This window comes from Protopterus annectens, chromosome 3.part0 (assembly GCF_019279795.1).
Source record: "Protopterus annectens isolate FY-2018-M chromosome 3.part0, PAN1.0, whole genome shotgun sequence".
In the NCBI taxonomy this organism is placed as follows: domain Eukaryota; kingdom Metazoa; phylum Chordata; order Ceratodontiformes; family Protopteridae; genus Protopterus; species Protopterus annectens.
In genome coordinates, this window is record NC_056731.1 from 1,226,581,103 (window position 1) to 1,226,653,191 (window position 72,089).

The following is a 72,089-nucleotide window of genomic DNA, read 5'->3' on the forward strand; positions in this document are numbered from 1 at the left end:
ACTGTGTTGCCAAAAAAATATTTTCCCTGGGGATGCTAGAATTTGCTAGTTTTACACTGCGCCACTGTTAATTCATCTTCTAAGTGGAGGTTTACATAACAATGGTTGCGAGGTAGCCAGCTGTATATGGCAGTAATCACAGTCACACTACATATGCAAGGATGGACTCAAACCACCTACCTAGGTTACACAATCTATAGATCACAGTATCAGCAGCCAGTGCCAAAGGAGAACTCTGAGTATAAATGAGGCCTACAGCATCTATGAAGGGATAACATCAGCAGTGTGCTGTCAAGGAGATGTGTGTGGTAAAATAACTTCAACAGCCATCTGGGGTTGTAAATGTTGCCACTATAAATGTGTGAAAACCAATCCTGAATCCATTTACAGTCACACACACAGTCTTAGAAGGTAATCATTGCTAAACAAGTAGTGGTACTAGAAACGATGAGAGCGGGAAGCAGAATAAAAACTGTTTATTCGTAAGCGCTTTCGGCTCAGTTAATACCGAGCCTTCATCAGACAAAACAGTAAAACTAAGACACTCAGCCTTAATATACTAAAAAGTAATTAGTATCCAATTAGTAATCAATTAATCCTTAAAACAAAATTTCATTTGATGTTCATATACTTGCCAAATCCATAAACTAGTACATGGAAACATGACAAATAAATCAAAACATAAATACATACAAGTCCCCCTCTCAGACATAATACAATTAAATATATATTATATATTGTATTCCATAAATAATGTTTTTGAAAGATAATGTTTTTGAAAAAATGTTTTTAAAGAATGTTTTTTTAAAATCTAAAATACTTTGAATAAACTTTGAACTATAGTACATAACAAAATGCAACGAAAATGTAGATCAACTATACACACAATATGGTAATCCTAAATGTTGACAACTAAAGTGAGTATTTAATTGATAACATATTATTTTAATTAATTACAGTATTAAAATTGAATGTTAAATATTAACTGTTGGATGTTAAAAGCCATAAAATGGCTACTGAAAATGTTTATCTATTGAGTGATAATAATTTTAATACACACTTAATTGACAAAACTTCGTTTAAGCCAGGAAACATATGAGCATTAGCAATTATCTACCACCTTAATTCATCTAGCTCAAGTTTTAAATGCCAAGGGCCACCTCGAATGTCTATACATCTCTGTTGTAAAACCATGAATTTAAATGAATGAGCAGGATTATATAAAATGTGCTTAGCAAGAGCATTGTTAGTATCTTTGCTATTAATGGCATAATAATGCTCGTAAATACGTTGTTTAAGTTTTCTCTCTGTCTTCCCAATGTAAAAAACACTACAGGACTGACACAAAGCTACATATGTTATGGCTTTAGACTCACAATTGAATTTAGAATTAAGATAATATTTGTGACCGTTAATGGTGCAAGAACTACTGACTAGGACATATTTACATTGTACACAACGACCACACTTAAACATGCCCTTAATTTTTGAATGTGTAGTACAAATGTCGTTCTTTTTTTTCTATTATATTTTTCAAGATAAGTCCACGTCTGTATGTTATCTTGGGTTTGTTGCCTAAAGAATTTGACAGATGTTCATTACTACTAATCAAAACCCAATTCTTATGCAGAATCTTCATTATACAATAAGAGTCAAGAGAATAAGTATTGATAAAACTAATCTGATATAATTCATTCCTAACATCATTAAAAGAATTATCAGTGTTGAAATTTGTTTTATATAAAGAATTGTTGGCCAAATCCACATGTAATGAAGAATTATGACCACTAATGGAATGATGTATTTGTTGATCGGGGTTCAACAGGGGGGCGAAGGAACCACACGCTCTTTTCTGTTGAACTTCCAATCTCATCAATGTTATTAACTCTAAGGGGTAACCCCTATTCAAAAACATAGTTTCCAGTAAATTGCACTCTTGTTCAAAATCGAAATCATCAGATGTCATGCGCGCTGCTCTTACCATTTGGCCCTTTATTACGGCACGCTTCTGATGTTGAGGATGATTACTAGTATAGTGCAAAAATATGTTGGAATATGTTGGCTTTCGATAAATTTTACTTTTGAAGCAAAGCCTTGTTAAATCCTTTTCCAACCTGATGTCTAAAAAATTAACAAAATTAGTTCCTACTTCATAAGTGAAGTTCAAAAATGTAGCTGTCTTAGCTATATTACTAATAAACTCAGGAATCTCTCCTACATTACCTACCCATAAGCAAAACATATCGTCTTGGTACCTTGTGTACCAAAACACATTCTTCTGAAAACTTTGATTCTGGTAAAGGCAAGAATACTCCCATTGGACCATAACTGCGTTTGCAAAACTGCCTCCGCAGGGGGAGCCCATGGCTACCCCCGACTTTTGCAAATAAAAGTTGTTATTAAAAGTCATGTAGTTGTTCGTTAAAATGAGGTCCAATAATGTCGTAACTAAATAGATTAAATTAGCGTCTGCTTTTTTCCTAACAAGGAATTCTGAAGTCCATTCTATACCCAAATCATGTGGTATGACCGTGTAAAGGTCTTTGACGTCTATGGTTAAAAAAGAACAGTTAGGCTTGAACTCTAATTTGTTAACTGTGTTAAGAAAAGCCCACAAATCTCTACAGATCTGTGGTTCTGTTTCTAAAAAAGGCTTAAGGACACTGTCCACAAATTTTGCACAGCCATAAGTAGTTGAACCCCTTCCGTCAACTATAATTCTAAACGGTGGGTCATCCAAAGATTTATGAATCTTTGATGTTCCAAAAATTGTGGGGGTAGTGGGAGCTAGCATTGACAAAAATTGATGCAAAGGTAATCATTGCTGTATTCAACCCCCTACCTACCTAGTTATACATTTTTGAGAAACATGTAAGAAATGCACATTTCACAGGGGAAATCTTTTTTTTTTAAAGTGTGGAAGTGCACTTTAGAAAGAATGACCTCATTAATGTGTTGCAGCAATGTTGTGAAAGGTGGATATAGGGATGGTGGAGTCATCTAGCAGTTTAATACGTTTCTCAAAACTGGAATTTGTTTGAGTACAGCTGTGCTGGAGGACATGTTCACCTGACTCTTTAAACCTCATCACACACACACACACAAGATTCTCATGTGCATTAAACCTCCTACCTAAAGAGTACAGTATTAGTCACAATCACCACAGGAGACGTATGACTCTTAAGGGGAGAGTGCTCTTTTGGCAAGATGACCTCATCACTGTGTTGCAGTGAGGATGTTTCAGTTAAAAGTGGGGTAAGGGAGCAGTTTGTACAGTTAAATATACACTCCCCAGAAGAAGAGGATACAACATCAAGCATCAGACCCACATCCACACCCACACCAGTTTCCCACATTGAGCATTGAAGCTCCTACCTATTTTGTTATACAATCTAGACAGCACAGTATTAGTTGCAAGAGCCACAGAAGAAGCCTGCCCCTTAAGGGGGGAGAAAGTGTATTTTTGACAGGCTGACCTCATCAATGCAATGCAGAGCGGAATTTTCTGTTAAAAGTGGGGTAAGGGAACTGTGTGCAAAGTTAAATATATTCTCCTCAGGGGAAGTGGATGCAGCACCAAGCATTATATATCCACACACAGACACACCCATTTCCCATGTTGAGCATCAAACTTCTTACCTATCTAGGTTATTCAATCTAGAGAGCACAGCATTAGTCGTAAGTGCCACAGGAGATGTTTGTAGCTTAAGGACAGAGAGTGCACTTTTGACAGGCTGACCTCATCACTGAGTTGAAGATAGGATGTTTCTGTTAAGGGTGTGGTGTGTAAAGTTAAATGTATTCCCCTCAAGGGAAGTGGATACAGCACCAAGTGGTACAAACGCACACACACACACACACACACACACACACACACACACACACACACACACACACACACACACACACACACACACACACACACACACACCCTGTCAACATCAAACCTCTTACCTATCCAGTTACATAATCTAGAGAATACAGTATTAGTCACAAGAACCGCAGGAGAAGTCTGAATTTAATTATGTGAAAAAGCGCAGTTGTACCTATTAAAAATCCACTGTTTGGAACAGATGGTACTGTGCACCACAGATTCTAGGACAAAAGCATGTGTGTGCACAGGGCAGCATAACAGCGCTGTGATTCTCCCATATAATTACACACTTCTCTATTAAGATTTAGATACTGCCTTTCATGTACATTGTGTTACTGTGAGGGACATGTATCTATTTCACAGTATGGGATGCCAAAGAAAATCACACTTGTAAACCAGTGGATTATCAATAAAATTTTCCTGCTGCTTCATTGCAGGATGGTTGCATACTTGCCTCATGTCATGCTTGCACAATGAGAGTTGACAAGACATACAGACACTTCCTACATAGGATAGTGCACTGCAAAATTGTAACACAGTTGCAAGTGTAGCCATTGAAGAGTAGACATATTAACTGAGTCAGCATCACTCTGAAATCAAGATAACTTGTTGCCAAAACTCAATACAGACATACAAATGTTGTGCAACCTAAACAAAGAATTATTTGCTGTGTTTTTTTACTCTCTGCCAGAAAACCAGCACTGCCAAGCTCAAAAATATTAGCACATACGTAATTGTATCTTGAGGTGTTGAACTTAGAATGGGAATTAGCAGTAGTTTATGGTGCTCTATGCTGACTTTCATACAAAGAAGCATTATACACATATAATGATATGTGAACCTGTTGGAATACAGAACAGGTATGTGTTATGGTCATGTTTCATGTGTAATGATTTACACATTTGTGATGAGAGTTACGTTTAGTCAGTCCTTGACTGAATGCTACAGGTGTATTATGAAACACACGAGGGACCTAACCTGTTATTGCTCAGGGAAATAAGGCTTCAGAAAACATTTTGTAATCAAAGACGTTAACTGGATGACATAGAATCGGTGAGAAGAGGTGGATAGTTGGTGACAGGACTACACAACACAAAGATAATATATTACGGCATGTTTCATTTCTGCACATTTTTGTGTTGTGTTACTGTTTGCTTTATCAGCATATTTATTCAGGCAGGATCTGTACAAGGCAGTCTTCACAACAGGAGCAGGTACATTAGTATAGAAGCAGGATAATAGTGTGTTAAGGAAGGTGTAGCCAACATTTATAGACACAGGAGTCATACAAAATATTCAAAAATATTTTTGCATCCATCTGGATTCAAAATTTTAGAGCATTTCAAGAAAAAAATGTAATACCTGAGTATTATCTAAACACACCACATAGGAAGTTATACTTCAGAAAGTTAACCTATGAAAGTAGATTGCAGAAAATGAGAATGTATGTATTCATCTTCATTACCTATGGTTGCCACCAGTCTGGTTATCAGTGGGACACTCATGGCTTGAGCTACCTCATCCCATTGCCTGTTCTGCAAAGCAATGTGACTTTAAAAGTCCTGCTTTTCAGTCACACTGAATCGCCATTGAAAAGCTGCAAATACTTCTGTTTCTTTCCTGGCAATTCAGTTATGTCACCAACCTGGACCTGCAAACAGAGCTATTCCCTGTTTCTTGTAAATCATGCAGCAATTGGCTGCAACTTGTGAAGGGGGTGGGGATTGAGGCAGGAAGAATCTTACAAAGGTCACAGCTGTAGAGCAGTTTTTTATTAGCACTTCTACAGCCGCTAGCACAGAACTGAGATTTGTCTTTTTTTTTACAGCCAGAGCCAACCAGCCAGCAAGCAAGCCACTCCAACAGCCAGAGCCAGCCAGTCACTCTAGCAAGGATTGCAGCTAGCCAGGCAATCACTCCAACAACCAGCCAGCCAGCTAGCCAGTCCAGCAGCCAGATCCAGCCAGCCAGCTAGCCACTCCAGCAGCCACAGCCAGCCAGCCACTCCAGCAGCCACAGCCAGCCAGCCAGCTAGCAAGCCAGCCATTCCAGCAGCCAGAGACAGCCTGCCAGCTAGCCACACCAGCAAGCCAGCCAGCTAGCCACTTCAGCAGACAGCCAGACAGCCAGTTAGCTACTCCAGCAAGCAGTCAGCCATCTAGCTAGCCCTTCCAGCACATAGCCAGCTAGCCAGCTAGCCACTCCAGCAGACATCCTGCCAGTCAGCTAGCCACTTTAGCAGGCAGCCAGCCAGCCAGCTATCCACTCCAGCAGGCAACCAGCCATCCAGATAGCCACTCCAGCAGGCAGCCAGTCAGCTACCTAGCTACTCTTGCAGGCAGGCAGCCAGCTAGCTAGCCACTCCATCAGGCAGGCAGCTAGCCACTCCAGCAGGGATGTCAGCCAGTACTCCAGCAGAGATGCCAGCCAATCAGCCACTCCAGCAGAGTTGCTAGCCAACCAGCCAGCCACCCCAGTGGGATGTCAGCCAGCCAGCCACTCCAGTAGGCAGGAAGTCAGCCAGCTAGCCATTCCAGCAGGCATGAATCCAGCCAGCTAGCCACTCCAGCAGGCATGGAGCCAGACAGCTAGCCACTCCAGCAGGCAGGAAGCCAGCCAGCTGACTAGCCACTCCGGTAGAGAAGCCAGCCAGCCATTCCAGCAGGGAAACCAGCCAGCCAGCCAACAATTTCAGGAGGAAGTCAGCTAGCCCAGCAAACACTGTGATTGTAGTGGTAAGTAAGTACAAATAGAGTTTTATAGTTCTAGCTTTTTTAAAATAGGAATGCTGTGTTTTATTTCAATTTAACTTTTTAATGTTCAGAGGTAAAAGGGTGCACTGTATGGTATTTAAATCTTTGTAGTGGTTATTTTTAGATTTGCAAGTATTAGCTTTTAAGAGTACAAAAAGTGTGTGTGTGTGTGTGTGTGTGTGTGTGTGTGTGTAATATATATAATTTAATCTATAGTAGTGGGTTTTTTTAAGATGATTTGGAATCAATAATTTATAAAGGTTAAAATATATATACAGAAGATTTTTTTTAAATTTCTGGTGGGGGAAATCTTCACGGAAAATGTGATGTACTTGATATATTTCTAATGTTATTGTGGCTGGCTGTTCTAGGGAACTTTGCATTTACAGATGGAAATGTTTTGGGGCAGTTTGCTCTTTTTGGGTGGTAGTGTGTGCAATTTACTTTTTAATGCTGTCTTCAAGAAGTTAAGATGTACTGCTTTGGGTATTTTTTATAGTAGTTGTTTTGTGATGATTTATAAGAACTGCTTTTAAAAGTGAAGACGTGTGTTTATAACTTATTATTTTTTGAGGAGAGATGTTCATAGGTAAATGTAGTGCATTTAGTATTCTAACAGGTACATTTTCTCAGGGCTGTTTCAAGAAAGATTGCTTTTATAAGTGGAAATGTGAGTATTTTATTTTTACTGCTATCTTTAGTAAGTTTAAAATGTACTGCTTTGAGAATAGTGCAAATATGGCAGTGCTGCTGTTAGGTCTGTTCTTTATTTAATCATTGTGCTGGGTAAATTACTGGCCCAAGTTTATTTCTATCACAATGGTCATGGTTAGTGTAATATGTAGAATTTAAGTTTTTTTTTTGCTTTTTTAAATAAACATAATTGTCTGTTAACATTGCCACCTATCCGTTTTTTTTTTCAGAATATCCAGAAATCAAACCGATTGTCTGATAGCCCGGAAAACACTGTTCAAAAAAGAAAGCAACTATTGGAGTTTGTTAAAATGGCAGATTTACTATACTTTGTTATGGAAAAGCATAGTAAATCCACAGAAAGAAGACATCAAGAATGCAAAAAGAGGGTGATCCTTCCCAGCTGAGTGGCAGTGATGTCACAAAATGGGCGTAAGGTGGGTGGAAGAGGGGAGGAAATGGGAAGGGTTATGGGGATGCAAGAGGTGTGTCCTTGGTTCAGTTTTAGCAGTACCGGAAGGTGGCAACCCTATCGTCTGTTTAATATGAGTAGTGCTTTTTTTCTGTAAAGTTTATCTACTGTTACAACTGAGTAATGTATGTATTTTTGCAGTAATACTTCACTTTTACTGTTAAAGCTGCATAATTTAACTGGTTTGTGAGATTTCAGCATGCTGTAATTAGGGATCCCACCTGTCCCATTTTGCGACGGACAGTCCCTCTTTGGGCAGTTGTGTCCTGCATAAAAATTGAAAAAATGGCAAATGTCCTGAGATATTAGGACAAACATATTCCCTATATTTAATGTAACAGTTGCATAAAACAGTTATTCTGTTTCTGAAACACCTAAATGTTATAGGAAACAGAATAAGCAACTAAAATGCTACAAGAATAAGCATTTATGTAGGCAAAAAAGTGAAGTTCTGTCCTTTGTACTGGCTGTGGGTATGTTTTGCCTTGCAAAATCTGACATTTGTACAAAAAATGTCCCACTTTGGGCATTTGAAAAGGTGGCAACCCTAGCTGTAATAGCTTCACACTGTTGTACCCATGACTGCATCTCCTTCATTACTCCTCTGGTGATGCCATGGTAGAGGATGTGGCCAGTGTCATATTGACCACACCCCGTGTCCTACTTTGGCCTGCTTAAAATGTGGCAACCCTATCATTACTCTCTTAGCAACTGTGAGCTGTACATTCAATTCTTATGCTTGCTGTGGCTCATAATCTATAGCCAACAGCTATACATACAATAGTGTACTAAAAACAGTCAGTAACACTTACCTAATGCCTGGATTAGAACCCTTGAATGTAGTCATACGTCTATCTATACATGTCAGCACTATTTCTTCATATCACAAAGGAATTGCTACTTCGCTCCATTCAAATAACGCAGTTGAAGGACAGTGACAACTTACTAGAGCAGAAGGGGTGAACAGACAGAGGTAGAGACAGGTAGAGAGAGAGGAATAGCAATAATATGTTTAGTGTTACATGTAGGAACATCTCTGTGGTGTGTTACTCTTATTTTTATTATTTATTATTTTATTTGCAATTTGTTTGCCAGGATAGTTCATTGGGCCACAAGGAGCACATTTTCAATGGAGTCCTGGGAAGAAAAGCTCCAGAAAAATACAAATGCATAGTACACATTGTGCATATACATTACAGATTATCTCATAGGAATACAAAGTAAATATAAGTAAAGGTTAACAATGATACAATACATCAGTATAGTTCATAAAACAGCAATAAAAAACACTTTTTTTTTTTTTTTTACAAAAGTAGCAGCGTAGGGTAACTGTTAAGTAGTTGGTCAAATAGTTTAATAGAGCTGTGGAACTATAGAAAGCAGTGATGGCGTATTTAGTTCTAGGAAAGTAGGAAGTGGTATTAGAAGGATTAGGTAGGATGGGGACAGGAGCCCTTCCATTGTGAAGTTAGATGTGAGTGCAGCAAGGTTTTAAATGAGGAGAGACTGTTGGTGATGCAGATAGGAGATGGTAGAGAATTCCAGAGGCTTGCAAGACAGAAGACATTAGGTGATTCCCAGATGGACATGTGGGTATTCCCAGCTGGATGTGTGGGACCAGCTCTTACTTATTAACTTGTTACTCAGCTCTCATGTTCTCTACAATAAAGTGTTTGCTATATAGAGAAATAAGGGAGAGGAGACAACAAGTATGAAGACATAAGCAGGATAAGGTTGAGCTTACTAAGTGTCCCTGTTGGGAGCTGCAATATTTTTGCAAATGATGGCTTACTATACTGTTGAAATGGTATATTAATGAAATGTTATAAATGGAAAGAAATACATATGTTTGGAGTTAAGTATATGATAGGAATATGAAATGTCATGAAATAATAATTTTATCTGTACCTGTAGTCAAACCCATGACACTACGCAAAAACATCAATCTTCAAACAGAGGCATTATCTCAGCATGCCACATAGGAATTATTAGCTTATAGACATTCAGCAGTCTAAGAACTGTTACAATAACTGTTTCATTGTACTGCCTTTAGTCTGTCTCTACTCTGCATTCACATAGAACAGCATATTTAAGCACATTTGTGTGAAAGTAACTGGCCTGCTGTGGCTGAAATTACAATTTGCACCTTTTGCCATAGGAAGTTAAACAGCGTTCACCATAACTCAGCATGGGTGTGCTATGCCAACCTCAATGCACATGCTGAGGACATACAGTGAAGGCTTTTCCATGGGCCATTACTGTCCATGTGTGTTGTGTGTGAATTTGCTTTTTGACCAGATTTGCCACTCCAACTCCCCCGGTGCAAATGATGATGACTGTGCCCTGTGCTCTGCATGCCTTTGTGACTTATGGTTTCATATATGCGTGATGCACACAGTGGATAGCTTCTGCTTGCTTAGTCACAAGCTTGCATTTATCAATATCTTTTGCAGAATAAAGTATTTCATTTCCTGTTCCTACTCATTTGTGAATTCTTATATAGTTGTTGGACTACACTGTATTTCAACTAATTTTATGTAAAGCAGTCAAAGCAGTAGGTGCTTCAGTCTTGCTTCTTGTTACACTGTGCAAATCATGGTATAATTGGCCTGTTCCATGGTTTATGGACAGTGGTCAAATGAAATGCATGATACACAGTACTGGGTAGAATGCACAGCTGCATATTGCAAAAATCAGTCACATATGCTATTACTGGCATAATTATACAACTTAGACAAATGCTCTGCTTAGGGGCATATACATATTTCCATATGAGAGTACTTGGTTATGTAATCTTTTTTTTCCTTTCAGGTTTAGCACTTATGTTGTCATTACTGCAGGTACAAATTGTGTCCTTTGGGGTTGTCCCTGTTTGATGTGATCAGAACACAGAAATTACATAGTTAAGTAAAGGATATGGAGTTTGACAGGCAACAATGTTGATATTTATATGTGTGTAAGATCTTAGGCTTTGACCTAGGTAGTGAGTGTGTGTGCTATCCTTTACCTCTTAGGCAGAGCCAAGGTATAATTTGCATGCCTCTGTCTGCCAGTACCATCTGCATCTTGTGGTTCAACCTCACACTCCTCAACTTTATCTGCTACTGCTGGCCCTTGAGACTGTGGTCCTGCTCCTTGCTGTCCTTGTTGAAGCTGTTTTCTATGAATTATATTGTGTAACATGGACAGATAGTGAGTATTTGGGCTGAGGTGGATATTGTAGAGCACTCCTTGATGTGTCTAGACACAGTAACCCTGATCTGAGTAAATCAAACACCTATTTTATGATATTCCTAGTTCAAGCATGGGCCTCATTGTATCATTGCTCAGTGGGGGTCTGTGGGTTTCTCATGGGTGTCATGAGCTAGGAATCCTGTGCATAACCTGCATCCCTCACTAGATGCCCTTATGGAATGTCACCCCTAGCAAACCTTACACACAGCTTGCAATGTGCCATATGTGTGAGTCATGAAAACTGCCTGGGTTACCTGTGCAGACATTGTAGATGATCCCTTGGACATTACACACAACCTGATAGTTTATATAATGGTATTCTTTTCTGTTGATGTACCTCCTTCCCTTTTCACCTGGTGGGAGGTCTATTTCTATGTGTATGCAATCTATGGCTCCCAACACTTCAGGGAAGTGTGTTATTGCACAAAATTCCTGCATGGTTCTTGTACTCTCCTGTGGGGTGCATGGGAAGCAGATATGATCCCTTGCAAGCTGTAGTATTGCATTTAAAATCTGATGTAATATTCTAGAGGCAGATGCCTGTGACATTCCTTATATATCCCCTGTGAGTCTCTGGAAAGTAGCAGCAGCTAGTATACATAATGCTATACATCCCATTGTTTCCAGTGGGATGGTTTCTCCATGATTTCCCCTGGGGCCAGAGGTGGGGTCAGCAGAGGTTTCATATTTCCTCCATTGTTTCCCTGTCCACACTGTAAATACTCTTCTTTTTCTTCTTGCCCGAGGTCTGGTAGCAGCAGCAGCACCCTGATTTAAAGCCTGTTGCACATATGGCATAAGCAACCCCAAACATGTTTTTTTCTAAGTATAACTTTCCTGATTTCCAAAGAATTTTGGAGTTCAGGCAAAAGTAAGCACTGAGTGTACATGATTGCTTTATAGTTTCCTGAATTGTTCCACCATATTGGATTGGTTAATTAGTATGTAATTCATCTCGTTACATTATCATTAACATATTCTGCAGTTTCCCTTTGTTTTGAGGATCTACATGACATGTAGAACTGTTTCATGAATAGCAAATAATGGAATATTGTATTGGTTACGTACTGCCAACATAATAGCAACACTTAATGTAGCTGTTAATGAATCTGGACCAAAAATGTTTGGCAGTTAATGAGTTGTTAACAAACTGCTTCCTCTAGTACGGGGTTTGATTCCCTCAGTTTTTGCTTGTCTGCTGTGTGACTCTGGGCAAGCTACTTAACTAGGCACTACTCGGAGGGAATTGGGAAACTGGGCTAGGGTCCTCAATGGTCTCCTGAACCCTGGACTACATACTTAGTAACTGCCTGTCAACCTATGAACTGTAAATATAAATTAGTTGATGTATGGCCAGCTGTTGTAGAATATAGAAATGCTGTACCACAGGGACTCAGCATTTCACTCTCAAACCTTTAAGCATCTTTATTAAATCACAGTTTCCATGCTGACATAGTTACACATACATTTCTAGAAAAGAAAAGAAACCTTTTTGACAATATGCTATCTACCTGAAGAAAAACTCTCTGAAGCCTGCTTGGGTTTTAAAAATACCTATGAAAACACTTAGAAGCAAAATTCCTAGACCTTCTGGACTTTGTTGTATACATTTGAGACATACAGACGTCCTCCCATTGTTCTTTTGTAAATTGCTTTTCCAGTCTCTCTTCCAAATCTTTTCTAACCTCCTCTATTTAATTCTTATAGTATCATGCAACATTTTTAAGAGCAGCTTCTGTTCTGGATTCCGGATATTGGCAAAGGCTCTTGCCACCCCCATAGTGCCTTTTTTAGGCAAGGCTCAAATTCTAAACCTACCACCCTAGAACACAAAAAAGGAAAAAAACTAAGGGTAATGCTGCTCAATGCCAGAAGTCTAAATCTCAAAATGCACGCACTCGAGGCCCTTCTCAGTATGGAGAACATCGATGTCTGTGCTGTGACAGAAACCTGGTTCAAGGCTCCCGAGAGCACCCCAGCGCTATCAGGTTTTACCTCATATCATGCGTTCCGGCCCCAAAATCCGGACAATACCAAGAAAGGAGGAGGGTATCCATATTAATCAAGGACACCCACACCTCAAGACTGGTGGCAACGCATGATGCATCGGAGACCATCCAGGTGCAATTAACCATAGGCAAGACTGCTCTGCAAATTGTAGCATGTTACAGGCCACCCTCACAAACTCAGGAACCTCACATGGCCTTCCTGAAAACACTAGAGGGATAAATGTATCACCAAACACCATCATACTAGGTGACTTCAATTACCCTAATATAGACTGGGAACACTACTCAAGCCCAAACACCCTAGCCCAAAAGTTCCTGGAATTCATAAACTCAAATGCCATGGAACAACTAGTCACCATCCCCACAAGAGGAGATAACATACTTGATCTCATCATCACGAACATGGGAGCACAATGTTCAACACCGGAAGTATACCCCTCACTGGTGAGATCAGATCACAAACTAATCTCGCTGGAGGTCCTCATCCCACCCCACCTGAAATAAAAAGACCACAGTAAAGAACTTCTCAAAAGCCGACTTCACACTTCTAAAGACTAGTGTGGTCTCCTTTAAGGCCCCGAACCGTGGAAAACAGTACTCAAGCCGCTGAATCACTTACAAATGCCTTCTACCAGCACCTGCAGGACTGCATGGATAAGGCAATCCCAAGCAAAACAAAGACTCTTTGTACCAAAGGCAAGCGTCCAGTCTGGTGGACCCCAGCCATAAACAAACTCTACAACAAAAGGAGGAAGCTACTACAAGATAGAGCAAAATCCTTAAAAGGTAAGACACCCTTGATCACTATAAGTAAAAACTAAGAGCTCTCATAAAATCATCCAAAGCAAATTTCGAGAGAAAAATAGCTAAAGACTCAAAAGACAATCATAAGGCCTTCTTTAGCTATGTTAGAAACCTAGGAGGAAACTCCCAGATATGCTCAGAACTAGTTCAAAATGATGTGAAGATTACTGATCCTACAGACATTGCCAACATACTGGCTGACAGGTTCAGTGCAAACTTCTCCCCTCCCCAAAAGGAGAGATATCTATACCAAACGATTGCAGCCCCCAAACATCTCCAGCGCCCAAGTGAGAACTGCTCTCTCCAAAGCAAAAACACAGCATCCATGGGACCTGATGGTGTCCCGGCTGTGTGCTCCACGAACTCAATGAGGAATTAAACCCACAGCTAGGACAGCTGTTTAATCAAAGTCTTACCTCTGGATACGTACCCAGGAGTGGCGCACTGCAACTGTGGTCCCACTTCACAAAGGCGGTGCCTCCACCGACCCTGGAAATTACCGCCCATTAGCTTGACAAGCCTTATCTGCAAAGCCATGGAGAGGATCATAATGGACCTCATAAATAAAGACATAGGGAATTTGCAGACTTTGGATCCAACCCAGTTTGGCTTTGTCAAAGGCAGATCATGCCTTTTAAACTTGGTTGACTTTTTGAAACAGTCACCAAAGCCATTGATGAGGAAAGGCAGTCCATACAGCCTACCTCGATCTGGCTAAGGCCTTGATACAATACCCCACTCGGGTATCATTGAAAAACTCATCAGCTTAAATGTTAACCCATACATCACAAGATGGGTTGCAAACTGGCTGAGTGACAGAACCCACAGGGTCAGAGTTGCTGGTGCCATGTCAGACTCAAAGCCTGTCACAAGTGGTGTCCCACAGGGTCAGTCCTGGGCCCACTCTTGTTTGGCATCTACTTTTCCAAGTACAAGCAAACACAGGAGGGTTATGGCTGACAAAGTTTGCAGATGACTGCAAACTGGGCCATAGTAGAAAACACATCTGACACAGATATCCTTCAGAAGGGTCTCACAGAAGCGGATAACTGGTGCCAGAGCCACGGCCTAAAGTTAAATGCCAAAAATGCATAGTCATACACTTCGGGAAAAACAAGGTTACCCCTAGCTACCAAATAGGTGGCAATCCACTGAGCACAGAAGAAGTTATCAGGGACCTGGGGACCCAGGTTGATAGTAGTCTGTCATTCGACACCCATGTAGCTAAAGTAGTCAGGAAGACCTTCTACATTGCCCACCTTATCATGAAGGGATTCTCATCTAGATCAAGGGAGGTCATAGTCTCCTTTACTCATCACTCATCAGACCAATGATTGAGTACAATGCCCCATTCGAATGTATCTGACCCGACACTTGCAGCAGCTGGAGAGGCCACAAAGTTCCTCACCAAAAGGATAAAGGGTCTCAAAAATCTGTCCTATGCTGCCCGACTGAAAGAACTCCAGCTCTATTCAGTCGCCACCGCTTGCTCAGAGGTGACCTTTGCCTAACATACAAGGCCATGTCAAACCCAGATTTGATGAATATGCTTCACCTCAAAAATCTAGATCCATCAGAGCCACAAGGGCGGAGACTTAAACCTCGACACGGCTATTAATAGGACATGCTGGAGGGATAGATTCATCACCCAAAGACTCCCTATGCTGTGGAACAAAATCCCGGTACATGTGAGGCAGAGCACCTCGCTGGCCTTGTTCAAGAGAAATCTTGACCAATGGATGGGAGATCGCAGATATACCCCAGGGATTACCTCAGTGTCACTGCTCGACAGAGGCACAGCAAAATAATGGGTATAGTTCCCCATACTAAAGGGGTGGCGTAAGCCACAAAACGATGGGCTAGGCTTATAAATGCCCTCGGGCAGATAGCCTAGTATGAACCTATGAACCTATGAACCTATGAACTTAAAACGCTACCAGAGCTGTTCTTTCATTTAGCACTCACTTAGCTGTTTCTGTTTACCTATCTTCTAATATTATTCTCTGGAGGAAAGGCAGTATCTAACCTGTAGTTCAGACTTCTGCTTGGCCTCATCCTACTTTATTAACCTTTCTCCTTCTAGTTATTTGCTTCCATAACATTGGTTTCTTTGCCAGTTTTCTCCAGTAAATTCCAAAACCCTCCTGCGTATTTTCTATAGCCCTACTTGCAGTCATCCCATTGGAAACAGCTAATTTCTCCATTCCCATGTTGTCTTAGTTCTTAAAATATTTTGTACTGCTTTATAAAAATACTGTTATGGATCTTTGTTTCCTCAACTGTCAATGTGCAGAATGGAGAAAAAGCAGATGCCCTTTGTCAGCTACAAATCTGATGACTGACAGTCAACATAAATTAAAGAAATTGACAGAAAAACATCAAAAGAGACCAAAACACTATGCCAGAAATGGTAGAAGATCTTAAAAGTTGGCGATAATGTAAGAATCTAAAAACCATGAGAAAGTTTACAGCTTGAAGCTGATGCTATTGGAGTAACAGCTGAACCAAGATCTCATATAGTGCATGGCAAAGCTGGTAAACTGTAGAAGCAAAGGAACTAAAAGGAGGTATTCATGCAAAACAAATATGATACACCAAGCACAATGTTTCAGAAAGAACTGCATATTGAAAGTATAACATAAGTTAAGCTGCATTCATAAGGAAACAGCAGGGACTGGCAGCATACTGTTGTTATGATACAACAAAACATCTTAATTTTTTTTCTGTACATAAATTAAGGGAGGAGAGAAGTATATAAATAACTATCTGATACCTATCGTTGGAGTACGTAGAACTTAACTGGCTAACCCATATCTAAATCTGACAGTATATGTATCATATCATCAAAAAATGTTGATGATATACTTGCCATTAGAGAGGTACATTTATAGAATCAGTTCAGCTATGACTTAATATATACAGCATCTTTGAAGATGCATACATTTCAACCATATAACTGATTTAAACTTTGACTAAGTCTGCTTTCCCTTGGAATTATTATGAACGGATGAAAAATTCTGTAGATTCATAACTCAGTGAAAAAGTTTTCCCTTTTAATTATTCTTCATATAGATTCTAGGAGATGGAAACGCTTACCTCTGGTACATATTCTTTTTCTGTTATATCAAGGAGACCATTGCTGTTAATTAAGCATCTCTGAATGTTTTAAATCCTATAAGGAAATCTGTCCTTGGTCTTCTGTGTTTTAATGAACATTCACATAAAGGGCTAATTAAAGCAATACATTTTCAACACATATTGATTACATTAGGTTTATGGGTTTAAATGTTAAAATCTACTTGTCTTTAATAAGCTAAACTCTTGGAATACATATGTGGAACTGCAGAAGTCTTGGAAGGTATTGGGCAAATTATTTGCTACTTTTCTCTGTTACTTGCGTTTTAGTGATTGTTTCCATGATTTACTGTTGGCTTTCCAGGGGTTCATTCTACCCGAAAGCTTTCAAGCAGAGCTGGATTAGACATCTCCTTCTATCCAAAGAAGAGGTCACCTTTAATTAACCTCTAATAAGAGAACATCAAGATAATTTTTGAAGTCTTTATGAACAGTTCACTTTTGTAACCTTAAATCTCTCTGGAAAGTAATTAATATACCTTTTCAAGCTGCTTTACGTAGTAAATTCAAAGTTAGCAAACTGCAGTATTTTGTTCATAAGAGGTCAGATATAAAGTTTAACAATGATCTCCCTGTTGTGATCAGACTTATAGATTTATAGACTTGTCGGCAAGTGCTAGGCTAGTCACCCTAAGCCTAGCCAGTTTGTCTTTTTGTACACAAAGTAACCTATCCCATTTGTTTATAGAATGGCCTTACCCATCCCATGGTTGACATTATTTAGTACCTCTAATGAAATAGATAATTTGAGGGGACCCATGCATGGGAAAAAGCATTTAAGAACTGCCTCTGTCCATTCGAAGTACAGGGGTAGTCCTGGGGTAAATGTTTTGTTTCCTATCCTTAGATCTAAGTTGTGTTTTATTATGGCCAGGGATGAACTTTATTTTATGTGGATGAGGAGTTCATAAAAATTGCCTAAAAAAATATGTTTGCTTTTTTATTTTGATAGGCACATGCTAGTAAAAGTTTAAACCATTACCTACCATTGTCCCTAGCGCTTTAATGATGACATCTTTTTTTGCCATTTATTTATAATCATAAGTTATGCCCTTCTTTTAACCGTTACTATTGAGTTTACATTTATTAACATTAACGTTGCATTTCTATTATAAGACGTATGTGTATTTTTTTATAAATTGTGTCAGAGAACTTTAGCATGTTTTATTATTATTATTTTTTATTTTACTCACTTTACAATCATTAATATGGTTATCCTGAGCCCAGTTCTCACATCTATAGCTGAGAAAAACAGTCTCAAAATACATAGACTCAGTCACACCTCTCAAGCTCTTAGTTCACAAAAAACCTGGTCAAAACTAAAAATAATGGAGGACAAAGGTTCAAAAATATGAACTGATTTTAGATATTGCTCTTATAAATTTAGAAAGAGTTGCTAGGAATAGCAGGTTTTATGTTAGCATGTATTTTTTTAAAGGATATGAAGTCTGAAACTCAAATGACTGTCATTTAATGATTTCAGTCTTCGATAACTTGCCAGAAAACTAAAATTTTTTTGAGGAAAAGGCCAAGTATATGAGGCAAAATTTGGACATTCTGTGAAAATTGGGACAGTTGAGAGCTATGAAATAAGTACATAGTCCAGTGGGATGTCACTGGCAACCCTCATCAGGATACAGAGGCAACCCACCCATATTCTGAGTTATTGCATCCTTTTTAACCAATGCTTTTTTCCCATTGGATTATGTGTGGATTGACATATAATGCTTCTAATTTGCTAGTTATTCCCTTATGTGGAGTAGTGCCACATGCCTTAGTAAGGTCAAAATAAGCAACAAGTGTTGACAGCGTTTCAACTGTACTATTGTTACTTCTTCACAGAATGACACACAATTATAAGTTATGGTCACCTCTCAACAAAGCCATACTGTCCTCTAACAGAAATAGGCTCTGTATGAGTTCGCATTCTTCATACAATTTTCTTATTTATTTATTGCTAGAATGTTTAACTGAAAACTGACACACTGACTTTTTTTACAGTTGATATTTTCCTCCATACAAAGGACTCTTGGTCTTCATATGATCACATTAGAGGCTCAAAACATTTTATGTGCACCTTTCTCTCTTTTTACTTACAGCATGATGCCATGATATAAGTAAGTCAGTGGTTTTGCAAGTAAGTGCCAGTCAGAAGGGTGCAGAAGCTGTAATCTTATATGAAAGCAGAATGGTTTATTGTGACTCCGCATTCATGAATACATAGAAAATATATTCAGGGTATGCATGTGAGAAATTCCATGAATATGCATGTAGTAAAGAAGTTATAGTGGAAATTTACCAGAAACCCTTGGAATTCATATTTAGAAAGCCTTTGTATAAAGCACCTCCAAGACCACAGGGGATATTACTTAATCCACACATCTATGTTCTGAAAGAGAAATACTGACCGTGTAAGGGATCATGCATAGATTTGATGAGTACAGCATATATACCAGAAAAGCATAAACAGTTGTTAGAACTATTCTTTTGGTAGTACCACACTTACTGATGACAGAAGAAAATTAAAACAATTCCAGAGAGGTGCTGACACTAACTTTTAAATGCAATTATTGAAAAATATTACAAAAAATAATAATTACTAAGGAAAACAAAGTCAGAATAAACAGCAGGGTCAGAAGAGGTCATGGCAGATATAATGAAGATGTTGGGTGAGTTAGGGGAGAAATAGCTCCAGAGGGTACTCAGAGAAATATGGAGTGAAAGGCATATCCACTGCAATTGGACAATAAGCCTTCTAGTGCCAGTGTACAAGAACAAAGGGAACATTCACAGCTGTGGGCCGTATAGCGGTATCAAACTCCTGCCACACTACAAGTTCTGGAGATGATGATTGATAATAAATATACAGGGTAGCAGAAAATATGACGGGGAGATAAGCAGTTTAGATTCAGATCAGGAACAGCACAACAACCCAATGGCTCATAAAAAGCAAAGGCATGTATCCCTATATGCTAATGGCAAATTTCATGACTAAGGCTACAAAACATGGAAGCAATTTATAAAAATAGTCAAACCACAAGAACTTACTTAGCATACACCTGGGATTGACCCATAGCCTAAATTTTTAAAATCTGCTTAGACTTGACATACATAAAAAAGATCTCTAGCCTGGAGAAAGTAGATGACTGACTGATTGAGTGACTGACTGACTGACTAACTGACTGAGAACAAGAAAAAAACTGTAAGAAAGGAGTCAGTAACTAGATTTGACGTTTCAGACAGTGAGTTGATTCTGTATTGCTCCAGATGGATTCACAAAAGCATCAGGAATGGACTTCTTGCAACACTTCCAAGATAGCTGCTTACTGATTAACAATTTAATTTCAACTCTCCCAGTGTGAAAAACAAACTGATAGATAAGGGCCAGTAACTCTGCCAATTTTAATAAATTAAGTTACTGGCTAGTAAGTACACTGCCTGGATGCCAGCAAAGAAGGAGCTTAGTTAGACTTAAAGAAATCAACTAGAAAACGTGAAGAGAAAACACTGAATGGGAAGAATCCTGCAGCTGAACAGCAAAAAGCAGTTCAAGCTCCAGCTTTGGTGCAAGACATGACTTCCACTAATCTAGAGGAAAAATAAGTCAAATGTGCTCAGAGATTATTAAAATAAATAAAACAGTGAAGGAGTATATCAACTCAAAGAAAAGGCTGGAAATATGGAAGAAGCTTTAAGCATTTATTCCAATAAACTGAAAAATGCAAAAAAAAAAAAAAAAAAAAAAACTGGCTGTGAGTAAACAGCCAAGACCCTGTATTATTAAAGAAGTAATCATGCCACCAGAAAGAGACAAGCCTGACAAAACTGAGATAGAAGGGCAAAGTATTAAAAAATGGAGATAGTAGAGTGTTTATGGAAAATGATTATTCACTGTATACCAGACAGAAGAGAAGCAAATGTATCCCAACAATCAGAGAATGTTGAGAGGCAGGTGTGAGATTCAAACTGCCATATCTAGCTGTCTGAGGATCAAAGTCAATTTTTGATGTAGAAAAGACCGAGGAGGAAATAAAAAAGTTTGTCCAACAAAAACTGAGCCATGAAACAGAAGGATATGCTGCTTCTCATTTTTCTGACAATAAAGCACATAGAGAGACTTTGCCAGTGAAACCCTTTCCAATGTTCCAAAGGAAAATGCTACAGAGTCACAAAAAAGCATATGAGTTGACTAGAAGAATTGGGAGTACCTTGGACAAGAACCAGAGTCTGGGGTTGGGAGATGGAGATAAACAGGAAAGACCAACAACACTGAAATTAGTGAATACATGTGAGATTACAAAGACTTTATTAAACATGTGGGATACTGAAAAGTATATGCATCACTTCATGTCATTAATGTCTGGAAAGACACTAAAGGGAAGGGAAGAAAAGGGAAAACCTTACTGCAAATAAAATATTTTTTTGTTCTAAACAGCATTTGTATAACATATTTCATGATACAAATTCCACGCTGTACAGTAAAGCATTTTCAGCTACTGTTATATGTGATAAATATACAAAAATAAACAAGTATCTTTTTCTTTGTTTTTTTATATTAAAGAAATGTAAGCATTACAATGTCAAAAGAGAATAAAGGCGGGGCAAAAGCATGTTTAAGTTAATATTGGGTTGTTGAGGACAGGAATGGGGTGTAAAAAATACACAGGTCATAATGTACGCAGAGTTGATATGGTTTCTCTTACTTTTGCATAGGTGAATGTTTGGATTAAGGTCCATGGCTTAATCTAATAGGTTTTTAGTATGAGCAAGTAAATAAGAGAACACTGAATAAAATGAAAAGTTTTCCTTTAGCAAATAAATTCCCAGTGTTAGTAGAGAAGTCTACACTTGAGGGCAGCTGTAAACTTTGTTCTTATGTTACTATGGAGAGAAACAGACTACAGGTCCATATAATAAAAGCCAGAGCACTTTCCTAAGGCTAAAAAGTTAATGTTTTCTGAAAAAATACATCCAGGAGAGAAGTAAAGATAAGACCAAGAACAGGCAGCAATCAGTATAAGCAGAAGCATGGGCTTTAATATGCGTGTTAACATGAATAACTTTAATTTTAGGTTAGGTAATGCATGTGTGTGTGTGTGTGTGTGTGTGTGTGTGTGTGTGTGTGTGTGCATGTGTGCGTGTGTGTGTGTATGTGTGTGTGTGTGTGTGTGTGTGTGTGTGTGTGTGTGTGTGTGTGTGTATGCAGCTGGGTGGGATAAGTGTTCCTATCAGGAGGGTTGAACTACATTATTTGAAGATGTACATAGTTTTGTGCATTTGTTTTAAGTTAACAGGTTCTAGGGGGTGTTCTGGTGGGTGTTTTTTTTTTTAGGGTTTTTTTAAACAAAGGTCTTACAAAATATGACATAGTTCAAATGGATATGATAAGAAGCAACCATATAAATGATCAACCTGGTAAATATTAGTGGGTGCATGTAAACAGACATTTAAAAAAGCTGTCATATATAAAGGTGGAAATAATAACTTCTTATCATAATGGTGACTCTATTTGTATCATTTTGGAATGTGAATAGTCTCACACCTGTAGTCAAAAAGAAGGACTACTGAATTTATATATATATATATATATATATATATATATATATTTATATATATATATATATATATATATATATATATATATATAGAGTTTCACTTCATAATCTCAAAGAACTGAAATCTCGAATTTCAGCATTTCGAAATTATAAAGCCGAACCATTCACAATCCCGAAACCCACAATCACGAATCACACAATCACGAACATACATGCACCATACACCACATAACACACACACCATTCCACTCACAGCACACAAACCACACAACCCTATACTACATATAAGCAGGGGGGCAAGCCTCCCTGCACCCCCATGTTGGGGGCTGTGCCCCCCACACACCCCTATATATATGTGTATATATATATATATATATATATATATATATATATATATATATATATATATACCAACTCCAAGATGGCACATAACGAAAAAAAAACTCTCACCACAGCATTATACACTCACTTGCACACAAATACACATCAAACATACACAAACACCAACAAATCCAACACTCACACTCATACTTGTACCTCCCTACCTTTACCCACACATAAAATGTACAAAAATACACACAAACACTCACTCACCTTCAATTTCAGACACCATACTAGCCAAACACTTCACACAATGTACCGGAAATGCATAAGTGTGAATTTGAGATATTCAAATTTGCTCTTATGCACTTTTGGCATTCTGCATTTTCAGCTTTATGGTCTCGGAATGCTGAAATTTGAGATTTCGAGATTATGAAGTGAAATTATATATATATATATATATATATTTTTTTTTTTGTCTTTTCAGCTTTTCCCAGTTAGGTAGGGGTCGCCACAACGGAACTCCGGTCCACTAATGATTGGCAGTCGATTTTTATGGTGCAGAGTTGCCAGCCCAATGCCCAACCTTCAGCGAAGGCATGCCCATTCACACATGTCTTTCGGAGGCCACTCAACCACGGGTAGGACATGCAGACTCCACACAGAAGGCACTCCAGCCAAGAATCGAACAGGCGAACCTGTTGCTGTGAGGCAACAATGCTACCGCTGTACCACCGCAGCTTATATAAATATATATATATATATATTTAAGAAATGCAGAGTGCAAATAGCAGTATTACAGGAGACATATTTGGAAATAACTTTTTGAAAAGGTCATTAAGGCAATGGATAATGGAAAACTGCCCATACTGCCTACCTAAATCTGGCTAAAACATTTGATACAATACCCCAATCAAGGATTTCCAACAAATGTATGGAACTAGGTATAAAGCCCTTTATAACATGCTGGATAGCTAGATGGTTCACTGATAAGTACCCAGGAGTGTAGCATGTGAATTTGATAAAGAAAGAATTTCAGGATGGATATTCAGCAAAGTATCAGAGACAAAGGAAAAGGGGATACTTATACTATTTAGTGATAGAAGATGACAAAAAGGATAATAACGGTAGATTCGTAGTACTAAAGGGCCACTGCCAAGAGAGGAGTATTATGCTGGCATGTATTTATATTCCACTTAAAAATGCTATTATGGAACTTAAGAAAATTTTAGGAGAAATACTCAGCTTTCATCAGGGAATATTATTTTATTATTTTATTTATTTATTTATATTTGTTTACCAAGAAAGTGCACTGATCTCGATGAACCATTTGTAGGGACAACCCGGATGAATAGACTCACATTAGAAATGAATACAACATGCTTACAGATACAAGGATATGCTAAAAATACACATATTTCCATCCCTGTTTTGACACTGTAAACTGCTTCATGAACTAAATGTTGCAGCATATTCTATGTGCTTAAAAATTGGGTAGAAATAAAAAAAAGAGATATGGTTAAGAAGTGAATGGAGGACTGTGATGGTTACCCCCTTCATAAGGGAAGACCTTCAGCAGATCCTGGAAACTACCGGCCCATTAGTCTGATTAGTCGTATTTGCAAAACCATGGAAAGAACTATCATAAAAATTATCAGCAAAGACAGAGGAGACCTCCAGACCTTGGATCTATCCCAGTTTGACTGTGTCAAAGGAAAGTCATGCTTACTGAATTTGGTGGACTTTTTTGAAAAGGTTAATAAGGCAATAAATGAGGGGAAAACTGTTCATACTACCTACCTAGATCTGGTTAAACATTTGATACAACACCCCAATCAGGGATTGTCAACAAATGTGTGGAACTAGGTATAAATCCCTTTATAACATGTTGGATAGCTAGCTGGTTTACTGATATAGACCCAGGAGGGTAGTATTGATGAGACTATCTCCACAAAGATCCCAATCACCAATGGAGTCCCCCAGGGTCCTATGCTTGGCCCACTCCTCTTTGGCATCTACTTCTCAGATGTCAAAGCCAATGTCAAAGGCCTTTGGCTAACCAAGTTCGCAAATGATTTCAAACTGGGAGCAGTCATTGAATTCCCTGAAGATGAGAACACCCTTCTTGAACATCTAACACAGACAAACCCTTGATGCCAAAGCCATGGCTTAAAACCCAACACCAAGAAATGCATTATAGTACCTTTTGGGGATTTAGCCTCCCTGGGTAACATGAATAAAACACCCTTAAAAGTTGATTCATTAGTCAGGGATGTGTGAACTCATGTAGATAGTAACCTCGTCTTTGACCAATGTGTATCCAAGTTAGTAAGAAAATCATTCCTTGTTGCTCAGATTACAAGCAAGGGTATGGCATTTAGCTCCAGAGAAGACATCATACCACTGCACTAAGCCCTCCTCAGACCCATCATTGAGTATAATGCCCCCTTTGGTAAGTACTTGACCAGATACATGCAGCAACTGGAATGCTCACAAGGGTTCCTTACAAACAGAATACAGGCAGTAAACACAATGTCCTACGCTGATCACCCCAAAGCTTTGTCTCTTTACTCAGTATTATACAGACTTCTGAGAGGTGATCTTTGCCTGGCATACAAGGCATCCCTGGACCCTGTTTTGATGAACATTTTACAATCTGCAAAACAAACAGCATTAAGACTACTAGAGTAAAAGACCTAATTTTTGCTTGTGACATAAATAGGACATGTTGGAGAAACAGATACATTTCTCAAGGAATTCCCATTCTCTGGAACGGGTTCTTCATCAATGTGAAGCAGAGGTCCTCCCTATCCCTATTTAAACACAGCTTGGACTAATCGATAGCTAGTCCAAAATTCACCACTAGTTTGGTGCCTATGCCTCTAATGGACAGATGCAATTGATACTGTGTATGCATTCCACCAGGGAATAATACCAGTTCCCTAGAAGACATTCTCCAGTGGTTAGCTAGTAACTACCCACAAGAAACCATTGTACTTGGAGACCTTAACATTGATTGGAACACTTGTTCCTCGCAATCTCCTACCACCCATGTAAACCTGTATGGAGTCACGCAGGTTATATCCACCCCAACCAGGATAGGAAAACTTAACCAAAAAGATAGTATACTGGATTGGATACTAATCAATAGCCACCCCCAAATGTATTCTTCGGGGGCCACTTTCTTACCTTTATCTGCAAGCACAAATCCAATTACTGTCAGCAGCCTGTCTACAGAACAATAAGAAATAGTAAAAGCTTCAATCCTAGTAAGTTTCAGGATGAACTTAAGGCATGGAACTGGGTTGCCCTAAAGCACCTGCCCCTTGATGAAGCTGCCTCCCACTTTAACAATAAATTCCTCACCATCCTCGATGCTCATGCTCCCGCTCGTTCCATGAGGGTAAAAACAAAAGCTGCCCCGTGGCCTCTAAAGACACTATAACAAAAATCATACTCAGAAATAAGGTATGGGCAATGTGGCATGCTACAAAAGACCCTATAAACCAAACAAAATTTAGACAACTAAGAAATGAGACAAAATGAGCTATTCTACTAGATAAAAAAAACTGCTACCTCCATCTCCAACAAGGAAAGCAAAATAACCCCCCAAAATTCTGGGTAGGGATAAATAAATTACTACACCCAGGTCAAACCCCCCCCCAACCTCTGCTGATAAACTACCAGCGGATGTTGCTAACACCTTTAATAATTTCTTCACTGAAACCATCCAAGCCCTTGCTAGCCAAATACCCCTTAACTCCTCTAACCTACTGGATAGCACTCCCAGCTCCCAGAACTCCTTTTGTTTTCAACCAGTCTCTACATCTTTCATTCGTTCACTACTCAAAAAATTAAAACCTACTACCCTAGCTGCAGACCTTCTCCTAGCAGAATATTTGCAAAAAGCTGCAGATATCATAGTGTACCCCATTTCCATTCTAATTAATCGATCCATATCAGAAGCCTAAGTCCCCTCTATCTGGAAAATATCTCATGTCATACCCCTTCATAAAGGTGGTAACTCTACTGACTTATCCAATTACAGACCCATAGCCATCTTATCACCTCTGGCAAAAATAATGGAAAAATGCATCCATAAATAGCTCCTGTACTTTCTAACACAAAACAGCCTTCTGGCTAACTCCCAGCATGGCTTCAGACCAAATCATAGTACTATCACTGCTCTCCTCACCTTCTCTAATGTTATAAACTATAACAGGAACAACAACAAGTTATCTTCAGCCCTCTTCTTAGACCTGTCCAAGGCTTTTGACATGGTCAGTCATTATCTTCTCATTAGCACCCTGGCAATAATGTCCCTAGGCCTTCACTTTCTCCGATGGTTTGATTCCAACCTGAACAATAGACTACAATCTGTCTTATGGCAGAACAAACTCTCAAACCTCCTACCCAACACTCTAGGTGTCCCACAGGAGGTCCATCTTGGGACCACTTTTGTTTTTCTTTTTTATCCATGACCTCCACAGAGTCATCCCTGATGCCATCTGCATTCAATACGCAGATGACTCAATGTTGATATGCACTGGCACCTCGCAAACAGAGCTGCTATCAATAACTCAGAGTACTTTCAACCTAGTAGAGAACTGGCTTGCTGCTCGCTGCCTTATATTAAATCCTAATAAAACAAAACTTCTACTTTTCACCTCCATGCATAGATCTCTGGCATTATCTCTCTCCATTAAGGCCAATAATGGTACCATAATCACTCCAGATGCCCATGCAAAACTGCTAGGAGTCATTATAGACAGCACGTCAACAAAACAATCAAAACCAATAACAGAAAACTGGCCTCACTGTATACGATAAAACCATTCCTTACCCCATATGCTAGATCTTCCATTGCTCACTCCCACCTACTATCTACACTCTACTATGCTTCCCCCTTACTGGCCAACCTAAATAAAACTGACCTTAACAAACTCTCAAGCTGCTATAACAACATAGCAAGATTTACAACTGGTCTACCCTATAGAACACATCATTTTAAAAATCTAAATTATCTCAGATGGCTAGAGCTTCCCAGGGAGATTTAGTATAATCAACTCATTTTGGCTCACAAAGCACTTAACCAACCAGATAATACACCTGCCCTGAAAGAAATCATTTATCCCCACTCCAACTCCAGATCACTCCAGTCATCCAGTAAAATATCAGTGCAAACCATTAAATCCAATAACTCAGCTGGTGACTCCCTGTTTGCCAACTCTGCTGGCAAAATTTGGAATTCCCTTTCTGCTAACATTACCCTACATGCCACCTTATCTCAATTTAAGAAAGCTCTCAAGGAACGCTTCAAGTCTCAGTGGATATGTCCCTGCTCCAAGCCTGACTAAATCTTCATGCATACTGGCTTACTAGTTCTATGTCTGTAAGTGGTATTCAATTATCTTTGTTAAGCTAGTTTAGAAGACAGTTAGACAGTAGTAATCTAACTGGACTATAAAATGTGTTATATTTTTAAAGATTCACATTGACTGTAAAATGCCTTCTATATGTATAATGTTATGAAGACTCATGATCTATATGGACATTGTAATGATTGTATATGAAACTATCTGTGGAGCTTTTCCCCCCGGGCCTCCGCTGAAAATGGACATGTATCTAGTTGGACTATCCCAGTCAACAAATGTCAAATAAAATAAATAAATAAATAAAATAAATGATCCCTGTATCAATCAAATGTGTGGGACACATCTGTGTTGTACTGCTAGGCTTATAAGGACCCTAGTGGTTATTTACCCTAGTATACATCTATGAATCTATAAGTAACAAGAATTATTTAGAGGGACTGACAAAGGTTAAAGTTTTACAAATTAAGGGGGAACTCACAGAACAAGAAAAGGCACAATTACAGAGTACTAAACAGTAAATAAGGGATACCTGGATAATATGCAAGAGTTTAGAAAGACAGCTGTTAAGCAATTGTTTTTTGATAACTCCAGAGTGCAAAAACATTTTGCACAACAACTTAAGCAACAGAAAGTAGAAAGAGTTGTTGCCAAACTTAGGAAGTCTGTAACAAGAACAATAAACAGAGAGCCTATAGAGGTATTAGAGATATTTTGGAAATTTTATGAAATATTGCGTAAAGCAGAGAAATGTGAAAATCAAGAGAGAGCACAAACAGAAATATTTATGGAAGACTTAAGTATGCCAAGGTTAGAGGTAGATGAGGCTCAGCAATTAACAGTTAAAATAGGAGGAGATGAGATAAAATGGTGACATACAATCAGTCTGCAGGAAAGTCTCCAGGAAGAGATGGCATTCCTGTTGGGAGTTTGGAAGCTAGAAGGGAAGAAAGTGGTAATGATCTGGAAGGTTTTGTTTAACAGTATTTTAAAAGGAGAAAAAGCACCAAAAGCCTGGAAGAAAGCAGTGGTGACTGTAATACCTAAAGATGGTAAGGACCCATCAGATCCAGCTTCATATGACCACATTACAATTATAAATCATTATTTAAAAGTGTCTATGTCTGTAATAGCTAAAAGAATGGCGAGGGTGTTGCCAAAATTGATAGATATGGATAAATGTAGTTTGGTGGAGGGGAGGCAAACATTTGACAACATTAATAGAACAATGATTATCCAGAGGGAGGCAGAGTGTAAGAAAATACAACTGTTGTTAGTGGGACTCGATGCAGAGAAAGCATTCCACAGAATAAACTGGGATTTTATGAGTAGGGCAAATAGAAACATTTGCATTCCATAATACAATAATAAGGTGAATTAGGAGGATATGCAATGGATCAGAGGCAAACATTAAAATGGGAGAGTTTTTCTTTGACGAGTTGTGTCTGAACACAGGAACCAGGCAGGGGTGTCCTCTTTCCTGTTTGTGATTTGCTTTATATTAAGAGACATTCATAGGATAATAGGATCATAGGAAGTTACTAGGCTATAGGCATTGAGGCCCTTATAAGCTTAGCTAAGAATTTAGCCCATGTTCCAACAAGTCAGCACCCTATGCCTCTGTCAAGCAAGGACACAGGTGGAACCCCAGGGGGTATTTTCTGTTCCCCATCCAGTTATCCAAGTTGAGCTTAAAAAGGTTTAATGAGGTACTCTGCTTTACGTGTAGAGTGAATCTATTCCACAAAAGGGGGTGTCTCTGGCACACAAATCTGTCCCGCCAACAAGTACTATTGATGTCACAAATCAGGTTGAGGTCTTGCGTGTGGGTTACTTGAGTGGAACTTGACTTGCGACATTGACAAAGAATTTATTTATTTATTTATTTGCAGTTAGTTTACCAGGATGGTCCATTGGGCCAAGACAAGCCCATTTTCAATGGAGTCCTGGGGAGAAAAGCTTCAAAATACAAAGTAGATGATACAAAGTGTATAATAAACAAATTATGAAAATACAGTAGCATAGGTAAAAATGGTATTTAAGGTGTAAATTAGTAAAAATGCAAAAACAGAAATAATAGAAACAATCATAGTTGATATTTACAAATATGTTAGTTTTTTTAAAAATGCAAAGACTCAAGATACACCAATAAGTAGATATTTACAAATATATTTGACAAGAAAAGAAAGAAAATAAGGGTCTCAGAAATTGAAGGATATAATTTGTATAGGAATTAAGAAAAGTTGGCTCTATTTGCAGAGGATATTATTTTGCACCTGATAAAACTAGAAAAGGACATCTAATTTTTGTGGAACATCTCAAGAAAGTTTCAAGTCTTTTCAGGATATAAAATTAATGAAAATTTAAAAAAAGGCTATATCTGTAAACTATGCACCCACACATGAATTGGTCCAGCAATACTCATATTTATGGGGACACAATAAAATGAAGTATTTCGGAGTATGGATTAAAAAGGATTATGCTGTGGCAGCTAAGGATATTTGGGGAGAGACTAAACAAAAGATAATACCAAAACTGAGAATCTGGAAGGTCTTGTTTAAGGATATGGATTGCAAGATGCAAGCAGTGAAAATGTTTTTAGTCCCTTTAGTTTTGTATACAGGTGAGGAATAATTTTATCAACCAGTGGAGATGTTGTGGACAATAATTAATAAAGAGTTGACTTATTTATCTGGGAGGAGAAGAGGGCAAGGGTCAAGTGGGATACGTTGATCCTTCCAACAGAACAATGCTGTTTAGTATTACCTGATCTGAAGAGATATTTCTGAGCTACAAAGTTAAGGCTCATATATACATAACACAAGCAGAAAGCTATAAGCCAAAGCAGAAAGAGATGATGATGATGATAAAATGGGGGAAATTCAAGAAATAAGAACAGAGTGGGATTTTGGATGCATATCCTTAAGGAGAATAACAACAGCCATACAGAATATTATCAATATAGAATATGAGGAGAATAAATCTAAGATGACTTTTCTGCTTAATTTAGCTGAAGCATCATGCAGGAATGGAAACCAAACCAGAAGTAGATAAAAATCAGGCAGCAACTGAATGTGCCCAAAAACAAAAGAAAGAATATAAAGTAATGAGAAGGCAAGAAATGTGGAAAAAGCAGAAATATAGTTGCAAGTATAGAAAACTTCTGGAAAAACCTCATGTTGATCAGGAATGAACGCAGGAATGGTTAAGGAGAGGCAAATTCAAACCAAGAGATGAAAGGTTAATACTGGCAGCCCAAGATAGTAGGCTACATGCAAACTGGTTTAGAAAGTACATTGAACATATGGGAGAAACAGACACATGTAGGTTTTGTAAAACCACATTGGAAACAGTCTCACACCTTTTTGCTGGTTGTGATATACTAATGGCAGAAGGACTGTATACTGAAAGGCATAATAATGTGGCAAGACTGTTGTACTGCAGATTGTGCAAACATTACGGTATTGATGTGGCTGAAAAACACTGTAAACATGAGTCACAAAACATCATAGAAAATGATGAAGTTTATATCACATGGGATCACCCATTACCAACAGTTCAAAAGACAGATGCTAGAAAACCGGATATAGTGGTCCAAGAAAAGAAGGCAAAAGTAGCATTGATCATTGAAATTGCTACACACAGTGACTATAGTGTCTTGCGTACAGAGACACAAAGTCATAAAATATCAGGATCTGCAGGCAGAAATGAGAGCAATGTAGTAGAAAGATACCAGGACAGTTCCAACAGTAGTTGGAAAAATGGGTCTTATGAAAAAGAATCTACAATCATATTTATATATGTTACCAGTCCATGTAACACCATGCAAATTGCAGAAGGAATCATTACTGGGCACATTGTGAGTGCTGCAAAGAGCACTTTTGGCTGACATCAAAGTCTGAAACAATACTAATTTCTTGAACTTTAATCATACTTTGACTTAGGAATGGGGTCCATTCCCATCACAGTGTTAGAAACCCAAAAGGTTTGGAGAAGTTAAAAGAGGGAGAAACAATATTATATTCATAAAGGAGCAGAAAGTACTCTAAAATTAAGTCAACATGAGAATGAAGAAAGGAGATTTTGCCTATAGGGATGACTGCAATTAGGGGTACAGAGAACAGGTAAGAGGAGCTGGAATGTATCAGAGAAAACTGGCAAGAAAATTAGGTATTGGGAGCAAATAAATAGAGAGGGAAAGGTAATATAATGTGAAAAGACCAAGAAGACCTTTGGACTACAGACAAGAGATTGCCTTCCTATCAGACTTGATATCAGAGTATAGGGAATGAGAAAAGTATAAGGGAATCCTAAGTGAAAGAATTGCTCTGATAGATGTTTTAGTTGAATTTAGAACAAAAGCTGCTAATGAAAAAGGGATAATTAGTAGGACATATAAAATATTGCATGATAACTATAGGAACCAATCAGAGAAAGTTAGAAAAGATTGTGAAGAGGGATTGGTTAAGTACTTCATAAGGAAGCAATAGGAAGACATATACATGACTCCCAAGTATGCAGCAAAGTCTACAAGATTTAGGACTTTTGCCTGGAAGTGTTTGCATAGGGATTTTACATCCCGAGCAGTCTCCATAAAATTTTTCCTCAGGTAGATGGCAAATGTTGTAGGTTTGATGGGTAATAACCAGGTAACAGGGAACATATGTTTTGTGAGTGTAATGAGTTGGCAAACTTCAATTCAGCAATAAGATAAAAAGAAATGAACCACCAAAGCTAAAGTAAAATAATTTACTGCAACCAGTTAAGTGCTTTCACACATAAAATGGTTAGCAAGACAATATATCATTTAATTATATCTAATGGAAATATTAAAATTGCTCAATAAATGGAAAATATTTTTAATTGCAGAAAGGGGTTATTACCTTATGGTCATAGTATAAATTGCATTGATTTTCCACAAGGCTAGATTTGTAATAGTCCTCTATTACTCGTTATGCAGCCATTAACTATGTTTTGTTTTTAATTGATAATTTACTAGCATTTTACCAGTTTTCAGAATATTATGTACCGTTTTAGGCCAGTTTTATAAATAGCCGAACCCTGGTTGAAAGCGGTAAATGGCGTTTTCAGTTTAATACCAATCAGTGACACTAAACATGTCAAGCAACTTCTCTTGAATTTAATTTTAAGGCTTTTTTGGTTACATTTTCTTGATACTATAATACTGCATTTTATGCCTCTGGTCTGAAATGATTTGACTTGTATTGTAGCTTATGTTAATCTGTTAGCTGTAGCTGATTGTGCATTTTATAATATTGCAGTTGTACCTGTTTTCTTCCTGGTATAAGTGACTGCTGATGCTTTTAATTCTTCTGTTTGCAAGCTGTAGCTTTTGTTTCATAGCAAAGATACTCAAAAAAGCTACCTGTTTTCTTGCCTTGTTTGTAGTTTTTAAGAAGCTGCTCCAATACTTTAGTTTTTACTGCTTTAGTTTTTTAGTCCAGTTTCTTGGTATGCCAGTTCCCTTACTTTGGTTGTGTTTCCTGAGGTTTAGCCCCTTGCCTCCAGTTTCTGGCTGGTTTTGCCTTACCAGTGAGAGGTTTTCCTGTATATTGGTTGTCCAGTTTAAACGGTTTAGTGGATTAATTAGTAGTTTATTTCTTTTTCAGCCCAAGTGTTAAACAGCAGAGTGGCGTGTTTTCAAAAAAGCTTGTGATGGCCAGCTTTCTGAATCAGCTTCCAGCCTTTTGTTGCAGGATCCAGAGTAGACTTTTATTAGTATTGTGGCTTCTGTAAGTATAATTTTGTTGTTTTTCTTGATACTGAGTATAATTTTTTCTGCATTGCACTTAAATACCTACTTGGAAGATTTGTCCTGTAACTCTGTGACACATTGACTGGCTTTATTGTGTGTTGTAACCCAACCACTGGATTATTATCTTGTGATGTTACTTGCTTTTGCTATCTGTAGCAAATCAAAGCATGGTAAGTGCTGCTTTCAATTCCTGCCTTCTGAAGTGTTTGCTGTACTAGTTTGAAGCCTGTTTTGTGTTGCTGAGTTCTTCCTAAAAAATCTCGTTTTATTAAGTTTACTTGTTTAGTCATTTTGGTTGTAGTTGTTTACTGGGCTTTGGTTTAGATTCCTGTGTGCTTGCTTACGGCTATTACAGGATTTTGGAAAATTCTTTTGTACCAGTGAGACTGGATTTATTGGGGGCCATTTTCTAAGTTTTTAGTGTTTTCTAAAGTAACTTTAAGTCTAGCTTTTTGCTTTTGGGCTAGTTTCTAAGCTCCACCAGCCCTGGAAAAAAAGAAAAGTAACGCGCGTTTTCAACCAGCTGAGTTTCTTGAGACTCCACGCTGCTCAGCAGAGTTTTTTTGGCTGCAGAGGCTGAATATGCGACTTGTTTTATTTCTGCCTTCTTGTTTCTGTTGCTTTTCACATCCAACTCACCTAGGCGACTGCATTTTATACTGCTTTTAACCCACGAGTGAAGCTGTTTATGTCCGTTTGCTACTAATTCTGCACTTGGAGAGCCTATTTTGTTACTATGTGACTGTTTTCTGAGCTGTACTGCATGTATAAGCTTTAGGGAAACCTCATAGCGTTATAAGTGTTTGCTGTGTTTTCCTGCCTCTTTATAGAAAAAAGAACTTTTCTGCTTTTTAATCCTATGTTTCTTGCTACTTGTATCTAGTCCAGTTTCCAGAGTATTTGATTCTTGGGCTATTACCAGTTGATTCCCTTGGAAACTGGCTTATTGCCCTTATTTACTGGATTTTTTCAGCCTTCTTCAGCTAGTTAATTAGTCGTTTATTGGTCGCTTTAAATTGTTTTTTTTTTTTTTCCAGTTCCTGTATATAAAACGCAAGGATTTTTTCAGCTTGTACCTACTCAGCACAGACTCCAGTATAAAGCCTTGGTGGCAGGAGTTGCAGCTTAATACTATAGCTTGACTTTCTTGATGGGTGCATACTAATTTCAATTTGGGGGATTCTGAATAAGCGACTTTTCTTGATACTAAATTTATAATTTTTTGTTTTTTTTCCATGCGAGATACCTAGCGACTGTTATTTGCCTGCCTTTGTTTTGCACATTGAGTTTCTCCATTTATTTGTATTAAAGCCTGTAAGCTGTAGTAAGTTTACGCAGCTATTTGACATGCATTGTAGCAGTGTACCTGTTTTCTGCCTGTTTTAGCTGATGAAAAGCAAAAATAAGTGACTTTTCTGCTACCTGTTTAGTTTTTTGTTTGTGAAAAAAAAGAACCTAATTGGTTGTTTTTCTGCTTTCTGTTTTTAGTCAGTTTATTTGGGGAGAGGATTGGGCTTTGTTTGTGCTGCCTGTGTACTTTTTTAAGTGCCTTATTTGCCTTTGAGTTTCCTTGTTTGTGAGGAGGGCTTATAGCTGTTGCATTTGTCCGTTTTTGTGGTTCAATTCTGTTCTTGTAGTTTCATTGATAAAAACACCAAAGTTCTAGCTTTCCTGTTCCTTGACTTACCAGCCTTGATCCACGCCAATCCAGGCTGCGAGAGCTACTCAGCACCTTTTCCCTTTACTAAGTATATAATTTACCTTTAATTTCAGTTGGAAGTGCCGACTTTTACTGATACTAAGTATCTTTTCTGTTGCTTTCACATCAGAGCTTAAGCTTTTTATATTTATAACTGCCTATCTATCTCGTTTGTTACTTTTTTCTGCATTTTTGTAGCAATTGCTGTTGCAAAGCTTGTTGTGTAAGCTTTGTTTATATGATTCATATAATTTATAAGTGTTTGCTGTACTAGCTTTCTAATAATATTTGTAAAAAAAAATAAAAAAATGTGTTTCTGCCTTTTTTGTCTGCTTTAAATAAAAAATAAAAAATATCTGTTTGTTTCCTGCTTTGGGCCTTTGTTCCAGTTCTTGCTTGCTGCTTTCCCTTGCTTTGGTTGGGAGAGAAGTGTTGTTGCTTAGTGCCTTATTTGGTTTTTTACTGGTTTCTGCTTAATACTGAGGTCTTATTATTTGAGCTGCCTTTTGTTTAGTTTTGTGAGTGCTTCAGTTTTTCCTAGTTTTTTATTGCCCCCTTTGGTAAGCGTCTATTTTTTCCAGCCCCCTGGTATAAAGAGTTGCTGGCGTTGGTTAAACGGGATTTAAGGTTTAACAGTTTTGGTATTGCACTTGAAGGCCATTGGTTAATTTTTCCTAAACTTCCCTTTATAACCAAGTTTACTGATTCAATGCTTCTTCAGTTAAATTAAGATCATCTCTATACTACTGATCTAATCATTCTACCTCTATAATTAAAAACTGCCATCTCTACTTGACTTACCCTTAGTTAGCACTCTATCATACCTAAACGTAGCCTTCCTTCAACCGGTTAAAATTACCTTTAAAGGCTCCCCCGGAATCTAATCACCCAAAAGCTTGTCTTTTCCTTTTGGCTTCCTTACGTCCCAGAATCTTGTGTCCTCTTCAGCCTCCTATTGGTTCCCTCCTGCTAGAGGATCAGTTTTCAATGTCCTATGTACAAGCCTGTGAACCTGGCTCATACACAAAACTTTACCACTCCTCCATCAATACTGAATAAGCATCTCCTTGAAAGGCAAAACTGCAAATGTCTAGAGGAGCTGCTTGAATCTGGACAAACAAGAGGCTGAAGGATCTCAACAAGGGTACCACACACACAGTCTCCTGGAGAAACACAACCACACCAACACAACCTCACAATACGTGCCATTTACAGCCTCCGTCATACACATAAAACACACACAATCAACTCCAGGGCTCAAATCACACAATTTTACAAAAACAGCAAGGAAACAATAAGCACCTCTCCAAAAACAAGACACCAAACAGTCAGGCACCTCAGGCACCAGAACTCACAGTCCACACTTCAACAAGTCACAGCCCTTAACCAGAACACAGGCGTCCACACCACCAAGATTGAAGACACCACCAGGTCACACACTGCCACCCAGCTCACCAGACTAGATCAAGCCCCTTCACAGCAGCGGCACACCAGTCCACTCAAATCCGCCAACAGACATAAGACAGTCAGTCATTCAACAGTCAGTACAAATATGACCCAGTCACAGTCCTCCTTGGGTGTCATGAAAGAGGAAATACCAGGAGCTCTCTGATTAAAAGGCCAGGCCAGAGCTCTCTGATTACACAGCCCATCCCACGCTGACCAAGACCTGTCCAGACATAATACTAAGATAAGAATGATGCCACATAAGCCTGACACTGGTGTCAGCACAGCCCAATTGGCTTAAACACTGCCTGACATCAAAGGGATCCAGTGTCTACGCCGTTGAGATGACATGCGACCTATGGAGCCCAGCTGCCATGAGGGCCGGCTTGCACCCTGTCACCCTGCCTTTCGGATATTAGCAAGAGCTCTCAAAACCCAATAGTGCCTTTTTAGGCCCAAGGAAAAAAGCTAACCGGTAACCCTAGTCAATAAAAGGAAAAGTCTAAATCCTCAAATGCCTGCACCAGAAGTCTCTCGAGTAAAATGCACCATCTCCTCTGTGCTCGGAACAGAAAGAACATCGATGTGCCCATGCAGTTGACAAAACATCAGGTTTCACTCCGAGACGCACCCTTCCCATCATAAAAGGGACCTGTGCATGCGTTCCGGCCCCAAAATCCAGATTCCTCAATCCCAGGCACAGGTATCATATTCATCAACAGCATGCATCACCATGGACCTGGTGGCAGTGCAACGATGCATCGGCTCTCACAAGGTGCAATTAACCATAGGCCCACAGGCCACCTCAACAAGCTCACAAATCAGGCCACCCTCACCAAGGTCATCATACCTCACATGGTGCATACTGAAAACAGACATCATACTGTTACACGCCCAAATCTGCATCAACTAGGAACACTCAGTGCCTAAAAGAAAAATGCAATGGAACAAGCCTTAAACACCCCCAGGAAGGTGAAGACAAAATTCATAACAAGGAAGGACACAATACTCCAACGCACCATCCCCACAACATGACACGAATTCCTCACAAATTATGGGAACTAGTCTTGCACAACACCCCTCTTGCGGTGGACCCATCTCATTGAGATCCTTCATGGTTAAAATCTTCAACATAAAGAACATATAAAAAGCCGCCTTCTCAAAAAGACAAAAACTAATGTGGTCTCCTTCTCCCGACTTCACTTCTAAAGAAAAAAAAACCTGCCGTTAGAAAACCGACAAATGCGGACTGCATCACTCAAAAAGCTAAGTGTATTCTAAATGCCTTCTACCAGCACCTAGGCAAGTACAACTCAAAGGCAATCCCACCACAAAACAGCCACAGTTTGTCTGGTTTGGGAGCGTCCCATAAACAAACTCACCAGATAAAACAAACTCTACAACAAAAGAGCAAAGCTGCTACAGATAGTAAGACCCTCTTAAAATCCTATAAAAATTGATAGAAGAGCTTAAAAAAAGGCAAAAAATAAATCTTTAGAGCAAAATAAGTAAGAAAAAAAAGCTAAAGACTCAAATTTAATCATAAAATTTTAAATAGAAAAAGAACTATAGACAAAGAAGCCAATCAAAAGGTTCATCCTGATAACATGATGTAAGTGCGATCCTACAGACATCAGTGTAGCTGGCTGTGACAGCAAGTGCAAAAACTCTACCCCTCCCCCCAACAGAGGGATATCATACAAATCATCCCAGCCACAAAACATCTCAGCGTCCTCCAAGAAAAACTGCTCTCCAAAGCAAAAAGCTGCATCCATGGGACCTACTGGTGTCCCCGGCTGTGTGCTCCAGAACTCATGTGATCTTTTAAACCCAGCTGTGCTTCTAAAACAGCTGGAGTGTCTACTCTCTGGATCACGTGCCCAGGGAAAGAGTGCACCTTTTCTCAACCCTGTACCCTGGCGCAAATTCCACCCGACCCTGCTTTTACCGGCCCACCGACCCACCACAAAACATCTCTCTAGTGATGGAGATGGAGTAAAGCCCATAAGACATGAATAAAGACATAGGATTGGCTGAGGACTTTGGATCAACAGCCTTTGGCTTTTGTCAACTTTTTTTTTGGTTAGTCAAATTTATCATGCCTTTTGAAACAGTTGTCCAAACTTTCTAATGAGGGAAAGGCAGTCATACAGCCTAAGGTACCCCATACAAAGGCCTTGATACAAGCCTTCACTCAAATATCCCACTCCTTTCATCACAACAAATCAACCCATACATTTGGCGATGGAACCCACAGGGGCTAGTGACAGAACCCAAGGGGGCTGAGTGACAGAACGCTGTCACAGCAGTTGCTGGCGCCATGTCAGACTAAAGTGTCACAAGTGAGAATCAGTGGGCTCAGTCATCTTGACTATCTACTTCTCCGAGAATCTACTTCACACACACAAGGAGGGGTTATATGACCCCAGTTTGGCCATGACTGCAAACTGCTCCTTCCCAGAAATAAATCTGACACAGATATCCTTCAGAAGGGTCTCACAAGAGGATAACTAACTGGTGAGCCGCTGGCCCTAAAGTTAAATGAAAAATAAATAGTCAACTTACCCGGGATAAACAAAACAACCCAGCCTACAAATAGGATCAAATCCTGGCCCTGAAGAATCAGGAAGGGACCTGGGGACCCAGGTTGATAGTAGTCTGTCATTGACACAAATACCCATGCTTAGTGTAGTTGTTAGACCAGCTACATTGCCACCACCTTATCATGAAGGGAGATCATCAGATCAAGGAGGTCATAGTCTCCCTTTTACTCATCATCATCAGACCCAATGATTAAATACAATGCCCCATTGAATGTATCCGACACTTGCAGCAGCTGGAGAGAGGCAAGTTCCTCACCAAAAGGATAAAAGTGCCTCAATCTGCTGCTCTCCTATGCTGCCGACTGAAGAACTCCAGCTTAGCTCACGCTTGCTCAGAGTGCTTGCTGACCTTACAAGGCCATATCAAAGCCCTCCAGATTTGATGAATTGATGACCTCAAAAATCCAGAAAATCAGATCCATCAGGAGAGACTGGGCGGGAGACGACTATTAATGGCAGGACTATTAATAGGAAGCTGGAGGGATAGATTCATCACCCAAAGACTCTGTGGCTGTGGAAAAAAATCGAGGCATGTGAGCAGAGCACCTCCACTGTACAAGAGGAAAATCTTGACAGATGGATGATGGATAGATATACCCCAGGAGGGATTACCTCATCTACTCATTACTAGGCACAGCAAACAGCAAATAATAGGTTTAGCCGTACAACAGACTAAAGGGTATTAACCACAAAGCGATAGAGCTAGGCTTGTAAATGCCCTTGGGCAGATAGCTTAGTATGAACCTATGAACCTCAATGAACCTCAACAATATATATAGGCACAAATAAAACAATCCAAACAAATCAAACAATCTATGAAGGATGCTAGTAATTAGTAAAGGGATTTAGTTTTCTTAGCAACATGTACAAATTGTGCACATTTCTATGTTGGGTAAACTAATCACTCTGTTAGGGAGAGAGCAGTAGAACACTGGAGTGATATACACAGACAACAAATATGCAACACTCTTGCTAAGCATATTACTGAATATGAATCTCATAGCTTCTGTTTTATGGTATTACAGTTGGTTAGCAAGATCTGAGAGGGAGTAGTATATCTAATAGAACTGAAACTTTGAACTAAATAATGGATCATAACGTTAGGGAGATAGGGTTATGGCCCAATGGTCATATACCTTTAATAAAGCTTTTTTTAAGAAAAGGCTACACATTATTAATCATCAGATTAATTGCTTGATTGTTTGATTGGTTATGAATTGTTTTTAATTGATGTACTATATATATATATATATATATATATATATATATATATATATATATTTATATATAGTGTTGATGGTATATATATATATATATATATATATATATATATATATATGTATAGTGTTGATGGTGACTGTCTTGTATGGTTTGAAGAAGAGCATTATGTGTGACAGTTCTTACCTGGTTGCAATAAATTATTTTGCTTTTAACTTTGGGGAGTCATCTCTTTTTGTCTTATTGTTGGATTTCTGTTATGTGTGAGACTACCTTTTAACCATGTAAATTACTTTCTGCTGTGTTAAACTTCAACAATTCCCCACAGAGTACTCTGTCGGAAATTGGGTGAGCAAATGGGTGCAATTAAGGACATTATTTTTTTTTTTGACCTGGGATACAAGATCTGAATTTCCTAGACATGGTAAGTCTCTACTAAGTTTAATTCTGGTGACTGCCAAAAAAACAATTAGTTGAAAATGGAAATCAAAGTCTAAACAAACTGTATTTGAAATACTGACTATTGTAACAGAGATAAAACAACTGGAAGCAGGATCTTTTGAAAAGGCAGGTGGAAATTACATAGCAAAATATAATGTGTGAGCAATGCATGCAGAAAATATTTTGGATGAAGAATGAGGTTTAAGGGAAGGAGAGAACTGAACAATTTATGTAATGGATTGATGATTTATACAAAAAAAACTTGATGCATAATGTTTGTAACTAGGAACATGTCCATATTTGTTTTCTTGTATATAAACGTATATTTGCCTATGTCTTAAGTGATAACTCAATAGACATGTTAAATTACAAAAAAGTGAACTTCCTCCTTTTGGAGGTACAGGAAGATAAAGCTTGCATGTGGTACATAAATGTTGCTTGGGGAACAAGAATGCTGAAAATTACACCAGCAGATTTGAGGAGCAAGGTTTTTTTTTTTTTTTTGAGAAATGGCAGATTTCCTTTAGGGGTTTTATGTTACTCAGAAGAATTAGAGCAGGTGTGGTATCACCTGGTACGTCATGAACCTATGAACCTTTGCGGCCATGCAGTGCCCTACCTGTGAGAATATTTTTTTTTGTACATGATTTGTCCCTAGATTCATCTCAGTCTCATGTCTAAAGCTTTAAGTTTGATTTTCCATGCTTTGTATTTAAAATACTATTAATTCCTCAGGGTACTAGTCATTAAGGGCTACTAGGTAAGACAATTCAGAATGTATTAATTTACCTCTCTGTGTCTATCTGTCAAGCTGTCTTTCTATCTATCTACCTATGCTTACTCTGTGTGCTACAATTTGCATGCACTTCCACATTTTATGTTTATTGTTTTTATTCTTGAAGAATTATACATTTGTATCTTATTGTATTAGTTGTTATGATTGGATTTTATTATACCTTTGGTGCCTTGTAGTATAAGCTGTGAATGAAAATGGTCTGAATGCAATTAGTCTTCCTACACTGTTAACAAACCAACACACAAACAAAAAAAAAGCAAGCAACCTGATGCATACATGTGATGTTTAGGGTGGGGCAGAGATGACATTTTTTTCCAGACTTAGGTGATTATGAGTTGTGATTGGGTAATTGGCATCATGAGGAGATGTTGATTGGTCCATGCAAGCCACAGTTTGATCATCAACTGGGTGCAAGTGTAGTATTGCTAGTCTGTATGTGAGATTGTAGCTGCTTTAACTAATTGCATTTAGTGTGTACATGCTGCTGTAGCAAGGAGCGAATGTAGATCTTTTCCTAAACTTTCTGAAAGGTAAGGAGGATTTTTTTTTTAATTTGAACTTTAACTTTGGCATCACTTAGGAGATTACTCAGAGTGCAACTGTCCTACTTGTAGCTCTGTTTAAATGAAATATGTCCACCTGGTCAATCTACTTTTTTTTTCAGCAGAAGACAAATCACAGTTTGAATATTCCAACCTAAGCAGACTGCAGGCAAGCTCATAGCAGGACTGCTGGGATGACAGAGTGGTAACCTAAAGATATGGAATCAGTGCAGATGCACATGGAGTGACCTGACACACAGGATACTTGAATGCATAAATTTAGCACAGGTGCAATGTACCAAGATACGTGTGTCCTAGTCTCACATATATACACCATACTTCTTACCTTGTTGTGACAAATATGAGCTGCGTCATATAATATGTTATATGGCACTCTTGGTGTCTGCCTGACAGTAGTGACATTCTGTTCTGTAGGGTAGACAGCATGTATATGTGTGGATTACAACTCTGCAGCATAACACACGTGCATACAGTGCAACTATAGCTACTATCATAATACATGGGGTCATGTGGCATAAATGGCATTTCCAAATGTGACAATCATCATGAGTGTATATATGTATAATTTGGCAGTACGTGGCCTGTCATCTACTATTGTACACCTAGTATCTTTGTTAATATGCTTAGACATCAATGTACAATTGTTCTATTGTATAGCTGTGCTGGTGATAACATGTATCTAATGCAGAGCATGTAGAGGTACCAGTAATGCAGTCAGATATCTACCAGAACCAGTAGTAATGAAAGGGAGTGACGTGTGGGTAAACAGTTTGATTAGTCGTAGATGCCAGCTCAAAAACTGCTTGAATTAATTCATGCTAGATGATAGTTTTTATGCCTTATTTATTTTATTTATATATTTATTTCCAATATTCACTTGTTAGGTAGGCTTGCTGGGGAAAAACAGTTATTATGGATGACCTTGAAGCACATTCTAGTTACATGACTTGCTTAGAGCTATAGAATAAACAATTAGAGACCTGATGAATGAAGCCCAGGACTACAGGACAAAGCTTGTTAGAAGCTCACAGCCTTAATCTTCTGTTCTAATGTGATATAATGCAGCTCATAGCCTTAATCCCCTCTGCTAAATTATTAGACTGTCATGTGAAAATATGATGTGTATACGTGGAAGTAAAACACATATGTCTTAGTGTATTGCACCTGTGGTTATTAAAGTCTACAGGCACCTTGTATTGCAGGTCACTTCATATGTGCTGCACTTCATTCCTTTTAGTTTGCAAAGTAAAATGTGTAACACTGTGGCTGTTCTTGGTATGCTTGCACAAGTTCTGGACCATTAATTTGTGATCATATACATGGTGTCATGATGCAATGCATGCTATTATCACAACATGTGATGTGCATGCCATATAGAGTCACTATGACATTGATCTGAGATTACAGTACTGTAGTTACTGTGTAAAGTACCCTGCAAACCTAAGCTGCAGAAGAGCTTTGGCATATGACATCATTACCTAGATATGTGCTATAACTGTGCTTCGTGTTCATGTTTTATGTGTATGTTATGAGCATGGTACAAATGTTTCCATATTCTAAAAAGCTAACAGTTTTAAGTTATATGAAGAGATCAAGATAGAAAACAATGCATGTAATATGTCCTTTTATGACCAGTGAGTGTTCTGCACCTGTATGCAACTATATGCTTTACTGCTCCCCTTTCTTTGGCTGTCTGATATCAAATTCTTTGCAGTATAATCATCCATTGATGGGCTCACTGTACAGCATATGGTTGCCACCTGTAGTACAGGGATATGTAACTATATTTAGTTATGCAAATACAAACACAAGTGCAGACACACACACATGCACACACCTGTAATATATGCCACTCAATACATTGTGTGATATACATAAAAGGAATAGCAAGCGGTGTAATACAAAACACATCTACAGATTTAAATATAGTGGCAGTGTTGCCCTGATACTGAGCTACTGAGCTGAGCTGTGCTGGAAGAAGTTATAAACTTATTCTGGATGCACAATTGTATATTAAATTTTGATGTCTCATCAGCATGGTTTATATGTATCTACAGACAGATAAAATGTACACAATAAGTTCTGTTATGTCACTAAGTTTAGTAATCCATGTTGCATAGTGGCTCCTCCACCTGATTCTCCTATGCCTGTTAGTTCTGTTATAGAAACTGTTTTAGTGTAATCCCTAGTATATAGTGCTATTCCAAACCCTGATCCTACTTTGTCTGTAAGTGCTTTTATTGGTCCCCCCATCCCTGATCCCCCTTATGTCTATAAGTGGTGTTATGGGATTTGGTTTACTGTAATCCCTCAGGTGTAGGTGCACCCTCCAAGCCCTGATCCACTTCTGTCTTTAAGTGCTGTTAGAAATTTGGTTTAGTGTAATCCCTGATGTGTAGTGGCAACCCTACCCCTGATCCCTCTTTTTTTACAACTTCTGTTGTGGCACTTGGTTTAGTGAAATCCCTGGTGTGGAGTGGTTCCCCCATCCCTGATCCCCCCATGTCTTTAAGTGCTGTTATGGCACTTGGTTTATTGTAATCCCTAGTGTGAAGTGGCTCTCCCACCCCTAATCCCCTTACATCTGTAAGTCGTGTTATGGCATTTAGTTTAGTCTAATCCTTGGTATGCGGAGACTCCCTCAACCCCTGATCCCCCTATGACTGCAAGCATTTTTTGGAACTTGGTTTACTGTAATCTCTGGTGTGTAGTGGCTCCCCCAACCCTGATTAATGTATGTATGCAAGAGTGGTTATGGAACTTGATTTAGTGTAATCCCTGGTGAGTAGTTTCAATCCAGCCCTGATCTCACTATGTCTGTAAGTGCTATTATAGCTAGGGTTACCACCTTTCATTGTGGGTAAAACTGAATTTAGGTCACACCCTTCACCTTCACACCTCCCATACCCCTGCCTACTTTCTACCCATTTTGTGGCATCGTAGTTGCATCACATGAGGGGGAATTCCCTCTTTTTCCAATTGTGATGCCCCTTTTCTGCAGATTTACTATGCTTTTTGTAAGAGAAGCATAGTTAATCTTCCAATTTAACAAACTCTCATAGTTTGTTTCTTTTTTTTGAAACAGAATACCAGAGTTTGTAAAGTGTTTTCTGGACAACTAGCCAATCAGTTTGATTTCCAGCCAGTCCTGACAATAAACAGGTAGGTGGCAATGCTAGTTACAGCACTTGGTTTAGAGTAGTCCTAGGAGTGTAGTAGCTCCACCCACCCCTGATCCCCCAAATTTATAAGTGCTTTTATGACACTTGGTGTAGTGTAATCTCTGGTGTGTAGTTAGTACCCTAACCCCTGATCCTCCTATGTCTGTAACGGCTGTTATGTCACTTGATTTAATGTAATCCCTGGTGCATAATTGCTACCCCAACCCCTGATCCCCCCGTATCTATAAGTGATGTTATGACACCTGGTTTAGTGTAATCCCAAGGGTTTAGTATCTCCACCCTCTCCTGATCCCCCTGTATCTATAAGTGATGTTATGACACTTGGTTTAGTGTAATGCCTGTTGCATAGTGGCTCCTCCACCCGATTTCCCTATGCATGTTAGTGTTGTTATGGAAATTGGTTTAGTGTAATCCAATGTGTATTGGTCTTCTCCCAACCCCGATTCCCCTATCTCGGTAAGGGCTGTTATGGCAAATAGATTAGTGTAATCCTGGTGTGGAGATGCTCCCCTCACCCATGATCCCACTATGTCTGTAAGTGCAGTTATGGCAGCTGGTTTAGTGTAATGCCTAGGGGTGTAGTGATTCTCTCCAACCCTGATTCCCCTATCTCTGTAAGTGCTATTTTGTCACTTGGTTTAATGTAATCCCTGGGGTGTAGTGGCTCCCCCGCATCTGATCCCCCTAGGTTTGAAAGTGCTGTTAAAGCATTAGATTTTGCAAACTCCCTGATGTATAGTGGCTACCCGCACTCTTGATTCCCCTATGCCTGTAAGTGCTGTTATGGCACTTGGTTTACTGTAGTCCCAAGGGTTTAGTGTCTCCACCTTCTCTTGATGCCCCTGTATCTATAAGTGCTGTTATGACACTTGGTTTAGTATAATCCCTGGTGTGTAGAAGCCCCACAAACCCCTGAGCCCCTATGTCTGTAAGTACTGTTGAGGCACTTGGTTTAGTGTAATCCTTGTTGCGTAGTGCTTCCTCCCATCCCTGGTTCCTCTACGATGATTAGTACTGTTATGGTAATTTGTTTGGTGTAATCTCTGGTATATAGGGCTCCTCTCAGCCCTGACCCCCCTACATCTGAAAGTGCTGTTATGGCACTTGGATTAGTATAATCCCTAATATGTAGTGGATCCCCCAGTCTCCGGTCCCCCTATGTCTGTAGGTGCTGGTATGGCACTTGGTGCCGTTTAATCCCTACTGTGTAGTGTCTTTTCCCACCCCTGATCCCCCTATGTCTGTAAGTGATGTTATGGCACTTAGTGTCATGTAATCCCTAGTGTGTAGTAGTTTCCCCCCACACCTGATTCCCCTGTGTCTGTAAGTGTTTTTATGGCAGTTTGTTTACTGTCATCCCTGGGGTGTAGTAGCTCCCCCCACATCTGATTCCCCTATGACAGCAAGTGCTGTTATAACCCTTTGTGTAGTGTAATCTCTAGTATGAAGTGGCTCCCCCACATCCCTGATCCCCCTATGTCAGTAAGTGCTGTTATAGCACTTGGTTTAGTGTAATCCATGGTCTGTAGAGACTCCCCCACCCTTATCTCCCTACATTTGTGAGTGTTTTTATGGCACTTAGTTTACTGTATCCCTGGTGTGTAGTGGTTCACCGCACTCCTGATCCCTCTATGTCTGTAAGTGATGTTATGGCACTTGGTTTAGTGTAGTCTCAGGAGTGTAGTGGCTCCACCCACCCAGATCCCCATATGTCTGTAGGTTCTGCTATGGCACTTGGTTTGGTGTAATCTCTGGTGTCCAATAGCTCCCCTCAGCCCTGATTCTCATATGTCTGTAAGAGCTGTTATTGTCCTCACTTTAGTGTAATTCATGGTGTGTAGTGATTCCCCTCACCCCTAGTCCTCCTATGTCTGTAAGTGCTTTTTTTGCACTTGGTTTAGTGTAATCCCTACTGTGTAGTCTCATCCCACCCCTGATTCCCCCTATGTCTGTAAGTAGTTTTATAGGACTTTAAAAAATAATAAAACCAAAACCAATATGTCAGCACATGAAAAATCAAACTTTAGTAATTAAAGGTTAAGTGGTGGGAGGTTGGAATAATGTTTAAGGTGTTTACCTTATTAGGTTGCCATAATGGTTAAGGTGCTTACCTTATGTACACAAGGTACAAGGTTTGATTCAAACATGGGGTAATTGGCTAGGCATAAAATGCCCCACAAGGCAGTTAGCCTAGTATGAACCTATGAAAAAAAAAGTACTTTCATCTTATTAAACATTAAGACATCATCAGAACCATTAAAAAATAACAAAAACACATTTAAATAGCCCCGCCAAAGTAGACACACCCTCTAACTGACCAGTCATGTACAAACATGCTATACCAACAATAAAAATCAATAATACTTTTATGTTTTTTTTTAAAAAACAACACTAAAATCCAGCCATGCTAATAAAATTAATTTAATACTGCTGGTAACTATTTCAAAACATTAGCTCTCCTCTTCAATTCACTAAAAATGGAGATAGTGTCATTAATTCCTAGAAACATGGTGGCATCCAAATAAAGCTGCCATAACAATTTCATGTTGTAATAAAGTATTTTTCCAGTCACCAGTGAAATTAGCAGCCGAAACCTGCTCCAAAACAAAAAACTTAAATTTAACAAAGCCCCAACAAACTAAAGAGCGTCTTACAAGGGTGCTTTTATTGTCAGCCTTTTGCATACTGTACAAATGCTGGTAAATTCTATGGCTGAGACCATTGTTAGTTTTACCAACATAGAATGCCTGGCACTGGACTCAAAATACAAGGTAGACCACTCTTTCTGAATAACAAAAAAACTTGCACCCCTTGGCCTTTTGTTTGATTTTGTCATACAACACCCCAGAATAATTGCTCTCAGTAAAGTCACATTGGTGACATCTCCCACATTGCATAATCACTGGGAATGTGTTGTGTGATTTGGGAAGTGGTCTTTCCAAAAGGTCTTTAATGTTGTGTTTTCTTTTGTACGTAAAAACAGGGCTGTCATTGAATAGAGGTTTGGTAGAATCATCACATTCAAAGAGGGCCCAGTTCCTCCGCAATGGCATTTTCAATTTTTTTGACATCAGTAGAATAGTGTAACACCATGTTGTTATGTAAGCTGAAACCATCTCTCTCCCCACTGGTCACATCTTGTTTAGCCTTAAGGCCATGTTTAATGATGAGACTGTATTTATCATTTCTCCCAACCCAAATGTCAGCCTCAATGGAATGGAGAATATCAGTCAGATAGCCCCGATCAACAAACATCATTTTGAGTGTGGCAAACTCCTCCTGGCAAGCCTCATCGATGGCAGTAAGTCTGGACTATCTAATATATTGGCTACTCATTATACCCTTCTTTTGATGAAGGGGATGACAACTAGAAAAAAAAAAAAAACTGTAACAGAAAGTTGGTTTCCTTTACACTTTGGTGTCAATATCACCGTCAATAGTCCTATACAAAGAGATATCCAGATAGTTGCTGTCATCAATCTCGATCAAATGAGTAAACCTAAGGAAGTTGGTACTGCCCTCCATATACTTAAGTAGGCCCAACAACTCATTCAAGTCACCTTACCAAGTAAGCAAACAATAAATCATCTAGATATTGATAATATCCAATGCAGCTTTCAAAAAGTGGATGTTTGAAAAGCATGTCAAGCTCCCATTTTGACAGAACACAATTAGCATAAATAGAGGCACAAGAACCCCCATATCAACACCAGAGACTTATTTGTAAAATTCATCACCAAACATAATAAAATTATTTGAAAGAACCATACCCATAAACTCATAAATCAAACCTTCATCTTGTTGAGATAAGTTACCATATTTATGAACCACCTTGTCAAGCCATAACAGCCCATCCTCATGGGGAATAGCTGAAAAAAGGTTGCGGATATCACAGGTAATGAAAAAATAATCTTGACTAATGTTCAACTTCCGCGACTTGTCTAGTAAGTCCCAAGAGTCACGAATCAAATGTTGAAATCACGAATCAAATGTTGAAACTGATCACATATTTTCTTCAGTTTACAATCAATAAACTTGGCAGGAGATTCAGTGATAGAACCTACAGACAACAAAACTGGGTGAAGAGGAGAGTCCATAGTGTTAGAGTGAACTTTGCGAATCTCGAATATTTTAGGAATAATGGGATCAGAAACCTTTAAAAACTCATGAAGATTCAAAGGAATGTGATTAAACAATAACAAATCATCCAAGGCCACTCTAATGCTCCTGTGAACTATGTTTATTTTATTGAGAGATATGGGACAGTAGGTATCGATGTCACCCAGCAAATTATACGTATGGCCAGTATAATCCCATTTGTACATAACAACAAGGCCTCCACCTTTGTTGGGTTTCATACATCAAACATCTTGATCATGCATAAAAGTGAAAAGAACCTATCATCCACTGTGAGGTTGTAATACCTCCTCTTATTTTTAATATTCAACAAGGCCCAGATTTCTCTCGCACAAACCTTCTCAAATAGGTGTATCACAGGGTGCAAAGGAGGACTAGCCAAATGACTTTTTCTCAACTTGTGAGAACCCTCCTCAATAGTGGCAGCATCCTCAAAAATTATTTGAAAATTAAGTTTATGAGTAAAGAGTTTTTAAGTCCACTAAGGTGTGCACAGCACACGATCTCTCAGATGGAACAAAATGAAATCCTTTTAAAAACAAGGTATGATGTGCTGGCTCAACTATTAAATCTGTAAAGTTGTATATATTAAAACCAAACTAGGAAGTAACTTTAACAGTACCTTGCTGCAATCTCTCTGACTCGTCATAGGTTAATGCCTCCACCAAGTGTTGCAGGCATTCCGTTTGTTGTCCCTGAAGTTGGATTATGTTGTTTGCTCCTGTGAATTGTAGGAGCGATAGCTGGAAAACTTCCTGTTCGCTAGCCTTGCTGGCCTCCTGGGTGGAGCAATGTCTAAAGGGGGTTCATGGTCGACCAATTCCTGTCCTTGTGGTGTACCCTCCAGACTAACATTTCTTCATGTATTAGATTTGTGGCCTGTGTTGCCTGGGGGTGTGGGATATGGCCTTTTATTGTCATAATCCAAATTATTCCGAACAAGCTTGTTTTATTTTCTATTCTTAATTAGAGTGAATTTCATGTCTTCTCTAAAAAAGACTTCACTGTAATTTTCCTTGTACTGAGGGAAAATCAAATCACTGGTGATAGTACTCACCCAACCATTAATTTCCTCCTTAAGCCTCTTCAGATGCCTCTCATTCTCTTTAATAAGTAATCGGACCAAGTCCAGCCTGGTCTGATCAAACAATTCCAAGAGTTCGGAATAAAAAAGACTGCTGATCTCTATCTTTTGCAGTTATTTCCAAAAGCACAGTCCCTTTGGGACATGTCCTGTGCGCAAATTTCTCTTCCAAAAAAAAACATTGTCCAGGTGTAAAAGTTTGTATTTTAATAGAGATTTTTCCAAGAAACCATTTTGTATTTTCAAATAACCAAGACTCCATTCCTCTACTAGGGGATGATTCCTGAAGCCCTCACTAACTGGTTTATCAAGCCAATAATTCAAATTTGAGGCAGATGTAAAAATCATATAACTCACCACTGTCATTCCGCTGTAAACCTGCAGGTATTACAGCTTCCTGTCTAGAGATGACTTCTCTGTCTTTACCACCCACTCGTTTACTACAACTCATAGAAACCAAAGTTTGAGTGAGCTGCTCAGTTAATTGCTGGGTAATCTGTTGAATTAAGAGCATTAAATTCATGTTCTCTAATGAAAGAGGCATATAGGCAGATTGGAACAGTTCCTGGGAGCCATGGGCCGACATAATACCGGGAGAACGTAAAAAACACTAATAAAATAATAAAACGGACCATCTGGTCTTGGATAATGAACTACCAAACTAAAAACAAAACCAAGATGTCAGCACACTGAAAATCAAACTTTAATAATTAAAGGTTAAGCGCTTTTGTCTTATTAAACATTAAGACATCATCAGAACCATTAAACAATAACATAACCACTTTAAATAACCCCACCAAATGTAGCTACACCCCCTAACTGACCAATCATGTACAATGTTATTGTTGGTTTAGCATGTTTGTACATGACTGGTCAGTTAGGGGGTGTATCTACTTTGTCAGGGCTATTTAAAGTGGTTTTGTTATTCAAGACCAGGTGGTCTATTTTATTATTTTACTAGTGTTATGGGACTTGATTTACTGTAATACCTCAGGTGTAGGTGCACCCCTCAACCCTGATCCACTTCTGTCTATAATTGCTGTTAGACAATTGGTTTAGTGTAATATTATGTAGTCCAAAGATGTCCGATAGGCTGAAGCAGTTGTATAAAAATAAACTTTAATAAAATAACAAATAAACACAGGTGAGTGCTTTTGCGATACTATCGCTTCTTCAGACCATAAAACATACACTACAACAGAGCATTTAAAAACAACCCTTAACCAATCAAATGAAGATAATGATCATGTGACATTCATCAGTAATTTAAGCCTCTTCTTTTTAAGGCAGGCTTTAAGGAAACAGCATTATTTAACCCTGGAAATACATCTGCTCTAAAATCTAAATTCCATTTCAGTTCCAAGAATTCAGTTTCATTAATAACATCACTTTCCCTAGTATTGACATTAAATTGCTGCAGAACTAAAAACTTAAATTTATGAGTTTCATCAAGCTCTGACACATGCTTAGCTAGTGCATTATTGAGTTTAACATTCCATATGTCATTAACATGTTCCAGTATACGTTCCTTCAGCGTACGATTCGTCTGTCCTACATAGAACATTTCACATGCTATACATTGTGCCATATAAACAAGATTTCTACTATTACAATCAGCATAAAAATGAAAATTAATCTCCTTATGTATTCTAGGATGAACAATAGAAGTAGTGGACCAGATAAACTAACATGCCTTGCAAGATCTACAGGCATATGTACCTTGACATTCAGATTGTATGCTGGCATACCTAGATTGTTTGTAACATAAGCATTGTTTTAGGGTTTTATTGTTCCTAAAAACAAACTGTGGGGTGTCACCAACAATTCTACTTATGTTTTCGTCCATCATTAAAATTGGCCAATTCTTCTTCATGATGTCACATACAAAATTAATATTGTTAGAGTAAGTTGGTACCATTCTATTTTTATCAAACTTATTAGCAGGTTGTGGGTCAGTTTGTTGCATCTCAGGCCTTCTAGAAAAGTAGGGTGTAACTTTTTTCATAATGAACTCTTCAATAGTTCACTCTATTACTCCTGTGCTGTAGCCCTGTTCCAGTAATTCAATATGTAAGGTATCTAAGGCCTTACTTAGGGATAAAACAATGCTTATGTTACAAACAATCTAGGTATACCTTGTTTATATGGCACAGTGTATAGCATGTGAAATGTTCTATGTAGGACAGACGAATCGTACCCTGAAGGAAGGTATACTGGAACATGTTAATGCCATACGGAATGTTAAACTAAATAATGCACTAGCTAAGCATGTGTCAGAGCTTGATGAAACTCATAAATTTAAGTTTTTAGTTATGCAGCAATTAATCGTCCATCCTAGGGAAGGTGATGTTATTAATGAAACTGAATTCTTGGAATTGAAATGGATTTTAGATTTGAGAGCAGATGTATGTCCAGGGTTAAATAATACTGTTTCCTTAAAGCCTGCCTTAAAAAGAAGAGGCTTGAATCACTGAGGAATATCATATGACCATTATCTTCATTTGATTGGTTAAGGGTTGTTTTTAAATGTTCTGCTGCAGTATAAGTTTTATGGTCTGAAGAAGCAATAGTATCACAAAAGCACTCACCTGTTTCTATTTGTTATTTTATTAAAGTTTATTTTTATAGAACTGCTTCAGCCTATTGGACATCTTTGCACTACATAGTATTATTATTTTTTGGATTTGTCCTGATCCCGGTATGCTTCTTTATTGTTATGGTTTAGTGTAATCTCTGATATGTAGTGGTGCTCCCCACCCCTGATCCCTCTATGTTTGCAACTTCTGTTGTGGCATGTGGTTTAATGTAATCCCTGGTGAGTAGTTGTTCCCCCCACCCCTGATCCCCCCTATGTCTGTAAATGGTGTTGTGGGACATGGTTTACTGTAATCCCTCAGGTGTACATGTACCCCCCAAGCCCTGATCCACCTCTGTCTGTAGGTGCTGTTAGACATTTGGTTTTGTGTAATTGCTGATATGTAGTGGCACCCCATACCCTTGATACCCCTATGTTTACAACTTCTGTCATGGCACTTGGTTAGTGTAAGCACTGGTGAGTACTGGCTCCCCAGTCCTCTTTTTGCTGTGTCTGTAAGTCCCATTGTAATACTTGGTTTCGAGTAATCCCTGGTGTGTATTGACTTTTTTCAGATTTATTTTGAGTCCATTGTCTTTGCATAGATTGTTAACATGGTCTAATCCATAATAAATCCAGAAGGCGTACACAGATTTGGAGTACCAAATAGCTTTAATCACTTTTAAAGTGACCAGTGCACATTATACAATTTTTTTGATAATGTTGCTGCTGTAGAATTCATTGTAATTTTGTTGCAGTTTTGCTGCTGCTAAAGTTCTATGTGAAATCTAGTAGTTTTTTCATGACTAAGGGATGAGTTTATGCATACTGTGCACTGGTCACTTTAAAAGTGGGATGTATAGACAAAGTCTGATACATAATTGTTTAATTATTCAATTGTTTAATATATTTAAGCATTAGAATTTGATATGTTGATATCCCTTGAATGCAAAACACCAAGTTACCAAGATTAAAGCTGTTTGGTAATCCAAATCTGCGTACACCTTTTGGATTTATTGGTTTTTGTGTTTTTTTCTTTGGTTTTTATAAATGGTCTAAGCCATGTTGCAGCAATGATGAGTCAGTGGAAGACTGAATGACAACAATATTTTGCAGTTGCCTACAAACTTGGATAACTATAGATCAGAAGTGTTGGCCTGAGGGTCTTAGATATAGATGTAAAATAGGAAAGGACTCAATGCCGAGCCTTGTTGCATTCACTGCTAGCATTTTATTTTACCTTTGGAAGTGGCACCTATTACTCTAAGCACATGAGTTCTGTCAGAAATAATTAACAATCCACATTGCAGCATAAAGATTTAGATTTAGATTTACAACTTTGTCAGTAATGCCTGCATTGATACTTGTCTCAGAGGTCTATGTAGATGATTTGTTTTTCATTTGGGGTGGTATAGGGGAATAAGAGGATAATTTATGACAAACTTAAATTATATTACTGATTTTTATTTTTGATTATTATAGAATACAAATGCTCAGACTAACATAAACTCCCTTGATTTTAATATTACTTTTAATATTAATACCAATGCCTTTAATTGTCCATGTGTATAAGCTATACTTTTATTGACACTAATTTGCATTACTGGAGTTGCCACCCTGCCATATAAAATCTATTTATTTAAGCTGATATCAAAGTAGGCTTTGCTTTTAGATTATGTGGATTATTTTACGGGTTTGTTTCTGAACAAATAGCATTCTGCAGCATTGATTAAGAAAGTTGTGGGAGACATTGACATTGGTTGAATCAATGTTTTTATGAATTTTTAAAGACGCAAATGCAATTGGCAGCTACACCTAGTGGCAGATTTAATATTGATTACCTCAGGTATTTGGTGTGGCTGCTTTACTGGATAGTCTGGTTATAAAGAAAATTATCAGATAAAGTGAAAAATAATTTTGTGGACTGCAGCTTGGAGAAGCACATCTACTTATAAATAAAAGGGTGCCACTTGAGTTTATTATTAGATGTGAATGTCTTAGATGAGGGTACCACTAATAAATACCTTTCAATGTGGGAGATGTACATATTATAGGTTTATTTTTTCTGGCACAGTGTTTGAATTTGCCTCATCTAAATAAGACTTTTGGAACTAATGACCATTTTAAATTTAATAATGTGGGCTTGTGTACATTGCTAAATATGTGCTCTATAAAGCCTTTCAAGTTGAAAAAATACTAGAAAGCTTGGTCAAAAATATACAAGCTTACCCATGTAATTAAGTGTAAAAATGAAAAATAATGTTTTATACTATTACAAGTGGTAGTGTAATTTTAAATAAGCTATTATAACTTAAAGAATTAGAGTGGTATCTTTGACTTTTGATGATTGAGCACTAGGATTAAATGAAAATGCGAATATTAAATGTTTATTGAAATTAAACTTCTTGAAATGGACATGTGTTTTAATTATGTCTCTTAAAATAATGTTTATATAAATTGGAAATGTTTTAAAAATAATCATTGTATGTAAACATATATCTAAATATGGATTTTTATTGCACAGTTTGGTCAGCTGCTTGATTGACACAATTGATTCAGAATAGTTTGCAGCTATTCTGATGAAGTCTGTAGAACAAGTGGATGAAAGAATTAATAATGGAATAAATTGATCTGGTTCTTACATTTTCAGCATTTCAGTTCCTGGCATCATGTACAGCTTCATCATTGTTAATGGGGACCACTCTGGTTTACTACCATGAAGATCTACTTTTGATTAATGGCACTAAGGAAACTACCAGAGATATTATGTAGGCCAAAGAAACCGTTAATTTTGATTTTACCCAGACTGCTTTGGTTAATTCATGATATATAATTGGGGTGATGGGTGGTTCACCCTGTGGATACAAAAAAGAAGTGGTCATACTTAAATCTGCTCTACATTTTATAACTTGATTCAAGGGTATTACACACAAGGGTTTTGCCTCCAATTCCCTTTATTTAATTACTAAAAAAACTTACTGTTTCTTTTAGTCTTATTACTGACTAGGTTCATAGGAGGACATTGCATTTTTAGATATGGTTTCTTAATTCTTTCTGGGCCAGGCTGAGTTTGGCTTTAAATTTCTGATACTAAGACTGTTTAACAGGTCAAAGAACATTTTTTATTGCTAGCTTAATTTGCAAACCATGACTGCTTGTTTCTGAATCTTCTATTATATTTCTCTCTGAAAGAAAACAATTTCTAACCCAGGACTTTATCAGATGCATTACATTTGTTTGTGGTTGACATATTGAGGTCATTTTTCAGAAGAGCCCCTTCTGCATTGTTAATTGAACTGTTTATCTTGCTGAAATTGCAGTTTGAGAAGTATCTAAATATGGAAGTATCTCATAGATTCATAGATTCATATATTCTTGCTAGGCTAATGACCTAGGGGGGCCTTTCTAAGCCTAGACAAGTTTTCCTGAAAAAATAATGACTGACATCCTGTATCCAAATAGGACACTGAAAGCCAGGCATTTATAAGCTACCTCTGTCCATAAGGGACATGGGTGCCAGGTCTGGTTTAAATATCTTATTCCTCATCCACAGGTCTAGGTTATGTTTAAATTGGATAATAGACAAACCCAGTTTCCATGGATAAGAAGCCATAGGAGGGCCAGTCAATATGACGCATATCTGTCTCTCCAGCATCATGTTCTGTTTAAGCCAAAGACAAACTTCAGGTCCTTAGACATTGTATTTCTGGTGCTGTCTGACTTACGAGTATGCAGGTGATTCATAATTGTGGGGTTTGTGAATGCCTTGTAAGCCAGGCATAGATCACCCTTCAGCAATCTATAGGAGACTGAGTAGAGGGAAAATGTTTTAAGGTGCTCTGCATCAGGGAGGTTTGTTACACCTTGTATTCTCATTGTAAGGAATCTCTGAGAATGCTGTATATGTCTGGTCAGGTACATACTGAAGGGAACACTGTACTTTGTGATTAGTCTGATAAGGACATAGTACTGGGGGATAATGACCTCTTTGGAACTAAATGCCATGCCCTTACTTATAAGCTGCACAGTGTAAAAGGCTTTCCTCACCACTCTGACTATGTGATGGTCGAAGGTAAGGCTTCTGTCTACGTGCATACCCAGATCCCTGACTACTGAGTTGACTCTTAAGAGTGTATTATCAACAAGGTAATTAGCTGGAATAACTGACTTTGCAAAAGGTACAATTATAAATTTTTAGCACAGAGTTTAAAACCATGACTTTGACACCATATGTTAGTCAGAGATATCGCTTCTTGAAGAATGCTAGTGTCTCCAGGGGAGTTGAAGATAACCCCCAGCTTGCAATCATCTGCAAACTTAGTCAGATGATTAAACTTAAACCTTAATTGTTTGCTTCCAGTTCAGAGAAATTGATGTCAAAAAGGACTAGTTCCAGTACTAAGCCTTGGGGGACTCTGCTAGTGTCTAGACTCTTGGTGGAGGTGGCCTCACCTATTTTGATTTCCTGGGTTCTATCAGTGAGCCAGTTGGCTATCCAGTGGGTGATAGTGAGCTTGTCTGTTGTGCCTGAGGGAGGTATTGTATCAAAAGCCTTAGCCAGGTTGAGGTAAGCTGCGTGCACAGCCTTGTCCTCATCCATTGCTTTGGTGACCCTCTCAAAGAAGTCCACCAGATTTAATAGACATGAGGTTCCATAACAAAGCCGAACTGTGATGGGTCCAGTGTTTGCAGATTACCAATGTCCTCATTTATCATGTCAATGATGATTCTTTCCACGGCCTTACATATGAGGGTGGTAAAATATATGGGCCTGTAGTTACCCGGATCAGTGGTTGGACTTCCTTTGTGCAGGGGAATGACTGCAGCCATCTTCCATTTCTTGAACAAAAAACTTGACTGTAGGCTCCATTTGAAAAGTGATTCAAGTGGATCAGACAGGTCATGTTTCATGCTATTTAGTAAGCATCCTGAATGTTACTGGGGCCCATTGATGCAGAGTTTTTGGCCTTAAAAAGTGCTTTGAAGACCTGTTCCCTAGTAATGTTTGGGAGGATTGTGCTATGCGGTATTTCATTTGGACTACCTGGGGGGAGTGGGGGAGAAATCTGAGCTGACCTTGTCATCCAGAAAGTTGGCAATGGCCTCCAGTTCAGTGTGGGTAATGTCATTTACAATAAGTTTTGAACATTGTTGTGCATTTCCCCTGAAGTAGCAGAAATAGTTGTAGAAATCTTTGTAGTTGTTCTTTTGTCAAGATGCTATTTTTTCTTCCAATTTAGCCTTTGAAGTATTAATTAAGCTGCTTACCTCCTGTTTAGATTGGCCAGGGAGCTTTTAGTATGTTGGGCTTTGTTCCTGGGTTCCTCTTATTTCATTGAATGATTGAACGGCATTTCAAACGGCATTTTAATGAACGTGTCATTTGTTGGACCATTCTGACTGAGATCACATTATGGTAGGGATTAGAAAATGTGCTCTTTCCCCAGTGCAGTGCGATCCCGGCGCTGGTATATATAATTAGCGGGGGTGTGTGGGGGGAGTTCGATGAATGGCATTTCGATTGAAATGACATTCAATGATCAGATCATTCGATGATTTAATATAGACCCTTGCTCTTTTTAAGCTTGGCCAATTTCTTTTTTTTCTTTTTTGTATAACTGATTGAAATTGTGCTTCCACTAGGGTGGCTTGTGTTTTGAGTTTGTCTTATTCATTACAGAAATGGGCAGAGTTTGCTCTATACAGCTAGCAATATGGCTGTGCAGGGATTTTGCAAACAGCTTAACATATGCTATGGTGTTTATTAGGTTTGGGGTTGCTTGTAATTTAGTCTAGGTATAAGATAGTAGAGAGAAGTTAGCCTTGAAATAGTTCATAAAGGTTTTTGGTTTCACTGATCCCTGGATTTAATTTTTATTTCAACCAGTACTGCCTTATGGTCAGATCTGATGAGTGAGGATATTACATTGTGTGAATAACATTGTTCACCCATGTTTATGAGTACAAGGTCAAGGATGTTTGTACCCCTGGTAGGAGAATGGACCAACTGCTCCAGGATGTTGGTATTAATGAAGTTAAGAATCACTGGGCTAATGCATTAGAAGTGGTGTAATATTCCTAATCTATAGAGGGGTAGTTGAGATCCTCCATGGAGATCGTATTGGGTTGAATGGTGAGGGACTCTAGTACATTGAGATAGGCAGTGGGTTTCCAGGGACATGGAGGGGAAACTATAGATTGCAAGAATATCGTAAGAAACCTTGTTTATGCTGAGTTGCAGACGTATAAGTTCCAGTGGATCATGCACTTTATTTGGTCTGGATTTCAGCTTGATTTTAATATAGACTGAGACACTTCACCTTTGGTTCCCTCCTGTGCAGTAGCTGGTCTAAAGGTGTCCATGACTTTAAACCATGCCTCCTTTACTACATGGATGTCTACACTCTCCAGGGAGAGGTAAGCTTGTAGGGAGTGAAGTTTCTTGTTAAGACATCTAGCATTGAGCAGTACCACCTTCAGGTATTCCTTCCCAGGTTCAGTTAAGTTTGGAGGTTTATCAGTTAGTCATTGTCTAAAAAAGATGCTGTGGAGAGTGGAAAATGGCTTTGCCAATATCCAAAAGCATAGGGAGATAAGTGCAGAAAAGCAGCATGGTCTGTCAACCATGTCCACCCAGGCAGGCAAATATTGTACTCCTTTGGATTGACACCAGGAGCTAAACCAATGGTGAAAATCAATAATTTTCTATTGGTAACATGGCATCATCCATGCAGAAGGTACTATGCTGTTTATGGCTAGGATCATACCTGCCTGAGACACATAATCAGCGATCAAGTCTTACTTCATATAGTCAAGGGTGTTGCATCTCAAGTCATTAATACCCATATGGACTATGAAAGAGTCATACTGGTACCTGTAGTTCAATGACCAGAGTGCCTGCATGAATTAACGGAGCCTAGCCCCAGAAAGGCAGCTAACCAGGACTCTCACCTTATAGTAGTGGCCCATAAAAATAAGGCCACCTCAATTTTTTGACCAATATTGCCTGTTTCTTGTCTTTTTGCATTACAACAGCAATTACTGTAGCAAGCAAATGTTTATTGAAAAACAGATAAAAAACAAAATTCTACACATCTAAAAGTCAATATTTGGTAGGATTTCCCTTATTCTTCAACACAGCATTGATACAAAATGGCATGCTTTGAACCAATGATTTGTAGTATTCCAACATGATCTCAGATACCCAAAAGTGTTTGATGATATCTCTTAAATCCTTTTCTGATGTTGGCTGATGTGCTGCCAATTTCTTCTTCATGATATTCCAGCAATTTTTCTATGACATTGAGATCTGGCAAATTTGATGGCCAGTTTGGAAGGACCTGAATGTGATTGTTGACAAACCATTTTTTGACTGTCTTGGAGCTGAATTCTGATGAAATATTATTGCTCTAGAAATGTTCATATGGTGTTTTACTTCTGAGTTCAGCACAGAAATGTACTTCTCAGCATTCACATTTTCACCTTTGTCGAATATGTGAATTCCACAATGCCCTTTCACCGAGATGGTTCCCCATACCATAAAGGATGGAGGATGTTTGACTGTCTTAATCATATACTTTGGATTCATCAGTTTACCAACATTAGGTCTCACATATTGTAGCCTGACCCCCGTGCTTGTTGAAATGTACTTTCATCAGTAAACAGCACCACTCTGCAGACATCTTTCAAAGCATGACAAAACTTTATCCGATTTCGAAGCTGCTTCTTTGTCATCAGCAGTTTCTTAGCTGGTTTTCTTACCACGAGATTAAAATCTTCTGCTAGACATTGTCTAACTGTTCTGGAACTGATATTAATTTCCCATTCTTTAGCCAGATGAGCTATTTGAACAGACGAATTGTGAGGACTTGATGTAACAATGCTCTTCTACATCTGTCATCACTCAGTGATGTTTTGTGATCATGGCCACAGTTAGAACCACGTGCTGCACTGTCCAAACTAATGGTATTTTGTAATCCACATTGTGAAATAGCCAAACATTTAGCAATATCATGTTGGGAGTAACCTTCGGAGTGCAGTGCCATAACTTGTCTCTTTATAAAGTTGCTTAAATCACGCTTTCTATCCATTCTAACCAATACAAATCATATACATAAATTTATCAATTCTCATACCATTTTTGGTAAAAATTGCTGCAGACAAGCAAAACTGTATAAATATGAAACAAGGATCCTGCAAACAATCAAAACAGTGAAGAATATATATATATATATATATACATATAACGTAAAATTAACATATTGCAAACATTACAGCCCATTTTGTTGAAAAATAATTGGTGGTCTTATTTTTTTGGCCACTACTGTACACAGTCTGGTGAGAGGACATAAATGTATCTCACTATAGAATCACCACCTGGTTTGTCTTAAGGGTTTAGCACTGGAGGCTGTGTAACTGTGGGTGATGTTTTAACAGACTGTTTAAGTGATGGCTGAGGACCATTTTTTATTGTGCTGTACAGGAAGTCTTAGTGTTTTAGGAAGTTTACCTGTAAGTGCCTCAGCATAAGTAGTTTTATGTGTAGGGTCTTTACCCTATTCAGTAGGCTTGGTGCAATTGTCACTGACAACCACTGTAGGATTAGATATGGTTGTATGAGAGAGTTTTGCCTCCAGTGTATTTACACCTTTTGCATACTTTGTTTATTAAGAATAAGTGGGTTGTCAGTATAAATGATGTAATTACTACAATGCTTTAAATACCCATCCCAATCTGATTGGCTACAGACAGCATTAGGAAATGCATATCCATGGCTACTAATCTACTAGGGAGGAGTGAAGGAAATTTAAATATTGAATATCATTAACACAAGAAAGTTGATGAGCAATGCTCAGCTGTACCCAACTAGATGCCATAGTAGTTACAATATCTGTCTAAACACTAAATGTATTTAAGGGAAAACAAATAAAAAAAAAAAACAAATCAGCCAGAAGTCACAAGAGTCAAAATTTATTAACACTACATGCTTTCTTTCTCAAATCTAGAACTTCATCAGAGTAACAAATCTTAACAAGCCCACTGTTTAAAAAAACAACATTTTCCAAACAGGCTTCAGGTAATGAATAATTAATAAAAAATACATGACATCAGCTTCTAAACATAGAGATACAACAAAGCCCTAAGAAATCAAAAATAAGTAAAAACTAATGTAGTAAACTAAAATAATAACAACAAATCCAAAACAGTACTAATATGTATATACATAACAGTAATAAATCTGTTTATTGGAAAATCAAGGCTCTCATTTTTAAAACACTCATGATTAAAATAACTTCATTCATTTAAGTAATTTTCAGAAATTTCTAGTACGTTACTGCGGTGGTGGTGCTGTGGTAGCATTGTCGCCTCACAGTTAGACGTTGCCCATTCGATTCTCAGCTAGAGCGTCTTTTGTGTGGCGACATGCGTGAATGGACGTTCCTTCATTGAAGGTTGTGCGTTAGGCCCGGCAAGCCAGTATGTAAAAATCTACTTCCAATCATTAGCGGACCGGAGTTCCGCTGTGGCGACCCCTAATTGGGAAAAGGTGAAAGACACAACATTTTTGATCAAGTACAAAGTAGACATGAACTGGGTGTTATTAATGGTTTATTAGAATATTGGTGGATGGTTTGGCAGCTCCAGTTAAATGTGTGTACAAGCCCAGGTTTGAATTAAGTTATTTCTATCATGAGCATTTTAAAAATGAATATGTACAGCCCCACAACATCTAGACTCCAAGAAATCACTCAAATTTCTTTTTCTTCAGTTGAAACCTGGCAGAAAAATTCAAAGCTACTCCTTAATCCCAATAAACAAAACTGATGCTCTTTACCCCAAAACAGTATCCCAACAAGAAACAGTCTTTCCTGGTTGTATCTTCAAATAATACCAAAAGTGAGGTAGAACCACATACTAAATTACTAAGCATTGGAATAGATGACAGTCTTACATTTGATCAACATATCCTTCAAAAATTAAAAAGACCCACCAGAACCTTGGCTCACTTTATAGGGCAAAACAGTACCTTACAGCCCCAGCATGAAAAATCCTAGCCTCATCCTATTTGCTTCCAACCATCTTACACACCTCACCTATGCTCTACACTAAAATCCAAACTAGCCTCCTGTTACAACAAAGTAGTTAAATTTGCTACCAACAATGCAAACTGAGCTCACCACTGCCAAGCCTTAAAACAGGTAAACTGACTACAGCTTAAGAACTGCATAACATACTCTCACCTAGATATGGCACTCAGACTGAGATATTATCCTGAACAAAAATACTCTGCTTTAAAGCAACATATTATTGCCCTACATCCCCACAAGGGACCTCTGTTCTGGTGATACATTTATGCAAAGCTCTACTAAAGCAAATAATTCATCTGAGGGCTCACTATACTCCCGTTAAAACTTTAGACTCTGGAACACCATCCTTACACAAGTAAAAATGACTAGCAAGCTCCCAAGTTGTAAAATACAGCTCAAAATATACCTTACCTAATCCTGGTTACACTCATGTTCATCATTAGGTTGACACCTCTTGTGAAAGCCAAATTTCTTATTGCTTATCACTATCTTTTTGGCCTCATGTATTTGAATCATTGCACCTCTTAACAACTTTTGCTCCAGAACTTGAATCAATACATCTCTCTTCACCCCCTTGTTAAACAGCACTTCTCATCTTTCCCTTTTTCTAACTGCCCCCACCCATCACTCTACCCCTCTCATGCATCCCCGGTATACCTGTTATAAACCCTCTAGATATATCAGTTTGGAACAGACAGCCTAAACAGAATGAATCCTATACCATGCTCTCTCAGTTATATACTATTACCGCTATCGTCTTATACAATACTAATATCTTCCTTCCCTTCCTACATAATTTTATAATTTACTTCATGATATCTCTGGAACTCTTCACAAACCTATACGATACTAACATCTCCCTTCCTGCATAATTTTATAACTTGCTTTATTGCATAGCTTGAACTCCTTGCAAACCTTTATTTACTGAAATGTAAGAACACTAAACTTCTTTATATTTTCCCCTCTACAATATCATTCCATTTACTTCCTGCAAGATTTTAGAGCTGCAAGAACTGTATAGACTTATAACTGTTGATGTAAATACTTTATTGTATAAATCTGTCTTGTGATTATGTTTGTTTTTGTTCTGAGAAACTGAGAAATGTAACTGCTGCGTTTCTGAGAAGAAAAGCAATCATTAATATAAATGTACTGTGATGGAGCTTTTCTCCCCCGGCCTCTGCTGAAAATTGGGTCTGCTCAGGCATACTTTCTTGATTAATAAAGACAAATACATAAATAAATAAATAAATACATAAATTAATTCATTAATTAAAATCCTCAAAAATCCATTCAGTAGTTTGTCTGAGCACGAGCACTAAAATGACACCAAATAGATTGTTTTACAGGGCAATTACTTCAGCAGTTTGACCATGTATGTGCAAGCACTTTACTGACACATAAATGAATGATTTCCCCCAGTGATCCCTTTGGTAGTTTAACCATGTATGCACAAGCACTTTACTGACAAATAAATGAATGATTTCCCCCAAGTGATCCCTTTAGTAGTTTAACCATGTATGTACAAGCACTTTACTGACACATAAATGAATGATTTCACCCCAAGTGATCACTTCAGTAGTTTAACCATGTATGCGCAAGCACTTTACTGACACATAAATGAATGGTTTCCCCCAGTGATTACTTCAGTAGTTTACCCATGTATGTTCAAGCACTTTACTGACACATAAATGAATGGTTTCCCCCAGTGATTACTTCAGTAGTTTACCCATGTATGTTCAAGCACTTTACTGACATATAAATGAATGATTTCACCCAATGATTACTTCAGTAGTTTAACCATGTATGCGCAAGCACTTTACTGACACATAAATGAATGATTTCATCCAATGATTACTTCAGTAGTTTAACCATGTATGCGCAAGCACTTTACTGACACATAAATGAATGATTTCCCCCAGTGATTACTTCAGTAGTTTAACCATGTATGTACAAGCACTTTACTGACAAATAAATGAATGATTTCCCCCAAGTGATCCCTTAAGTTGTTTAACCATGTATGTACAGGCACTTTACTGACACATAAATGAATGATTTCACCCCAAGTGATCACTTCAGTAGTTTAACCATGTATGTGCAAGCACTTTACTGACACATAAATGAATGATTTCCCCCAGTGATCCCTTCAGTAATTTAACTATGTATGCACAAGCACTTTACTGATACACAAATGAATGATTTCCCCTAGTGATGACTTCAGTAGTTTAACCATGTATGTACAAGCACTTTACTGACACATACATGAGATTTCCCCCAGTGATCCCTTCAGTTGTTTAACCATGTATGTACAAGTACTTTACTGACACATAAATTAATAATTTCTCCCAAGTGATCCCTTAAGTAGTTTAATCATGTATGTACAAGCACTTTACTGACACATAAATGAATGATTTCCCCCAGTGATCCCTTTAATAGTTTAATCATGTATGTACAAGCACTTTACTGACACATAAATGAGATTTCCCCCAGTGATCCCTTCAGTTGTTTAACCATGCATGTACAAGCACTTTACTGACACATAAATGAATGGTTTCCCCCAGTGATCCCTTTAGTAGTTTAATCATGTATGTACAAGCACTTTACTGACACATAAATGAATGGTTTCCCCCAAGTGATCCCTTAAGTAGTTTAACCATGTATGTACAAGCACTTTACTGACACATAAATGAATGATTTCCCCCAAGTGATCCCTTAAGTAATTTAACCATGTATGTACAAGCACTTTACTGACACATAAATGAATGGTTTCCCCCAAGTGATCCCTTAAGTAATTTAACCATGTATGTACAAGCACTTTACTGACACATAAATGAATGGTTTCCCCCAAGTGATCACTTAAGTAATTTAACCATGTATGTACAAGCACTTTACTGACACATAAATGAATGGTTTCCCCCAAGTGATCCCTTAAGTAGTTTAACCATGTATGTACAAGCACTTTACTGACACATAAATGAATGGTTTCCCCCAAGTGATCCCTTAAGTAATTTAACCATGTATGTACAAGCACTTTACTGACACATAAATGAATGGTTTCCCCCAAGTGATCCCTTAAGTAGTTTAACCATGTATGTACAAGCACTTTACTGACACATAAATGAATGGTTTCCCCCAAGTGATCCCTTAAGTAATTTAACCATGTATGCACAAGCACTTTACTGATACACAAATGAATGATTTCCCCTAGTGATGACTTCAGTAGTTTAACCATGTATGTACAAGCACTTTACTGACACATAAATGAGATTTCCCCCAGTGATCCCTTCAGTAGTTTAACCATGTATGTACAAGCACTTTACTGACACATAAATGAATGGTTTCCCCCAAGTGATCCCTTAAGTAATTTAACCATGTATGCACAAGCACTTTACTGATACACAAATGAATGATTTCCCCTAGTGATTACTTCAGTAGTTTAACTATGTATGTACAAGCACTTTACTGACACATAAATGAATGGTTTCCCCCAGTGATCCCTTCAGTTGTTTAACCATGTATGTACAAGCACTTTACTGACACATAAATGAATGATTTCCCCCAGTGATCCCTTTAGTAGTTTAACCATGTACGCACAAGCACTTTACTGACACAATAAATAAATGATTTTCCCCATACAAGCACTTCAGTAGTTTTGTCCAAGTGTGCACAAGCAACAAAATGACACTGAATAATTTTTTCCCCATGATTCCCTTCAGTAGTTTGACCATGTTTGCACAAGCACCAGAATACAATAAAACATGCATTTCTTAAAATGAAGTCAATAATCGTACCTCCTTATAAAAAATACGGTAGTAAATATTCATTTTTTTCCCCTTCCAGTCAGCTAATTAACTATCTCTCTAACTTCTGTATTCCCCAGGTAAATTTGTGTTATTAACTTAATGGCTTAAGTTCAGGGTCCTTTGCACATTTTATATGCAAATGAGGCCCTTTTAAATTTATCTCTATGAATCGCAGTAATAAGCAAACATGACATTCCCCTTAAACTTATAATAGCTCTCAATCTAATGCCTATGCCTTAAGCATGTTATGCTTTTGCCTTAGGGAGGTGTATTAACCAAAACACCTCTGTATTTCCAAAGTCAGCTTGAATGAGTTTTTTTTTGCATAAGGACATAGCACTGCCTTTTGTGGATTACCACTACAAACTTAAAAAGGGCAGGATTATGAATCCTGCCCTGTGTCTCCTCAACATGGCTGAGCTTAATTAACAAAAACTGAGCAATGACAGATCATAAATCATAAACTTAAATATAGACATATTCAAAGCAAATGTAGCTAGGCATATCATAATGTGAGCAAAAAAAAAACAGACAAAAAACATTTCTTTGCATGGGGCAAGCCCTCCAATGTATCCAGTGTGGGATCCTCACTCACCACATCCCTTTCGTTTATTACTTTTACTCTAAGTTCCCCAAATTTCAGAGGAAAAAGTGATTACTAACAGGTGGCATAAATCATGCTTCACACTCTCTTTTGGAGGCTGTGAGACTGGATCAAAGAAAAATGTTTAAATACAAGCACTACAGTCTCACTTGTATGTGAAACCTGCAATAGCAAGTGCTCAGTTAAGCTGTTATACTGCAGACACTAAGACATAAATACAGCTGACCAGAGCAAGTGACTGTATGTTTGCTTCCACTACCCTGACAGTGAAATCCCCCCCATACCCTCCACCGTCAGGAAAGACCCACTGTTGCCATACCCTCCACCATCAGGAAAGGCCCACTGTTGCTATACTCTTCACCATCAGGAAAGGCCTCTGTTGCTTTACCCTCCACTGTCAGGAAAGGCCCACTGTTGCACATATTTTTGATTACGTTTTAGGTATTGAAGAGAGTCACCTTCACTTCATTTATCTAATTTAGTGTAAATTTGGAAGGCCTTCAATTTTTATCTAAAAATGTATTAAGTGTTTGGTAAGTGGCCTGTTCAGAAAACATACCTCATTAAGTAGAGAGGTGTAGGCCATCACTTGCAAAAGCAGGATGGTTTCACGGTTATTTCCTTAGAAATACATGCACACATATAAACTGAATCCTTCCTGACAGACCACATCGAATCATATTATCCATAAATCTTTTTAACATCTTAGATGAGGGTGAGATATGACTTAATACACAGATATTTTGTGTCTTGGCATAGGAAATGTAGAATGCAGCTGTATCACTTTAATGGAGTAGCGCCATTACAACCATCTCTGTTTTCTAGTAACCTTTTGTGTTCTAAGCAAATCCATTATTTTGCCCACAGAAAGATTGATTACAGTGATTCAATCCCTTTTCAGTGTGGTCACTAAAATATCAGTTTAATTATCAGTTTAACTGGTCATTGAGTCCTAAGAGTAGTAGCATTTTGATATGGCGTTGACTGCCTTGTTAACCTTAAACATCTATAGAGCCTATGCATGGTTACGTTTTCTAATAGTGCCTTGTAAGGTATCCATCAATTCCACTTTATGAGACAGTACATTATTGTAACTAGGTGTCAGAGGTTTCTTACTTCAGTGGTCTTGGTAGGACAGTCTTTAAGCATGACGGCATAACTTCTTGGAGAAGGGGGTGTTTGTCATTATCTTCATATGTTGATTTTTACATCAGCCTGTTAAGTGAATTTATTGGAATGCAGATATTTGCTAACTAACCATCTATGTTACAGATATCATGTACAGTAATCTGAGTGCAAAAAATAAAGAACAGCTAACAGGTAAGAAAATATCAAAGATTAACCTAGTTTATGAGCCTCCCAAATGTATTTAAGAAGGAAAACTGAAGAAAAAAAAACAAAAAATGTATGCAGACATATTTCTCTGCATTCATACTGTTTCTTGCATGCTTTGAGTAATTGCAGTTGGTATTGTATTAGAAAAGTACCTCACAGGCCAGTCTGTACAGAGGTGGGCATAGCCTCAGTGACTGACAGCTGAAATGGGTGTGACGTGGTATGGAAAAAATGCATAACTCACAGCCATGCAGATTTCAGTGCGACATCCTGCATACATTGACTGTTGATTATGTGCACATTCATTGTTGATAGTGGAATAACTGCAGGTATTTTTTTCCTTTGTTTTTGCAGGGGTAAGTGCCCCTGCAGCTCCCATGGGGGGGCTCCAACCCCCACATCCCCCAAAAATTAAATATACCAACTCCAAGGTCACACTACCTTGAGGAAAAGGGAAAACTATGAATAGACAATGAATATTCATGCCGCCATTGGTATAAGTATTACTTTACTTTCACCGATTGTTGGATAGTGAGTGGGGTTTGGGTGGGACTCACTACTGCGCATCTTGCGAGGTATATTTTTAATAAAAACCTTTACAATTTTAAAACTCTAACATTATAGAAATGCACAAAGTAATGAAAGTTTTTTTTATGGTTTATCACAGCTTGACCTATGCGAATATACTTACTAAAACATGATATACAGAGTGTCTGATTCTGCACAAGGGACTTCTACAAATCCACATTCATCTTTAGATTCATATTTGGGTGAGTTTACTGAGCCTCATGATGATTCTTTGCATTGATGACAGCATTATTAGCATTAGAATACAAAAATGTGAAGCGTGGTGGGTGGTGAAGGCATTACCTGAACAATGTGGATTTTAGGTCCCCTCTCAAAAAATGTTTTTACTGCCTTTTTTATAGCATTTGCTGGTGTTTCATCTGCATGGTAACATAATTGCATGTGTGTGTGCGTGTGTGTGTGTGTGTGTGTGTGTGTGTGTGTGTGTGTGTGTGTGTGTGTGTGTGTATGTTTGTGATTTGCACTTGTATGTTTATGTGTGTGCATGTGTATGTGTGATTTGCACTTGTATGCTTGTGCATGCTTGTGGGTATATGTGTGATTTGCACTTGTATGTTTGTGCGTGTTTGTGTGTGGGCATGTTTGTGCAATTATGTCCATTGGAGGGTGTTTGTGATAAGGTGAAACTTGCATTATTGTCCTAGATGCTGACTTTATATGAACAGACAGTTGCAAGGACTGGATTTAAGACTTAAATTTGACTTTTGTGGTATATATTGTTATAACTTTAAGCTGCAGTGGTGCAGCAGTTAGCATTGTCACCTCATAGCAAGAGGTTCTCCCGTCCGATTCTCAGATGGAGTGCCTTCTGTGTGGAGTCTGCATGTCCTCCCTGCGGTCGAGTGATGTTTAAAGACATGCAGGTAGGTGTGTGTGTGAATGGTTGTGCCTTCTTTGAAGGTTAGGCATCGGGCTGGCAACTCAGCACCGTAAAAATCCACTGCCAATCATTAGTGGACCGGAGTTCTGCTGTGGCGATCCCTAACCGGGAAAAGCCAAAAGACATTAGTAGTGTTATAACTTTTATAACTTTTACATATAAATACATATATATATATATATATATATATATATATATATATATATATATATATATATATATATATATATGGGTCTACCTGATAACACCGACATGCCAAAACACCGACAATGAAATAACCGACACGAAAAAACCGACAAAAAAATAAAGTTCAAAAACTTGAAACTTCACATGCCCGACAAACCAAAATCCCGACAATCAACAAAACAAATACATTTCCTGAAAAACACACACACAACACAAGCACAACAAAAACCTTACAAACCTACACTAAACCTTACATACACAACTATCTATGCACTAACCTTAACCCAAACCCTAACCCTAAGGTCCGTCACTATCGCACACTTACCTTACCCACACCCTAACCCTAACTCACTTAATCCGCCCCTAACCCTTAACTCTGTCACTATCGCACACTTACCTTACCTGCACCCTAACCCTAACTCACTTAATCCACCCCTAACCCTCAAGTCCGTCACTATCGCACATTTACCTTACCCACACCCTAACCCTTACTCACTTAACCTGCCCCTAAACCTAAAGTCCGTCACTATCGCATACTTACCTTACCCGCACCCTACTGTAATGTCCGTCACTATCATACACTTACCTTACCCACACCCTGACCCTAACGCCCGTCCCTATCGCACACTTACCTTAACATGTCGGTGTTCTCAGCATCGGGATTCTCAACTGTCGGTCTTCTCCATTGTCGATCTTCCGGTGTCGGTGTTCTAGTCATCAGCATTCTGCACTTTCGTTGTTTTCAGGTAGACCTATATATATATATATATATATATATATATATATATATATATATATATATATATATAAATGTATATATATATATATATATATATATATATATATATATATATATATATATA